Source organism: Brachionichthys hirsutus, unplaced genomic scaffold, assembly GCF_040956055.1.
Source record: "Brachionichthys hirsutus isolate HB-005 unplaced genomic scaffold, CSIRO-AGI_Bhir_v1 contig_894, whole genome shotgun sequence".
Taxonomy (NCBI): domain Eukaryota; kingdom Metazoa; phylum Chordata; class Actinopteri; order Lophiiformes; family Brachionichthyidae; genus Brachionichthys; species Brachionichthys hirsutus.
In genome coordinates this window covers 1-61,997 of record NW_027180626.1, presented here as the reverse complement: position 1 = coordinate 61,997, position 61,997 = coordinate 1, and the positions used below count along the sequence as shown (strand labels likewise).

Below are 61,997 nucleotides of genomic sequence, written 5' to 3'. Positions count from 1 at the left end.
ACCAAACAGATGGGGGGATATTAAGACATTGTAATTCAGTTTCAGAATAAATTGAAGCATCTTTTTTTCTACACATCTGATTTTCCAGCTTTACTGTTTTCAGAGACATATTTCTGTTTAGGGAGGTTTTGTCTCGTCCTGTTGCAACGTGCAGCTTTGTACATTCCCTCCATCCTCCTTACTGAATCTCAGATATCGATCTCGCTGATCCATACTTCCAGGGATTTTTGATTCTTGAAAATGCAGCGAAGACACAGATCGAGGAGGCCGGAGGCTTGCGAGAGAGGCCGTGCGTGGAAATGCATGCGTGCCCTTTGCAGGCAAGGTCTTATTCACCATTCTTGGTTTCTGACACACGTTGGTATTTTAAAAAGCATCTATCCATCCATCTATTTTCATTGTAGACGCGATGACCTCAATCATCTCACCTACAGCCGCCTTTCCGCCTTGCGGGTCACAGGAGAGGCGGGGCACACCCCGGATGCGTCACCAGCCTGGCCCGCGGGGGCCACACAGAGGCCGACAAACACTCACACCTACGGAGAAACAGAGGCTGAACTGACAAACGATCCTTACCCCACTCCTACCCACCGTCGTCGCTGCCACCCACTCGAGAACATACACAATGTTTCATGTGCGCAGAACAAATAATGCACCATGTATTTAATTGATCCCTGTGGGGTTAAAATTCACAGATGGGAGAGCCTCAGCTATACAATGGTATGAACCTCGATCTTGAGATTTCTAAGCAACTCAATTTCTATGCAAACACATTTTAACGCGTGGCTCCAGGCGACATTAGTTGGTTTTGCATTAGTGAAATGCTTGTGCATTGCGGCGACCTTCAAAAGAGGATGGATGTTAGCTATTAAATGAGTTAAAAGTGTATGCCAGTCATAAACAGTATGCCTGTCGTGGTGGAGGTATTTGTGTGGCCATACATTAAAGTGAGGCTTAAATATTAATATATTAGCGAGCCCTAAACGGTTAAACAGCACTGCGTTATTAAACACAAGCACGGGGGGAACGTACAAAGTAGAAAGGAATTGAACCCGGAACCTTCCCGCTGTGAGGCAACAGTGCTATCCACTGCGCCACCGTGCCACCGCGCCGCCCCTTCTGAAATAATATAGTTCATAATTCGGTCAACTTAAAACGCATTATACTGCAATCAGAACGCATTTTTAAAAAATAGTTTGTACCAGGAAATCATTTTACGAAAAAAGCTCATTCCTTCGTTTTAATGCGGTTAAAAATTAAAATGCAAATTTAATACACCACATCCCTAAAATGTGTCTCACATGTTGACCAGCTGCTTGCGTCTTTCTGTATTTGTGGATCTATGCTCTGCATTGGACTCGACTGCGCAGCTTATCCGTGGATGCTTTTTATATCTTTAACGTTCTTTAACGCAGCAGCAGAATACCGATGCAAAAACTGCAACACAAGGAAAGCCGCTTTCTTGCTTCCCTTCATGGGCTTTCTCTGCGTGGAACCATGAAATTCAAGCCATTTAAATCTGACTTCCTTTCCAACCGGTGTGCGTGTGTGTGTGTGTGTGTGTGTGTGTGTGCGGGCCCGAGTGGGAACACAAGAAAACCTCTTCGCATCAGTTTGCTTGTTAGGAGCAGTGTCACCACAGTTCCTCGCTGAATTTGACCACAATCACAATTCACGTAAAGCTCCACAGTTAGCTGCAAGAGGCAGTCGTGTGGCGAGAGGCGGCGTCGGGAAAACGAGTGATAATTAAACACAAATCGACTGTCACATAAACATGCAATAAGTCATTTTAATGTCCACAGGCAGCAATTTTCCTGTTACCCCCGAGCTCTCCGTTTGTTTTAATTAATCTTCTGCCCTCAGCCTGAGAAATCCATCCAGAATGAGGCGACTACCATCTGTGGATATTTGGCTAATAGAAGCAACGCCATCAAACTCATACGTTCTGCCTTATTATGCTTGCGATGGGAGACTGTAATTATTGCAGACAAGCCTCTGGTGGACTTCCTGCTTCTGTTCAGCTTCATTACTATTATATTTTTGGCCGCTCCATCTCTTCGTTCAGCGTTTAATTTCTAGAGGAGAGTTGGGATTTGTAAGTTCAATTACTGAGCCTCTTATAGTTTTTTTTAAGCTAAACTTCTCTGCTGTGACTTGAAACATGTTCAGCCATAATGTAGAATGCTGAAGTAAATAATGGACTTCTGTGAGTTCATTTAAGGGGCTATACTGCAAGGATTACATGCAGGAGATGCACGATACATGCCCACAGTGTCATCATTAAAAGGCCAGGTCCAAATTCTAGGCAATGTGTCTCTATGGCGTCCAGCAGTACTGTCCAGATCACCGCAGTGTGGATGGAAGATGGATGAGAGTGCAGTGGCGCCGACTGTCATTCCCGCTGACCAAGAGGAGTGAGGCGCCCCGTGCAGGTCTGGGGTGCCCACAGCTTTTGTATGTCTGTCTCATTTCACAATTCATCAGCCAAGCATGACTGTCAGGCGAGCCTTCAGCGCCACCGATCCATCAGAACCTGCCAGCCAGTCATCACAACTGAGAGATGGGGCCCCGGCATTCCAATTCCATTAGCCCCACTAGCCCCAGATATACCACCGAGGACCCCGGCCAGCCAGCCAGCACCTTGTTTAGGACTCAAAGTGCTAATAAAACTATATCAGCAAATCAGGAACACCTCCTGCCCCCCCCCCCCCCACCCCGCCCCAAGCACTGCCACTTCCTTCATCTTCCCATCAGATGCTGCTGTATTTAAGCTATTTTGACTTTTTCTATTTTTTAACCCCCAAATGAAATATATCCGCTTCTTCCAACTTATTGAACGAAGGAAAGAAAAAGAAAAACATGTTAATTTAGGTTTGCTGTCAACACCGTAATAAACTGGAAAACACCAGCAATGAACAAAATACGCTTTGAAAAATCTGTAAAAAAAATATATATATACAGCAGATTTCTGTAATAACAGGCAGATTTGACTCTCACAACATCCTGTTATTGGGTCCAACAATGATGACATTTGAGCATGATCGTCATGGTAGTTAGCCCTTTTTATGACCATTTTATTTGACCCTGTAGAGCCACCATAGTTTTTCCTCACATTTAGCCTTTTACTATTTAACCCCTTTGAAAAAGTATTTTATAGACTCTCATACATCAACTAAAGAAGTAAAACATATATATTATATAACAATGGCACAGTATCGGAGCTGAACAATGTGTAATCTTAAAACATGTAATTTCATTGTTTCCGCCACTGGATAATCCGTAACGACCCTTTGCCTTTGCCACTGACATGGATTATAATCTTACTGAGGCGACTTGGGGTATAATGATGATTCCGAATTTATAAAAACACGCTCAGATCAGCCGGACGCAAGTTCTGGCTGCAGGTGGACTATAAACAGTGGGTGGTGCCAATAAGATTTAATGGAAGCAACAGTGGAGGCCACTAGATAGACGTAGACTAGTAGAATAATTAACCCTTTACCTCCGGATGGTGAGGGCGCACCTGGGGCCTCATTACGGCCGTAGCACCAGCGCCGCCAGCTAGTCAAAGTCGGTCTCTTTGACAGGATTGTGACAGGATTACGTCCCGTCACACTGCCTTCTCTTTCTTGAGGCAAACTCCAGGGCCCGAGGATTTTCTGTTTTTACAAGGTAGAGAAGATGAGCAATTCTGTCTCCTCTCTAGCATTGGAATCATTGCCCCTCTCCTTAATCCTTCAGGCAGTCAATTTGCAGCCAGTGAAGTGTGAGGCTCTTTAATGACGGGTTATTGACCCATCTGGTGTTTGGCAATGAGGACAAAAGCAAACTGAAAGGATAGTTCCTGTTTTCCATGTGATATTCAGATGGCAGGATGCAGCTGAGGGTAAATGACGGCGCCGAGGGCGTGTCTGATTCTGATCAAGGCCATACAAATATCAGTAAATGTAGGAAATGCTTGCAAGTTCTGTACGGCAAAAGTTCTGAGTAAAGTGATAACGTGACTCCTTTGCTGACTTCACCGTGAGGCACATTGGTTTACGAGCCTGAGATTTATCTCCATTATAGTTTTCTCATTCACTTAAAAGATTGAAGTGTGTGTCTCTGTGAAAAATAAAATGGCTCTTGACACACAGGCAAGGACAACGGCGACGGCGCGCTAAAAAATGTTGCCTGTAAACTCGGTGGGGGGGGGGGTGCCATCTAATTTAGGAGAGCTCACATGATCCTGCCTTTCTAGAATGCGTGGTTTTGCCTCTCTCTGTTTCTCTTCCTTCCTCTGGGTTTGCTTCCCATGAGGTTCTCCTGGTTATCTACCCTGACATGAGGGGGGGGAGGGGGGGGTGCTTGACAGGGAGTTCTCTCCATGATTCCTGGCAGCTCCTTCCATTCTCCGCTGTCACTGTAGGGGAATATAACGCCGTCATAAAAGAATGCTGTCATGTCACTGTCACAAACACTGTATGCAACCGAGACCGATGCCAGATGCAAAAGAAAGTGTGTGTGTGTGTGTGTGCATGCGTGTGTTTCCTGTCAAGGTTTGTATTCCACGGCAGATACTTGACTGAACTCCTTGCATAACTATACCTATATGAAAATCGGGAAAATTCTTAGAAATAAAAGTGTTCTTTCTAAAACAATGTTTCCTCTTGTTTAAAATCTAAGGAGAAAATATTTGACATAAGTGTTTGTATGTGATTATCAAATGTCAAATACCAAAAAAACTTGTATTTGAATATCAAAACCTGAAGTCACTGTCAGTAAATCTTAGTTTTCTACAATCAAATACATTGTTTTACTGCTAATCGGTATCTTCTCGCTATAAATAAATCACAAAGAATACAGGAAATGAAAGCAAGCTCAGTGCACCCTAAGTGGCCCACAGTGAGCTGGTGGACCTTGAGGATTCATGAATAAAATATAGCATGCGCGGCGATCACAGGCGGGGTAGAGTCCGCCGCTCCCTTTCGCCATATGGCCTCTCCTTTTATAATCGAGTATTTGTTTGAAATCAAAATTCTAAGCACAAGAAGGTACGGCGTATTGATGAATTCCTCGGTGGCTGTTGCCTGTGCAGACATGAGGCATTTCAGGTTTACCGAGTGAGATTGTAATGAGGAGCTGTTATGTAAATGTTGAACAAAGGCACCCCGCCTCTGGGCTCTCTGTTTTACAGAATGGTTAAACAGTGATTGTGGATTATTGGAACAAAACCACCCGCTGCTGGCAAAACCGGCAAAGAGCATATGTCATGGAATATTAGATTCATTTAGCGGTTTTGGAATGCAGAATGGAGTGAGACCTCATGTTCGACATTCGACACGTGCAGAGCTCACACTGGAACCTCCGGAAGTTATACCTCCACTTCAAGAACTTTATCTTCAGTTTGTTTTTACACATAATTCAGGAAACATAATTAATTAATTTCAAATGTAAGCGTCTTCTTTTTTTTTCTGCTTTTAATGATAAGCTAATAAATCTGCTGTCACTCATGCACCTTTAGATGCATTGAACCTCATAGAGATCTTCGAACTGCTGCTTTGCATTTCGAACCAACCGACTCCTGCAGATTGTGCCATAATGTTGAACAGGGGGAACAGAGAACAGAGGCGTAACCAAGGCACTAGCTGTGTGCTTGTGAGATGTATTTTACAGCTGTCAACTTCTATAACATGCTAAAGATGTATTTTAGACACAAACACACACACTGGATAGAATTCAAAGAAATGTCACCCATGATTTGTAGGATCAAAGGTCTCAATTTCATAATTGGTTGCTTTTTATTATTTATTTTTAACCACATTAGAAATTCATACTTTCACATCAAATATGATCATGGTTTTAGTTTTTTTTTAGTTTGAGTACCTTAAAAATGTACTTGCTTCATTCATGTAAAATAGAAGCAGACTTGAATTTGCACTGGAATCACAGACACATTGGAGAAAAAAAAACATGTTTGTGTTTACAACATTATCTGTAGGTACTAGCTGTCTAAATATGGGTGCATCAACCCAATGTACTCTTCTACATCACTGTCCTACAGACATCCAGATGTGGGAGATCTGAAGATTCTCACCTTTGATAATCTTTTAGCATAATTTCTTGGAAATTTTAAAATTTTTAAACTAGAACTAACCACAAAGATGAAATTATTCCTATTTGGTTAAAAGTTTGCATCTACTCACATCATTTTTAGCTTTTCACTGACTTTATATGTCTGTTGACATCCACAGCTGCATTATCAGTGTATATGGATCCGCCCCCCGGCAGAGGCGGCATCTATGTCCTTGGACACACATTTTATAGGTATTTGATCTCTTTGAAAGAAGTCTGCAACATGATTCACTTCGCCGCTGAACTAAAATCATTATTGGAAATGTCAAGCAAAAGGAATGCAGCCCTGTAAAAGATGAACGCCTCAAAGGGATATAAAGGGAAACTGATGGCACCCTCCGAGGTCGGGGTCACGCCATCATGACCCCTGAGAGTTTAAAAACTGCACAGAAAATGGTCGATATATTTTCCACACAATACCACCTCCATGGTCCGCTAATAATTTATTCATTTCAAAATAGCGTCTTAATGAACTGAGCTCCGAACACGATGGGTGAGGATTACGAGGTTGTGGATCATGCCAGCAGTGAGGAACTCCAGATAGCTAATGAAGAGCAGCGAACTACGAGGTTGTGCCTCACCTTGTTCAGGATTCTGTCAGGGATCGTGGCAGCTCGCTGATATATAAAAAGTTGTCATCAAAAATCACAACTTTGGAGCGTCGGACGTCACCTTGGGCCGACTTTGTTTCTTGGATCGATTGCCGAGAGAGCGATCGCACTACTTCCTATTTTTAATTGAACGCAACTATAACCTCAGTCGAAATGCAAGAAATGCCAGGAGCCAGGAATTCAAGGAGAACAGGATTAATTGGGTCAAGGTCATGAAAAGAAAAAAAGTGCATATATTTGGTCTATTGAACCAGACTGAGTAAAACCAAGGATAATGAAATGTGGATCTAAGCATTGGAATGCCTTTCTGTCTGAAAATGAAATGCCCAGTGTCGGCGCTCAGCTGCAGCGCCCTGACATCGACGTGGCTGATGCGTTACTGCTGCTGGGAACGGTGAAGAGAGCTTGTTATCTCGGTAACGTGCGTGACCTCTCCCAGGAAATCCACGCTGTAATGACTGCTGACGATGAGTGTGTTTGCGGGATTGAAATCCATCCACGATTGTACGCCAAATTACGGAGAGACTAAATCCCTTTCCCCTCTTTCCTCTGCCTCATTGAAGGCATGATGGCTTGAGCTTATTGGTTTCGGAAGAAATGCAAGTCCTTGGTAATGAGTAATTTGCTGAGTTGGTAGCCTTAAATTCCATTTTGGGATCGGATATCTGGGGGGGGGGGGGGGGGGGGGGGGTGATAGCTGTAGGTCCCTAACATATGTCTTTTACCTCAGTGTATTTTAATAGCATGCTGTGCCTGTTCACGTGGCAGAGATACGGTGTCATTGTTCCTCGTCAAGCAGATAATCTCAGCAGCCATGTTGATATCGTCATGGTTACAGCCAATATACAATATAATGGCTCATTTCACTCTCATCATTCGCCATCACTGAGATTACGTGGCTAGTCCACTCACAGGCATTTATATTCGTTTGGCCAGTGATAATAAATCCTGTAATATTCTGTTGTATACTGGAGTACAATTTGAAGAATTGAATATACTTTTGATTTGTCTTATTCATGGTAGTTTGTTCTAATAACCGACATGATTTAGCGTTCATGCATTCCGACGTGCTCCTTTTTGCGTTTCTGTTTTGATAGAAGCAGCTCTTTCATGCTCAGAGATATATCTGCTCCATCTGCTGTGAGGACATTCTGTCAGAGAATGGCAGTGCACCTGCCTCTGCCTCCATATCAAGGACAGGAAGCTAGAAGACACTCATTTCCTCGCTGTCTGGCCACATCTATCTTTGTTGAGTGGAAGGGTGAGGATGATGAGGATGCTTCAGAAATACTCCATTTTAAGATTATAACCCAGACAAATGTACTCATGTGGTGATAAAGTTCAAAAGGTATGTTACAGTTAAAGAAAAAAAAACAAGTTAGATATGTTACATTAATATGGGTAAGAATAGTGTTTCATTTATGTTTTTAAAATGCTTCTTGTCCCAGTTGCCTTTTAGAAAAGATGACCAAGCCGGTAGCGCAGCGTCGAGAACGCAGGTGCCATGCAATGGGAAACCAAGCGGAAGCCTTGGGGACAGCCGAGACTTCCTCTTATCTGACGCACTCAGACCTAATTAATCTCCTGCTTAACGAGCCACTTGATCATCCTGACAACATTTGCTGCCAGATCCATTGCAGTGGTACCAACTGAACGGAAAGCTAACAGTCCTCATTTCTGGAGCAATTTGAAGGCACACATCAACAAGGAGGCACCAGAACAAGACGGGCGCCGCTTACTCTGTTGACCCGTTCGCCTTTGGACTGCAGCATGAACATTAGAGCTTGTTTCTGCTGGCAGCGAAGATGGAGGCTGTTCTGTAGCTGCGCACGACGTCGCAGGCCATTTCATTTACGAACATCAGGAATCTGCATTTGTCTCGTTTCACAATCAGGCCTAATCAAGTCTGCATTTTCTGCTGTTTTTTCCAGCCAAAATATATTTTGTAATTCATTATTAATAAATTATCATTATTGTTTCGTGTTTAATTTAGCCATTTACCTTTTTGATTTGGTACTTTAAAAGTATTTTACTATTCATAACAAAGAAATAAAAGCATTACCGTTTCTATTTCTCTTTAAACCTGGCCGAATTCATTCCATTGATTGTAACCGTAATTTTCCCATCCACATATATATTTGATAGAAATCCCAAGGGAACATTTCACTGTCAAACCTTCACACCAAGGTCTTTTATAGGAGACTGCACTTGGATTTGATTAACCAAGACCAATGCCCCTCTGCTGCTCTTTTAGCTCTTTCTCTTTGACACTTGAAAGGAGACATTTCTTTGCCGAAATTGCCACAATTTGCACTTAATCATTAAGTATACGAATGGGTACGAAGTCTCTTTCTCAAGCGTTTGATCCTTTTTGAATTAGTGTTATAAAGTTTACAGCTTTGTCTCTGCTGTTCCACATTCATAAACGGAGCATAGCATTTGCTTGTGTGTTTTCTAGCAGTCACTCTTGTAGCTGGGATGATATCCCTTATTTCTTTCTGTTCTCTATACTCTGTACTTACAGAGCTGATCAAAAGAATAGCATTAATCCATTTTTGATCAGGGCAGTGACTAACTCTCACGGCATGAAATGTATCTCTGACAATGACAAGAAAGAATAAGGTCAAATCGTTTTTTGTTAGCTATCAGCTACCTAGATTGTAAATCATTGATGTCTGACACCTTGCTCACTTCCTCCTGTCAGTGCTAAACCTAGTGATAAAATCTGCTTGGTCTATTCAAAGCTCTTTTATGCTTTAACAAAACTGCTCAGCAATATGTGTCAAAGTAACTTTCTGGTGCTTCATATACAAAATGAAAATGTTTATGATTTTGGTGGAATAATTTCATAGTTGGTGAACAGAGATGACACAGAAGTGAGCACTAATATCTCTCGACGGATGGATGGATAGGAACTCAACCAGCCTGATGTGTCATCAAAGTAAAGATCAAGGTGATGGGCTGAGTGCAACATAAGTCGCGAGATAAATATTTAATATTGTGTCTCTGTAGTTTGTTGTAGTTTGTTCCACTCCCAAAGTGGAGCGAAGACTCTTTTACTGAGAATTAACTTTGACCTCCACATGTTATTGCTCCAGGGGCTGAGAGGCTCTTTCAGATTGCATCTGTTTGGCCAACAGAGAAATCGATGGTGTTACAGAGCATTCTGACGCAGTTATAAATACAGTGTGGAATTATTCTCTTGTAAGCAGCTGATAGATCAAAGGCCAAGGACAGCCATGTGCAGCAATTTTTACAAACTGATGATAAGATGAGATCCCTGAATCAGCGGAAGCAAAACGCCGCTGCCCATGCATGCTTCTGTGAGGCTGCATGAATAGCATGGCGGGGTGGGGGTAAATCAAAAGGAGGCTGGTCTGTGGATTTCTTAAACCAAACAAGTTGTTCCAAGCTGTGTGTAATTCACCCCACAGATGATGGCTTTTACAGCCTTCGTGCCGGTGCTCTCCAGTGGGGATCTGTAAATCTGTCAAGGACAGAGTCAATTCCATTTCCCCTGCCATAATCTCATTTGCCTCTGATGCCAGTGGTGCATCCAATGTTGTCTCTGGCTGCTGCGGTTGGGCGTAAGCGCCCGTCTGTCGCACTGGCGAGTCAAGTCTGAGAGTAAATTCCACCTGTCCCACACGAGGTGCTTCATCAACCGGGAGAAATAATGATCCAGAAATGTCTTAAGGGGCTAATGGAATGCTTGACTTTATTTGTCGGTTAAATAATCTAATTCCATGCAGCAGTATAGGTTCCTCTGGTTTATCAGCCGAGCATGCACATCTGTCAGGTTTCATACTATTTGTGAGATTGTTCCTTGGCTGATGTCTGGTTCACAGTACAGCCTGATGGGCGTAGGATGTCGTCATTACTATTCCGTGATTGGGGCAATATTGCCTATTTCAATAAGATGGATTCTAATGTAGTCGGTAAGAAATAATCAACATTTTCTACACATCTTCAAGTAGAAAAGCACCTGGGGAGTGGTTTTCCATTTTTAAAATGTAATATTTTTTCCTGACCTCATTCTGGATCATATCCAGAAGACATTTTGCATAATGGTGCATATTGGACCGCTTTATTTGATCATCAATACGCCGTATTTTGCTATTATGAATATCTGCTGACACAATATATTCTGCATTACTAATTCATAGTGTTACAATAAATAAATAAATGTGTAAATGTAATCGATGTAACTGTTTGCATCTGAGTGTGGGAAAGTGTGTTTTGGTGTAAGGGGTTGAATTTCAAGTGCAATTGTTAAAGAGTAAATAGCTAAAGAGAGGATGCAAATGAGCCATGGTACTTTCCATTGACCTACTTTGTTTCGGGGAACGATTATGCTGAGATCTGTTTGATTTCTAAATTGTCTCAGAGAAAATCTTTGACAAGTGTTTCTAAGCAAAAGCTGCAACTGTTCCAGATGGAGCTTGTTAAAGCCGAACGTGGTTGTTCTCTGTGATTAGGGAGAGAGCGAAGGAGGAGGTGTCGCTGTGGCCTCTTGCTGCACAACATTTCCTGGCACATAATTTAAGGCTGCCAAGTCGCCTTCAAATACAGGGAAAGTTACTCTGAGGTAATAATTACTTCTGCTAGGGAGGTAATGGTTTTGCTGGAGTAGTGCCCCCCCCCCCCCCCGTCCTATCTATCTAACAGTATTATTCAAATGACACCATCAGCTTTTTTTAAATTCTATTTTTGGAGCAGTAGTTTGCGACCCAAGGAAAAATCCATCTGGTTTTGGTAGTGATGAGCATTTTGTCTCTGATCTCATCTGTACTGCGCCCCCCCATACAAATGATTTCCTCTGATAAATCCAACGACTACTTTTAATACTATTGCTGTGTGAGCGTGGACTGATGAGTGACTTGTAACACAAAAAATGGCCAGAGAATATTAACTATTAACTGTCCCTTATCTGTCAAAGGCAGCACATATCCTTTGTGCAGCTAACACAGATATCGTAAAAATGAAATTGTCCTGGGAAATTTGGACCATATGGCTGACAGGCACTGTTTCCTCTTTATATTAGAAAAAATAAATAGTGGCAACATTTCCATCAGTCATATTAGTGCATATGAATATGGATACTTCTAAGAGGCATAGTTAAGGAAGGAATTTAAAGAAGCATCAAATAAACTTGCTTAAGTTTGATTGAAGACATTTCATTTCTCATCCAAGAGGCTTCATCCGTTCTAAACGACTGGTAGAGAGTGCAGAACTAACATTTATATATGCAATATGCTGCAGACTAAAAATAATGTTGTCTGCCCACTCTTGGTTGAGGAAGTTTCTATTCTATATAGGGTTGGGAAGGACAAAGATGCACACACACACACACACACACACACACACACGCACAGTAGAGCAAAGCAATGCACTATACATGTGCATCCGGACTTGACTGTCTCTAGGAGGTGCCCTTCACTGCCTGCCTGAAGAAGAGGATTATTTGGGTGGACTTTAGGAGGACTTATGTGGTGACCGCTGGCTGACACAGCAACAGTTCGATGGATTGACAGCAAAGTATCATCCAGGGACCATGGCCCTCTCAGAGTAAATAGGAATGCGCCCTTCTCCATATTTCATTATATAATTAGTCTCGCATATTTCTGTTTTAATAAACACTTTTGCTATTTCTCCTGTTCTCCTTTCATGTAATTCTCTCCACTTAAACCATCCATTCATTTCGATGTCGTGCACTCGATTTGCTCGAGTGTACGACCGTTTCTGCTGTCTCACCCACGATGTCTACCAAGAGGGAATCGTCTCTTTCTACTTCTCACTTACAGTATCATGACGCAGCACAATTTACTTACGGTAATTTAGCATGGGCCGATTTACGACCAAGCCGGTTTACGACAAAACCCTCCAAACTAATAGTGGTCGTGAGTCGACGGCCCCCCTGTATACGTGTTCACACTCACGCCTAAAGGCAATTTGGTGCGACCAATTCACCTAAGATGCATGTTTTTGGAGAGGGGAGGAAGCTGGAGAACCCGGAGAGAACCCACACAGACAAGGAGAGAACATACAAAAAAAAAAAGAAACTCTTACTATATTGTAAGAAGAATGAATCAGCAATGAATTTGCTTGCATTTGCCAATTTTAGATTTTTGCATATTGTTTTACATTACTTTAACAGTAAATAAAAAATAAACAATAAACAGATGACGATGGTTTGGTAATGGCGACGAGCATCAGGGGCATCTGAGGAGGCCAAGGCCAATCCGTCAGCTGAAGCTATCGGCACTGGAATCAAAAGAAAATAGACACAGGCGAGAGTGGACGGAACACTGTTATATAATGGGTGTTTGCTGATTTGAAAATGAATAAACATCCTCACTCCATTGACTTTAATAATTACTGATCTCTTCCCCAGCTCTCCATATTAGCATGCTGTCTAAAGATAAAATGCTTTATTCCTATTGCACATTGGGCCAATATTACCTTAAAAATTCGGGCTTGCTTTTTAAAAAAGCTGCTCAGGGTGACCCGATGCAGTTGTTTACATCGCTGTCTTCCTGTCTGATACGTATGTGGCCTCAAATCTGATTCCAGGTCTCATGTGGAGGCAGGGAGGGGGGGGATAAGGATGAGTGGGTACAACGGAGGACGCCTCACTGCAAAAGTGCACTTAGCATGCCCAGCGGTCGGAATACATTGTTTAGTTGATGAGGATGACTTTGCCAGCATCAATCTCTTTATTAGAAAGTAATGGTGACTTCCACTTGGGGGATGTCTGACACCCAAGGGTCACTTTGGTATTGATTGCTTGAGCCCACTGATCTTGGCAAATGGTATTGCATTAAGGAAGAGGGTTGAGTGGAGCTCGAGCCGCGAGGCACGATTGCCCTCTGATTCTATGCCAACTGGAAACCTCTCCCAGACCGCAACCAGCTTCACAGCTATGCTACCACGGAGCCGCTCCCACAGCTGTTAGCGCCGCTGTTTGTTCAGTCTTAATTGCTGTTTTCCTCCAAGATCCCAAACCCCAAATTCAAGTGCTTCCTGTCCACATATCTGCCAGTATACTTCTAGCACTTGCTGCAATTGGATGCAAACACTTTTGTACATTACGGAGCCGTGAGATTCATCCCACACCTGCCCAGGTTTTGTTTGATTAAAGCTGCAGTCAGTACGAGGGAGAAAAGAGAGAATTTCAGCCCATTTACAGCTCACAATAGAACTTTCACCGTTTCACCTGTTTCGTTTAACAGTGTTTTGGGGCCAGATATTTGAAAACAGACTGAGCGCAAATTTCACAGTGAGAACTCAATCATATAATCACTGTCAAACACTTAAAGCACAACTCCTGTGAATATGATGACCCTGCCCTTTTCTTGAGCAATAGGTGAAATTATAGGAGCCTGATTTTTACACACACTATCAATCTTTCATCAACATGAGAACATAGTTTTAGAAACTACAGTATGATTTAAAAAAAAGTTCATACGACTTCCTTCCTTTTAACATGCGTTTGAAGTGCCACACATTTAATTCACTGGGAATATTTTTACAGCTATTTCTCAAATGTTTAAGAATGCTCGATGACATTTCATTGAGCGAGCATCCCTTTTGGACAAAAGGAGACTTAAAGATGGAGAAGGACCATCTGGAATTCATCAAGAGGGATTGTACAGCAGAGTAGCGGAGAGAGCCATTTAACTCGCTGTAAAGACTGCCGCCGTGATCCATTTCATGCACATCCGGCCTGTGGCTCCCCACCCGAGTGACACTGTGGAGTGAACTGCAGGCTACATTTGATCAGCGGCCGATTTTTGTTGTGCGAGTTTGTGAGAGCTCTGCATGTGGTTTTCTCTCAAGACTGTTCATTGATTGTTTGTCAAGAAAAGCAATGCCAGTTTAATTTGCTTTAACAATTTGTTTTATGCCTTGACATTATTGTAGAGTTCATGTGTACTTTGAATTTAATCTTTGGACTTTAATGTCAATCCGCTGCGTTCCTCGCGATGGTCATGTATTTGATAAAAAAACATATCTAGGATGACGGCTCATTCCAACTCGCATGTAGTGCATTCCAAAATTGAGCTAGCATTGCCAATGTGGTGACATCTTTGCAGAGAACGAGAAGTCTTCAAGCTTTGTTTTTCTGGCACTGACTGCCACTGGGAATACCTCAGGATCCCCCTGGAAAAGCTGGAGGAGGCGTCTGGGGAGGGAAGTCTGGAAATCCCTGATGAGGCTGCTGACCTTCGCGATCCAGCCCCGGATAAGCGGTGGAAGATGGATGGATGGATGGACTGCCCTAGCTTATCAGAGCACAGAATAACAAGTTTTCATGAAAAACAAATTAATACAGCTAATGGTAAATAATCATTATCTATCAATCCATCCGGGCAGAATTCAAAATGTCACCAAAAATCACAGAGTAACTGGAAATCACAGCTTGATCCAGTTTAGGTGAATTTTACCTCGACAACTCAGTAATATGCATGTCGCCCGTGTGCCAGATTTGCCAACCCAGCATGCATTGATCCATGCAGTGATAGCGAGTGACTGACTAAACATGTTTTTCCGATGGAGGACAGGAGATGACAGGAGACTTTACCTCTCTCACTCATTTAGGTGAGATGGACTGGGTTGGAAAGCAGTGGCATTTAAAGTCTGTGTGGGGGGAGGAAGCTCAATTTTGAGCAGCAGCGCTCCATATAAGCCAAGCGATGTGGCTGTATAGGTTCCTGGAGACGTGCTGCCTGGAGGCTCGTTGTTCTGGGTGGTGACACCTCACTCTCTCCTTTTCAAGATATGGACTATAAAAGTGCTTCGGTGCTGTCAGGCCTGAAACATACCTACTTCCATGCCACTTTCAGCTTGCTTGGAGGAAGGTGAGACGGTATCGTATCCATAATACGCATCTGACTGCTGCAAATTAAAAATGACATGTTTTCACAATCCTAGTCTGAATATGATTGCAGATGTTTGTAGCAAAAGATCATTTTGCTGATGGAGAAACGTGTGTTTTGAAGTCAGAGAGGCTTTCGGTTCCATCCAGTAACGAATGCAGTCATTAAAAAAAAAAAAAAAGAATTGTGACATTTATTGGTTAGGCAGAACTTCTAACTTCCACTTTGAAAGTCAAACTAATTAAAATGCACCATTTCCCCCTCCGTGTGCGTAGCTCAGCCTGAAGATCACCCTCGGTATAAAGGAGATTATTTCAGATTTTACTGACATCCACATTTCAATATAAGTGCACAAATAATAACAATGATTTGGCCAAAACAAGTCGCATTGTATTATTCCCCTTGATTGCATATATCCATTGATTCCTGCTCTCATGAGTTACATTTTCGGTCATTATCACTGCTGCAGTGTGATGAAATGAGGTGAAGGGGACGGCAGGATATCCCTGCACGCATCTCTTGCTGGGATTGCATACATTCACGGGACAGAATCGTGATGTGCTGATTTATTTATTTGAAGGAGCTGAAAGAAACTCAACCAATCAATCAAATATATTGATATGAAAAATGCAACGTTCCTTCATAGCAGTCAGGAGAGTGAGCCAAGTTTATTATAGTCCCATGTCACGAAGCATATTTCAAAGTGCTGTACAACAGAGCGCAATTACACACATCAAATAGCAAACGCATGTGTGTGTGTGTGTGTGCATGCATAAGCGTATAAAATGTAAGGTAATGGAGAAGAAGAGAAAAAAAATAAACATAACACCTTAAGGCAGTAAATAGAGGAGTAGCTCAGAGCGCAATGCAAGCATCCTGATTAAATTCTGTTATCTGGCAGTTTGTTGGGGGGCTGGTATCTATGTAAATGTACAATTTGCTGCAGATCCAAATGGATCCAATAGATTTAAGTAGTGTGTGTGTGTGTGTGTTGATGTGGTTTTCTATACTATAGAGGGCTGTCTTGTGAACTGCTTCGAAACAACAAATGCAGAGCTTGGTGTCCCTCTCCTCCCTCTGGGCTATGAATGTTTAGGCTGCAAAACAAAAGCTTTCCAAAGGATTTTGTTGTCGTTGTTGAGAACTTCTGGAAGAAACTTGGTGAAGACGTGCGCTATAGGAGCAGCAGGCAGGACCGGCAGCGAGAGAGGATTATTCCTGGATGTTTTACAGTGCAGTCAGATAAAGTCCAGTGTCTCTCCTCACTTGAATAACGCAGCTACACCTGCTGAGAATATCAGGATTAACACTGGTAAAACTGGGGTAGATAATCTCCACGTCAACCGGATCAGCACTGACTCCCTGTCTCGTGGTCAAAGTGTTCTTCCTTTTTCCTTTTAGTTTGTTTTTTATCAGGCTGAAGACTATGTGTCTCCGGGGATACTTAGTCGCCTTTTCAAAATGCACTCTTCTTCTCTCTCTGAGGATCTTGCTTCTTGTGCCTGCAGGGTTGCCTGTCCGCAGTCAAGGGGATTCTCAATCCGACAACAGAGTGATGGACAATATCACTGCCCGACAAGGAGACACCGTCTTCCTGAGGTGAGTCAACACTCTTCCTCCTCTTCTCCTCCTCCCGCTGCCCCCGGCTCCACTGTTCCCAAAGTTGAGAGGATTTTCCTCATTGAACTTGTCATTGAGGGAAGCAACAGAAACACGACTGAAGTGTTGCCTGTTTTACCAGGTCCCTGGAAAAAAACCGCAGGATGTCAGAGGATTAGTCCGGAAAGCACTGAGTCCAGAATCCCATCCGATTTCAAACGGCTGTTAACGAGAGACTTAACGGTTTTAATTGTCGTGTGGCAGTGCGGAACTAAAGGTGGAGAGAAAGGGTGTGTGTGTGTGTGTGTGTGTGTGTGTGCAGTAAATACTACAGTTGTAAGATATTGATTGAATTGTAATTCCTCAAAATGGGAGATTGTCTAAAGTGACCTTTCCCCTCCTCCAGAGGCTTACTGGACATCGAGGGATTTATGTTGCTTTCAAGTGCTGCCAGGAATGTTGAGACGTCCTAAATAACATGAGCACAAGTACAGTGATCAGAGGAGAGGAGAGGGTTTGCTTTGGCACCAGGCTGGTAAGGTGTGATGTTCCAGAGGTGGAAGAGAATGGGAGCAGTGTTAAAAGTTGCTGGTTAGTGTTGCCGTATTCCACTCTTACTGCGTTAGAACATTTTTTTTAAATGAATGCAGAAGAAATCTTCTACCAGTATCTATTATTTTCTGTCCCATTGACGAAATTTCCAATCACAGCAGACAAACGCGGAATCACAAAATGAAAAGGGAAAAAAAATAATTCTAAAGGTTGACTGTTTGATTTAGTTCAACAGCATTGATTATTTCTGATGCATTATGAACTAGTCAATTTCTGACCGTCACCTACAATCCATGGTAAACTGGAAAACATCCCAGACGTGTTGCCAACACATCACAGATGCCGCACTAAAGACAAACAATCACTCGCCCACCCACTCACACCTAGGAACAATTTTGAGTGATCTATTTACCTAAGCTGCGTGCTCCAGAATTTCGCTCCGCGAAGAAATCACAATGTGAAAGCAGACCTTTCAAATAATTAAAAATGCAACAATTTGCTCCCAATCGAACAGAGTCCTCTTGGTGCAGTGTGAAAACGACCTAATTTGTCACATGTAGTCATTGCTTGGAATGACCTGTTGCTGAATAGTTATTAATAAACCAAATGATTTATGTTTCAGTTTTAAAATGAAGTGACATGAGACTGAAAAAAAGAAATCTTTCAACATAAATGCACAGTATTTAATTCCAGGTGTTAACTTTCTCAATCACAATGAAAAAGCAGGATCAAGGGGCATGCAAATTACAACTGATGATAATCTGTTTGTTAAAACCTTCTTGCACGAGGTTATGATTGAGAGAGAGAGAGAGAGATGAAAAAGGTATTTAAAAGGCTACGTGCTCATTAGGAGATACTATTTGTTATCCCTTTCATGAGGTTGAGCAATTTGAATTATTTTGAAAAGGGCATTAACTTGAGTGAGAATTACCCAATCATGCTTGTGCTTTATGGCATTAAGCATCCATTAATAAACTGAAATACAGTTAAACCTCACGTTGCATCATGGTAGATGCTGCAGTCACTCATTTTAAGACAAGACTGGCTGTAAAAGGCTAAGAGCGATTTGTCACGGTTTGCGTTGCCTGTCATGACCTTCTGCAGGTGCTCTGGAAAATGATTATTGTTCTCTGATTAGATCAATATTGCATCTTCTGAGTACAGACTAAGGAATGAACAGTGGTGGGTCATCATCATTAGTAATTTCTGGAAGATGTCTTTTGATTTTCTGTCAACCCACTCACACTTGACATTGAGGTGATTGAACACTGTCCAGGAAATTACAATGCCGTTATAATTGTATTGCAAACCACTTGTGAACTGAAGCTTCTTGGATGAGAGGTGAAACATCTCCAAACCCCAAACAGAAGTCCAGTTGCTTCGGATTCAGTCTTCAAAGATTACCTTGACCTGACTGAATGAGAATCTTCACCAACATATTCCAAGTAAAGTAATGACTATTGTTGTGTCACTTGACGGTAACGTCAGTACAGCTGACTGATGAAGCCGTCTATCTGAACCCAGCCCAATCTTGACTGGTCAATCCTCCCTACGTCACTATCCCCTCTGCCAAGCTTTTGTGGGCTGGCAAGAACATCTGTGGCAGATGCAGCATTTTACAAAAACAAATGTCTGCACACAGCTCTCGCGGGCCACAAAAATGACTTGGAGGGCCACATTTGGCCCCCGGGCCTTGAGTTTGACACATGTGCGTTAGAGGCTGCCGATAAGCTAACGTTAGAGGCTGCCAATATGCTAATATTAGCTGCAGAGACTGCAAGGAACTCTGCTATCAAATACTTCATATTTCTCATCTTGTACCAAGTGAACTATACACTAACCCTGTTGTACTATACAACCAATTACATTTGCCTATCATGTTCAGGAATGGTTATCAATATTAAGTGGAGCGGTTGTATAGTCACATTACGCTGAATCATTAAAATGTAGTATTGATTAGAATTGATGATTTCATTTCAATTCCATAATGAAATAGAAGTGGTCTGGGTACAAATGCCATTTTGATTAAAAAACTAACTGCAAAGTACTTTTATTTTTTTTTTCCATTCAACAGCTTTGCTGTATGTCTCCAGAAGTTATGAGAGCTCCAGTCCAGTCTTGAGTACTCAAGCATGAGATGGAAGAGTTGAGCAGGGTGGAGGATTATGTGCTTAAAAGATTGTCTGCTCCTCCTCCCCTGTAGCACAAAGATATCAATACTGCAGGGCTGTGCGCTCATGAGCGCACACAAAGACACCGGCAGCAGCTGTTTACTCGCACAAGGATTAGTAATGGATATACCTCACTATTACTTTGCAGGACCAGCCATGGGGCTCAGTAATATACAGAGTTCAACTCTGTAAAGGTTAAAACATGAATGTCCTTTAAGGATTAAATAAAATACAAAATACATCAAATTACAAAGAATAAAAAAAGATGGATCCAGAAAACATGGCATTGGATAATAAAGTGCTGCATCAGTAGCAAACAGACTGACTGCTGGATCTGGAATCTCCATCAAGCTCAGAACAAACCAACTTAGCCAGCTGGTATTTGGATGCAAAACAAACAGCTTTATTTACTTTTAGCTTTAGCTGCTCTCAAAAAGCATCCGCTCTGGGAAGAAGAAGCAGTTTTTACTGCCTTTAAACTTCAAAGTTGAGAGTGTAGGTAGACCTGGCAGGACTGTAGGCTGAATTTCAAACACTAGTCGAGGCTAAGCAAGAATGGCTGCCAGTCTGTTCTGTAAATGTGTGTAAATCTATGTGTGTATGTTTTGCTATTTATCTCTGCGCTTATTGTACGTGGGGAAACTATACCCATTATACCCATGGGGGTGGGGGGGGGGGGGGCTCAGAGGTAGAGCAATCATCCACTTATCAGAGGGTCAAATGTTTCATTTCCCAGTTCCCATAGTCTACATATCAAAGCTTGGGGAAGATGGTGAACCATTAGTTACCGGTACATAGATAAATGTAATCATTATTTAATAATGACAAAATTGTATTGTAATGGAACTCATTGACCTTTTCCCTACATTTTATTGTATAATAATATAGAATTTTTAGAATCATTTAATGTTGTTTTTAAATTAAGGGAGCTTTTTCCAGTGAATGCTTGTTGTTTAATTTTACTACAGAGGTCAAAGGAGATGTTGAACATGATGAACCGTCGGAATGCTGCTCAGGGTTCGGGGTGATGGGAAGTGTGTAAGTCTAAGTCTGCAAGGTCAACAACTGTTGTTTACCGTCATATAACCAGAAGATTTATTTGACAGGCAATTTAACTATAGGTTTCCTCGACATGTAATACACTCAGTGCTAAATCACACTTAAGGAAGTTTAGAAGTCCTTGTTGTGGAGTCCTTCTGGCTTTGCAATGCTTTGAGTCTGAAGTGCCCCCCCCTTTCTTTTTTCACCTTTGCCCTAAACTCTTGAATCATCTGCATCAGTAACAAAATAAAAGAATGCATTGCGTACAGCAGAAACAGCTGATTGTCCGCCATTCCGAAGACCCTGTCGCTAAATGTTTTTGGTAGGTGGGGGTGTAAAGCGGACATGAAAATGAATCGATGAATGAATGTGCATATTTACATACATTTATACTGTACATATGCACGTGCTCCCTCATAACTCAGCTGCCAGTGCTTTCTGAATCAGATGTTCTTCGATTGATTCTGTAGAGTAGATGATCAATACGTTGATCACTACTGATCAGATTGGAACAAATTATACAAATTATCACTGGTTTTACATACCCATTACAACATTTATAAGCTATAAGAAATGTCCTTTCACAAGTAGTAACCTATTTTTAGTTAGCTACAATTCTCTGAGGTAACGGTTGGTCGTTACGGGTGCAGAATGTGTTGCTTAATGAGAAAACTGTGTTAAATGTCAGACTATTGGGAATGTGAGATGCGGGTTTCTGCTCTGCATAGGCAGGCCAGACATTTCTTTTTTATTTCCACTTTCCCTGCATGCTTAATTATTGACAAGCTCTCTGAACAGGAAACCTGTTTTGGGCCATGTACACTGTTTATTTATTTATTTTATTCTAGCTATTTACTTTATTTTTTTTAAACCAAACATCCTTACCTGTTCGCTTACAAAAAAAAAAAGAATCCACACATCCTTGTTTAAAAAAATATATATACAAATTCACACCTAACTGCACAAGTGCATTGTTAGGCACATTCACAAGCATGCGAAACCATTGGGTGGCACTAGTTACCCAAATCCTATCCAATCAGAACGCTCCATCTCTCATTGTCGTTATTTCTCAGCAAGACTTGAAACTCTGCATCTTTTTTTTCTTTTCTTTAACAGAACATTTCTGTTAAAGCATTTTCCTTTATTTTTTATTTTTTATTTTTTTCCAAAAGTCAACATGCAACACAGGTAATGTTGACAGTACCATTGTTTGGATTAAAGCAGCCTTCCTCCTGATGAAGCTTGAAGCAGTGGCAGAGGTGCAGCAAGATGTGGGTGTCAGTTTCCAAATAGAAGAAAAAGATTTGTTCTTTTGGGTGGTGGGTGGATGCAAAGCTAAATACAGACTTGGATGTCAGGCTGATCTGTGCATCACTAGCAGTGCGTTGGTGAAGCATACTCTTTCATGACATTTTGCCATCTCATTCGTCCTATAAGTAACAGAAAAAAACTACAAACTGTTGAACATGGCAAATCAAAATGTCAGCAATGTGTCAACATGTTGCTGCTGATTGTCATTCATCCACGTCATGGCAATCCTTACAACTTGAATTTGTTGTCAGGTGTGAATCAGTAGCTTTATTTCAGTAAATAAATGAGGAATTAACTCACATTACCATTATGTGTTTTGCTTCTCTTATAAAATATGCAATGCCTCTGTGTATTGATTCTTGGATTGGTTAGCCATCTCATTGTCGCTCGTATTTCTGTAAATTACACTATAATTTTCTGTTTTACTTTCCTTTTGATTTATTCTTCCAAGGGAAGAGGTTTGCAGTCTGAACAGAATAAATTCAGAAATGTATTCTCAGACAAGACAAGACAATAGTAGCTCCAAATATTACAATCCACATACAGTAATTTACCAAAGTAAAGATTAGAAAACACATGAAAATTAACCACAGAATAAAAAATGTAGGCGTAAAAGAGAATAATAATAGCTTGCTACTGCCAAGTAGTTCGGACTGCTTGGTTAGAAGACAATTTACAAAATAGACACGACTGTTGCTCCCACAACGATCTGCAATTCATTCTGAAAATGCAAGACAATGCATCTGTGTTTTGAAATATTGCAGTATTAATGAACAAATTCACGTGTCTGGTTAATACAGATGGGATTTGGTCCAAGCAGATAAGGACTAGCAAGGAGATCGGACAATGCCAAAGCCTACTTTGTGGTTTCATGATTCCAATAAGTAGCAACAAGGTATGACAACTCCACAATCTTCTTCCTGCAGCAGAACTGATGCAGCAACACATTGGCTTTTACCTTCAGTTTTAAAGGACTTTCAAAAACAGGGGCACTTTGCACAGGAGCATTGCGAAGTAGGGCTTTGGCAGAATCAAATGACTCAGTACTTGTACATTTATGGAATCAGGCTAGCTTAAATCAACCAATAAACAGTCACCATCACATTGGAGAGGGAGAGAGTACAGCATAACAATAATGTTAAATTTGCAGTAATGATCACAAAAACAGAGTTGGGCTTGCAGGGTACAGGAAAAGCCTTTCTCTGATGGATGCATGTGCTGAACTTCGGGCTGTGATTGCCAACATCTGCATCATGCTGCAATACGGTAGCTCAGGTATTCAGAGGAGATGGGCTCACATTGGGATCCTTTGGTACCAGGCAGTCTATCAGTAATGCACTTCCTGTTTGAAGTCATTTACATGGCCCTTTTTTCTTCACCAGGAGTCTGAGCGCTTTTGAAGTGTACCGTCTATAAAGACTGACATTTATTTTGAAGTTCAGTGTTCTGAAGCGCATTTTGACAATAGCATCTGTTCTATTTCCTTCAATGACAAGGAATGAGCCAATTTTAGAACCGCAATCCCCAGGTGACATTTCAGACACCGGCAGAGACAGAAAAAGCAGTGGAAGCATACGTCTCAGCCAAACAACAATTAAAATCAATTTCTATTGATTTTGTTTTTCAGTTTTACCGTCTGGCTAAGTCTGAAGGAGTCTTGAATCTATGTTTTTAAAGCAACGGCATTAATTACACATTAAGATTCTACCGCCAATTTGAAGTCCAGCATTTTCAGTGTCTGTGTGGAAAACCCAGCGGTGCATATCATTGATGAGGCAGCCGCAGAGATAATCAAATAATTATAAATGAGAAATGCTATGCTTCGTTATGCTTCCCTTTTAAAAATTACACTGCCTCATTTTCTCCAAGACGAATGGAGATGACATTCTATCTCAGGCTACATGTTGTTTCATTTATATTTAGCTTTCATTTTGCAAGGAACAGTACATGAGTTCATAATTTAATTTCCTTCACAGACATGAGACGCTCTTTTGATTTATCTTCACACTCCAATTTTGTTGAGACAAAAGAGCGTTTCTTAACCATGTGCCGACATTTACCACTGATACAGTAGAGATCTGTGGGCACAGATCTCAGAAGTGTATTCACCAAGGGACGATATGAACTTGTATTTATTAATTAGATTCAGTGGCTTTCTTTTTGCAAATTGCATAAAAGTGCACGTCGACAGAAAACACATGTTGAAGGCAGTCAAAAGAAATTAAACTATAAATATGTTTTCAACCTGATAAACGCCTATTACTACATACTGTATACTACATATACTGCAATGTGCTGAAAACTAGAGCAGTCTTCCATAGTAATGCACAATATAAATTTTCAGCATGGATATTTAAATGTGCAATAGGACCAATAGTGACAAGATAATATATGGTCTATCATGTATGCATGCAGGAGCCTCTGCTCCCAGTGTTTATCACCCGTCATAAGGAAATCTATCCTGCATCCCGGAGTTCTGTTGATGCTCAGACATCAAAGATCGGCCAGAAACACAATGAGAAATTTAATTTTCCTATTGGTCCTCCAGCAGTCGAAATGCAAAATGTGCCTTCGCTGGCTGTGCTGTATGTTTAGAAACATGCTGACAGTGAAATAAAGAATAGAAATCAGTTTTAATATCGGCTGAGATCGGTCTAACCTTATTGCTTTCCTTTCAACAAATTACCTTTTCAGCTCAAAGCCTTCATTCACAAGGACACATCTTTGGCATTGCGAGATGTCGGCCTGATAAGTCTGATTTTTTTCTGCCTGACGACGCCTTGATTTGAAGAGAGGGATGCAGATAACTTGAATATGAAGGATGACATAAAAGCAGTATTAACATTTTAATTTCTTGTGAATATTAGCTGGAAATCCGTAGAGCGGCCTGCGGTGGGTCGCATATTTCACAGGCAGCGACGGCACACTTCTGAAAGGCCAATAACAGTGCAGGGCTGTAGCTGCTCGCTAGAGCACAAATGTTGTAACCTTATCCGCAGCACATGTGATTAAAAAATCAGTGGTAAGAAGGTCATGTAGGACTCAGCTGGATGTCTGGGTCTTCCTTATCGTATTTATTAGAATTAATACCTTCTGCTCTTTCAATTTATATAAGAACCAGATTAAAACCGTACTCTCCCGTACTCGTAGAGAAGAAGCTTTAGCGCTGTGAAACAAAATTAATAAAATACATTTCTGGATAGTCATAATAATATATATTTTGTTCTTACATTTTGAAAAAATATATACATTGTCAGAATAGATGGGGATTTCTTGTAGGTTAGTGTGATTGGCTAGTCGACTTTCTTTGCTCCGGATTCCACTTTTTTTTTGGGGCAATTTGCCCAAAACAAGTATGGTTTTATATGTGTAGACACAGCAGAGGCCGTGAAATATGAATGTAATGCAATAATTATTTGGAGCTGGGATGGAATCAGCATGTCGTTAACCTGTCGTTCAGGCCTCACACCCACGCCTCGTGCCTTTCTACCCTCTGCTTTGATACGCCTGTTGTTTGATGTAACCCGCTGACTCCTTGTTCTTTGCATTGTTTGGTCTCATTTCTTTTGTAAAATGAACCAGCATGTGCTGCCATTTTAATTTCAAGCTTATAAAAGAAGAGTGATGAAACTGAGGCGGAAGTATTAAAGGGTAGAATTAGCATGTGGAGACAATCTTCTGTGAAATTACTGCAGATGAGAGCAGCTGAGGGAACCTTCAAACAAGTACTGTGATTCAGTATAAGTACCTGCTCCAGTAACTAACGCATTCCTCGGCTTGCAACGAAATCCTCTGAACCAATTTTGGTCGTAAGTCGACGACCCCCTAGAGGTGCTCCATCCCACCTGCAGAGCGCCTGCATATTTGCCTCCGCTGAGTGGCTGTTTCGGTGTTCTTTATAACGGCACCCACTCCCCCACCCACAACCACTTCTCATGTTATGGCAGCCACTCGGCGTTGAGCAGCGAGCATCTGGAGCCCGTAGAATGCGAATGGCATTCAGGAAATCCCTCATTCATTGCTCGAGATGAAAAATCCCAACTGGAGCAATGAAGGAATATGCACATAGGAATTCCTAAATGCCACAGTCTTGTGAAATTTGGAAAGGACCTTTTACACTCCAACATTGACTGTGCCTCCATCTCTGCAGACCAAAACCAGCTTTGTCTAACACAAATTCCTTAAACAGCATGCATGGCAGAGTTGCAGAAGCACTTTATTATTTCCTGAAACATTTGAATCGCACCATAATCAATTAATTAAAGTGTTTAGATGCAGACACAGTGCACCCAGTGGTGGTATGCAAAATTTCTTCTTCTAAAAAGCCTCGCAAAACATTTCAAACAGTGCCTATATTGCCACATTTTGTTTAACATAGCCCTCATTGTTACGACAACGAGGGCTCGAGATTTCAATGATAACATCGCCCAGGCGTAGATCTCTTGTTCACTCAGTATTATCTTGTTTGAGTATGGGAACATTGGTTTGAAATATCATTTGTAATACTTTAAGCTCAACCAATAATGTTTCTTCATGGAAAAGGTGTGAGGCAAAGCAATAACGGGAATAAAGCCTTGAAGCACACAATTTTAATCAGAGCACAGAACTTGGGAACAGGAAACGTGTGAACATTGATTTATATGGTAATGATCCAGAATTAGCATTATTTATTTTTTTAATGCACAGTTTGGGAATGAATGTTAGAGGTTACAAGATGTTTTCAGTTTCCAGCAGGAAATAAACATATATCCCTTGAGGTAGACAAGAACATAGAATATGGGTTTGGGTTAGGGTGAATTATATGTTTCTTTATTGAGTTACATGTGAGAAATGATGACTTAATTGAACATGATATTGCTCTTTTAAGATGCTTTGGAGAATCCCCATGAGGGGCTGTAAGTAAAACCTTCTGCTCTCGGTGAAACTCGTCAAATGAAAGCCGACAGCCTGCACTCATCACCTCACTGTGAATTTACTTTAATACTGATAATGTTATGGAAACAGAATATCAAACTCTAAATCGGTTATGGCCCTTATATTTAGGATGTAAAGTGTGTTTGAAGGTGGGAATGAAACATAAAGCATGAGGGGGAATTACAGAAAACTTCAATCACAACCGGGAAAAGAAGAAGTTCTGCCACTTGATACAAAAAAAAGGTTCGAAATGATCCCTGCACATATGTGTGAGGACAAAATGACAGACAGTACTGCAATGCATATCGCAGCGGTAGTCGGTGGTGTACTCTTTCAGAATCAGTCCCACAGAAAAAGATCACAGATGTGGCGCAGTAAATCTGATGTGAAGTAGTGTAAATAACAGTTTCTCATCACATAGGCAGACTTCTACTTTTTGCCTGCCGTTTGAAGTAATATCCGATTGCTTGCTTATTTGAGTATGCAGTGTGAGTAGTTTAAAATTCTTCTTCAATTCGAGTTTCTGACACACACACACACACACACACACACACACACACCTGTATGTGGATTTATTACCGTCGTTCTCTCTTCACTGCAGCTTCTTATTCTATAAGGATGGGGAGCACAAATGCACTCGGGTGAGAGACGTGAATAATTTTATACATCGGACCAGCTCTAGTGGCTGACACTGCTATGCATCATGACTCCAGTTTTCCTAAATCAATAACATACTAGGGATAAGTACTAATTTTGGGAAGAGGCTGTGTGGAGGGTTGACATTCCCAAGGTCGAATGCCACTGAACTCTTCGTCAGTCCCTCCACCCTTACCAGGATGACTCACAGGCCCGTACTACAAGTCTACATAGTGAACATGCTAACTGTAACCTTTGACATCCTTCCATCAAAGAAAAAGTAAAACATTTTCAGTGCTACATTCCAGCATGTCTGTGTGGGAATGAGAGGTTTCTGGCATTTTAGTACACTGGCAATCATAATTTAATAAAAACTTAATGCGATCCCACAATCAGGCAATGGCACGGAACATGTAACAAAACTGTTTTTGAGATGGTTTTGCCCCCACAGGCCGATAAAGCATGCACCGATTCAATTATGACCATGGTGGGGGAGCCTCTGAATGCTGACAGCCACTCAGGAGCTCATAAATGTAACAATTTATGCGCATCAGTTCCATCTTCTTAACCATTACAGCGAAACAGAAAAAAGCGTCACAGCTTATACATCCATCTTGGCTAACTGTGTTGCCCCACATTTAAATTTGCCCTATATATTATACGAGCAATGGGGACCAATATATACGTATTAGTACAGCATGGCATACAGGTGACTTTCAGTACTCGGTTGAAGGAGAGTAGGCGCTGACACACACTGTCTCTACAGAGTGAGGAATGTTTCTCAAAGGTTTCACCTGTCAAAATAAAGGTCAACAACAACAGGAGCAACAACACTCCTTAGTGACAATGTTGGAGGCCTAGTATCAGCAAGAGCAGCAGTACTTCAGTATATTACTTAACAAGTGTCAAATATTGTTCTCTGACAGCCTCAACTCCCTATATGACTCTCATTCTCTTATTTTGACTGCCATTCTGTAGTTACAGCAAATATGTGGCTACTGAAGCTGCGCACAGTAAATGTAAGATGTGCCAAATTCCAGGCATGTTCAATGAACGTAAATATTTGAAGATCATAACATTAATTCAGCATTTGCATTTAGTCATTGGAGCATATCCCAGCTTTTTCTAAGGGCGAGATGCGGGGTACACCCTGGAAACGTCACCAGCGCATCGTATGTTCGTTCGTGTGTGTAAACGGGTTCAAGGACGAAATCGCCTAGCGACGGGGTCTTCGGAACGTGACTCGGTCGTTAAGTTGAGGACCATCTGTATAGAAAACTAAAGTTGACATCCATTCAACTTCAACAGCATTAATATGTTTCTACCATGTAGCATTGGTTTTACTCTATTGATGACAACGTTGTTTCTTTCCTCTCGTCACGCTGGTGCACACCATCAGTTCTCAGCACACTTTGGCCCTCAAGACCTTCCCAGTCTCCAATCACAATGGCCAGACAGCTTTCTCTTAATGGGCGGATCAGACGGGCCTGAGGCTTCGAATTTTCCGTGCCACCATCTCATAATCAATCTTTCACGTTGATGGCAGTGCCCTAGGTCTTGGAGGATATGGAGTTCAGATAAATGTTGGCTTTTACTTAGGGGGGGAACACAAACAGAAACACACACACATACACACACACACGCACAAGCAAATTGCTATTGAAAACGGATCAAGAAATCAGTCGTGTTCACAATGTAAATGACACTGCCTTTCTACTTTCCGAAGTGCTTCTTCAAGGGACAGCTGCTGCTCTGTTGTACTGGTTAAACCAATAACACCAGTAGCAATCTAAGCATTGCCGTGGAACATGCATCAAGTAGTTGAGCTGGATAAACTGCAATACTTGATATTCCATTATTTTGCAATGTTAATTTGGTCAAGGTCCTGCTGGAGAAATGGCTGCAGACATTCTAACGGATATTCCTGTTGAGAAAAGCATTTTCAAACTGGGACTATCAATCCAAGGGTTTATAGTTCCACTAAATACTCAGACATAGTGTTAGATGAAACTCAACAACGAAACAGGAAAACAAAACTTAGCATTAATGGCTAAACGGCCTTCAGTGTTGTGAATCTGATAGAAGACAGGACGTCTAGACATGGAGGGGGACGAACTGTGCCGAAGGTGACGATAGCGACAGATTTAGAGCTGGGACTGCTTATTGATTAGTTTGGCTGATTTTCTATTTATTTGCTTCTACAAAGTAAATTCAGTCAGATCAGTAACGTTTCACTCGTCGATGTCACCTTTGGTGTTGCCTTTTTGCAACATCCACACCTTCAACCTTTTGATCTGCACATACATTACAATCACACACACTTTTCTTGAATACCTAAACATGTCTGAAATGAATGAGATTGTGTGAGATTGAAATTGACTGATTTGAACTGCTTTAGTCCTATTGATTTGTTAGGTTTATAGTGTAGGCCCCTCATTTGTTTAACGCGAGTACGAGTAAATGACAATCACTTTGTTTGTATCAACGTTTGCCAGATGGGATAACGAATAGGTGGAATCAATAAACCACCAAACAAAGCCACCCATGAAAGCTGCTCGCTGCCTGTCTCATAATCTCATAATGGAACAAGTTTTTGCGAGATGGATAAAAGCACCGACTCTTCCCATTCCTACCGTGTTTATTCCCCGGAAGTATTCTTTACCCACCACAGACATTATTGCTCTTTCCCTCGCCTTTTAGGTCCACTAAAGTTTAAATCAATGTTCATCAGCAGGAGCCAAGGGTGGCTGTAAAGCCTTGACAGCTGTCCACTATTGATTAGCATCCAGCCGGACTAATTTAAACTACATATGGCATTATCAATACCGGCTACTGACCCAGAATCTGTATTCCTATTCAGCTAGCATTGGCCAGGGTAATGGCAGGTGGAGCAGGGGGCGCAGCGCAGCTGAATGCTGGGTAATCACGACAGAGACTTGTGGGATCCCTGACGTTGCCATTTGCCAGCAAGCCTTTTGTTTGCCGTCTTGCTTGTTTGTTTGAACTCTTCCTCTATTATGGACTGCTGAGCAAGAAGGTCATGATTGCAGAACAGTCATATTCGGGGCCACTCATGATCAGTGGATAGTTGACTTTTACATTTTGTTAATTAAATATGGAAGGATGTTCGTGTGACTTCAAACAGCCAATGAGATAAATGCCTCCCACTGTTGCTTATTTATTTATTATCAGACCATCTTAATGATACAGTTATCTGTGTGAATTAGGCAAAGGATTTACTCTCCTTATAATCCTCTATAAACATCACATTAACAATTACTCAATAGCCTATTGTTGTCATTGCCTTTCTTATCTTCTGACTGTAAAGTTTTTAGTTTCTCTGGCTTATTTTAAGTTGGAAAAGGAGCAAAGAAATTATTGCGAGGTCACAGTAATAATAACTGCGTGATAATGCATCCATAGGAGATGCCACCTCTAACGACCCTATCAAATCCTTCTATTATACTTTACTTACTTTTTTAATATCTCGTAACTGCCTTGGATTATTCTTTGGCCGTATGAGATTGTAGTAATCTATAACAGCGTTTGCTGTAATGCTGTCACGTTCTAACAACGTTTGACTCCCGGGTTCAAAGATGATCTCTTAGATAGAGCAGCACAACTCGAGACTACATTTGGTGAATTTTCATTCTGTCATTACAAATGGAAGTGGACGCAGTATCTGAACGTGGACACTTGCTAACTGTCAGGGCGTTCGAGGTTTGTTTCCTCTTTGAAAGCAAAACGTTGCAAAATTTCTTTAGATGCGTCTTTACATTTTTCACACAAATGAATAAAAAAAAGGAGGTTTCATATTACAAAAGAACTGAGAAGTGAAGACATTTAGTATCTTAATGGACCTTTGTAAGATTACAGCCCTCATGTTAAGTTTAATAGAAAGGCTGTTTGGTGTATCGGGATTAGATGAACAGGAGCACTGTGAAAGCACCATCCTCGTGCTGCATGGTTGACCTTCGAGCATTTCAGACTGCCTCCCTGGCCTTGACTCTGCTTGTCTCCGACTACCCGTCCTGTTCCCATTCCTGTTTCTGGAGGCGGAAGGAAGCCGGAGACCCGAGAGAACATACAAACTCAGCACAGAAAGGAACCTAACCCGGAGCCTGCTTGCTCTGAGGCAACAGCGCAACCTGCTGCACCTCCGTCCTTTCCAGAACTCCACACACAACTTTGTGCATTTGTGTGGAATTTAGCTGTACAATCACCTCAGTAATCTGACTCATCACCCAAGCACTCGCCTGTTACAGCAGCAGCAGGCTACCTTATTATCACTGCCAGAGGGAAACCTGGAGGGGATCATATATATAAAGCTAATTCTCTTTTACAACACAACAAACAAAATCTGTGCCTCCAAATGCTCTGATTACCCTGCAGTTCTGATAGAAAACACCATTAACAAAAGGATGCATTTAGCTTGGCACATGCAAAACACTAAACACCTACTATGCTTCAGAAACAAAGAGAGCATGTCTCACCCTTATTGCTATAATTTTTGATTATTATAATTTTGATCATTGTCATGTTGCACTTGATTTTTTAATATTTTTTGAATGTGATAAAGTAGCTCCAAATAGATGGCCAGCCAACCAGATGGCTGCTCATCACAGCAATGAGCAGTGGCTCTGCTCCAACCTGCGGATTGTGGATGCAGATACAGATGTAACTGCTTTCATGCGCGCGTGTTGCTGCCTCGGCAGTACTGCAAAGGAAGGGTGGCTGTACGGGGACGGTATTTGTTGCGCCATCTAAGATTGTTTTGAATGAGGAAATCTAAGTTGAAGGAAAGTCAAAGATCATTATTATTGCTCCAAATTAATTTTTCAGAACTTTTCACATTTAATTTTCCCTGAAATACATTTGGTTACTGTGTTCTGATCTTCCTAGTGTCAGAGAGTTAGTTCTTTTGCCCTCTTCCACACCAGCCGGAGGTGATGGGCCTCTCATAGCAACCAATTAGGCTGTTTCATTTCAGGAGGTTTACTGGCCTTGGGTTTGATAGATCATGCCTGAGGAGCATGTGGAGGAAAAGGCATCCAACCATAACCTTAGGTCAGCTTCATCCGACACACAGCGGCCCGCAGCATCAGACAAGGTTGTGTGATCAATGGGGAGGAAACTGTGTAGCTATTATTTTTAGGATCACCAGGCCATTAGACCCAACTATCCACTTAGCCTTTGCCACCGACTGTTTCTGTGTGCCAGACAACGGAGAATTGGAGATTGAGGAAGCTGGCCGGTTCATACCATAGGAATCATTCTTTTTCATTTATCAACATATACACAATTTACTTTGGCCTCCGCAAAGATGGAGCAAATCCATCTGAATTTAGACGCAGCCATTAGCGCGCCGCTCACTGTAAAAGGACCAACACCTTGTGTGGAGCGGAAATGTTAGACTTATAGTGACCATGCTTTGAAATTTGGGTTTTTGGTTACCACCAACAGTGAATCGAACTGTGAAATAACATTGGAAATGTCTTGTGTCGAGGCAATTTTAATTATCAGACAAGACCAAAATGGCTGTTATTTATACTTTTCAGTCCAGTTTGTCCTATACGGTCTTTCACAATTTTAATTGATGAGTGCCAAATGACATTATAAATAAGTGTTTTGCTGGAAACAGCCCACTTTGTCCGATGAGGGAGAGATAGCAACTCCAGCAGCCAGCATTCTGCTGCTGGAGAGAATAGTTTCAGTTTGGAATCCATATATTATCTCACACCAATGAAATATAACCTGCAGCACAAGATGTCTTCAATTAAAATTGCATGAGGTCCAGTCAGTCCCTCCTCCTTCCCCTGTGGATGTGGTGTACTGCTACTTCTTTGAGATTCTCTGTATCAGGAGAATCCTTTCTGTAATAGCATATATATCAGGCGCTTACACATTGCATTTGTATGCAGGCAAGTATTCAAGTTACAAGCAGTTTTATTCAGTTCACTGATTTGTAAAGTTCTCAAAACTTGTTTTTCTGTAGTCAGGGAAAGTGTGGATATGTAAAGATGACATTTATTTATGTGTTTTTTTACCAAAGCTTTTTAATCGATGAAAGATGTCCTCTCTTTCTGTTATACTATCAAAGGAAAAGAGTTAATACATCGGGTCTTCAGGCTCAGAGTGAAGTCAAACAAAGCATGAAGGGGCTTTTGAAAGTTACAAAAGCATAGTGACCATTGTCTCCTGGAGATTCAAGAAACAGCTTGCAGTGGAAGGATGCTTTTCTTGATTTTTGTGCGCACTTAAAGATAGTGGCGAGTCGTGACCGGCCAGGGTCAGTTTAAGGAGTCTTATTAATGCATCTCCCACTGCACACCACATGTTTTTCACACCGTGCCATAATACAATTCACTTTAGCTCCCCACCCACCTTATGGGCAGACAATATGTTATAGAACTGTCAGGCTTCCCAATACCCCCAAGCCAATAACACCGGACTCCTTAAGGGACACATGCCAATAAATCATATACTGTGTATATATTCATAAATGAACTCCGAAACATGTTCAAAGGTGTCAGCCAGTGGTTTACTGGATTCATGTCTTGGAGTCAGGATTGGATCCAGAGGTGTAGTAATGTGTGTATCTGGGTATACGGTGTACCGCTGGGCGGATTTATACCAAAAACAGATCCACGGTATGTTTCAGTGCACTTCCAGCAATCCAAGGCCGCAGGCGATAGTAGTTCAGTATTTCTCAGAGACGATTATTCCCTGACTTTAGCCTTAAATGCACTTCACCTTTTAAATGGCACCGAGCTTTAGGAGAATTGATGCCCTGAGGTCAAATTTGGGGAACAAACTCCTCAGCAAAAAAGTAGAAACATTAGAGCCTTATTGTGGAACATATCATTGTAGCACTTTGGCATTAATTATAGTTCAATATAGTTATTGTTCGTGTTCCACTACAGGCTTGTGAGCCCAAAGATCACGGCCATCCAAAATTTCTTTCACGTTGTATTCGAGATCTTCTCAGATTTTTTAAATCATTTCACGGTATTGTAAATTGTTGATGGTGGAAACATTGAGAGGCATTGTTCTTAAATTGTTGCCCTATTTCTTAGAGTATGACCTGATCCTCTCTGGGATGCATTTCTTACACCCAATCATGTTGCTAACCTGCTGCCAGTTAGAACATAGCGTCCCACACATTCTTATTCTTAGGTAAATATTCTTTGCTTCCTTCAAATGTACATTGATGATGGCTTTTAAATGTGCAATACAAATCTATGTTTCATTGACCGTGACAGAACATACTTGGGTTAATATTTACTTTTCAAGTTAATTCGTCAGTAAAGAAAACATACATCATTCCGTCACATGTCCCACGGGACATGTCTCGCACCATACCGCTTTTTAGACTCAATGTCCCAAAGCCCACTTTCCTGCTTTGACGGGTCAATGAAATAAAAACTGTATAAGGAATCTGAAACCTTTATGACGCCAAGCTGCAACATGTTTGCCTGGATTCCAAGCAGTGTGGACAGATATTAGCTCTGTTGCCCTCCAAGATGCTACTAAGAGGTTGTGAACTTCAATGATGTGGAAGTCTGACTGTCAACACAGAATAATATGGTTAGAAACTGCACCAATGTCAGCTTAACTGGATTGAACTGAGCATATTGAAAGCGCTAGGTACTAATTGACAAAAGAAAAAAAAAAACATACAAATATTTAATGATTATTTCTTCCCACTGTAAAGCAATCAGCGTTTGCTTAAACACTACCCATGTAATTATCATTTAGTGTGCCACTGCTGTGATGCATTTTATCTCTGATGATGAGCCAGACTTCTCCGTAGCTCATAATGAGGCTGCGTTGTTTAAACACTGTAATAACAAGTAAACAAGTAGCGAGCGTCTCCTCTTCACATACTAAACCCCTACACAATCTACTTCCTGCTTTCAGTAATTTACTGGATGCATTGAACTCTGGATTTCACACGCAGAGATTGACGGAAGGCTGGGACACGTGTTCTTTAGCTGCATTGCTAGTCAACATATTTTCATTACAATATCAAATGCAAATAAATAAACTCTAAAGTAGCTGAGATATTTTTATTTCTCTCCCCCCCCCTCTGGGAGAGAGGCATAGAGGAGAATCACGGTGTAGTTATTTAAATTCATTAAGATAATCACTTTGTGATGCATTAGTTATACAGTGCTCTTAATTAGCAAACAAGACATGCATTTAATTTCCCTCTCTGTGTTTTGAACCTTGTAAATATAGTCCTATTCAATTTTTGTTCTGTGTTAACGTGATTGCAACAGCAGCAGCAGATGTTCACAGCCTTACTCCAGCAGCAGCAAGAAAACTTTAAAGGCTTTGTCAAAATGATAATGGACTCCACTAACACTAGGCTGGACTCATTAACAAAAGATGTACAGGGAATAAAAACAAGCTTGCAATTTACTCAGAAAGAGGTGGATGACATCAAAACGAACAACGCTAAACAAGCTAATCACTGCAATGCTATACAGACAGATTTGTCCAAACTTTGTGACAGTTTGCCCGCTGTCACTGATAAGATGGAATATCTGGAGGGACAGTCCAGACGGAACAACTTGGTCTTTGATGGGATAATCGAGTCACCTGGAGAGACTTGGTCTGAGACAGAGGAAAAGGTGAAAAGCGTTTTGGTAGAGAAATTACAGATACGAAAGGACATGGAGCTGGAGAGAGCACACCGTATAAGAAAACCTGCCGGAGATAGGCACAGGCCTATTTTGGTGAAGTTTTTAAGGTATACGGACAGATCAATCATACTTCAACATACCAAGAACCTGAAGGGAACCAAGATCTACATAAATGAAGACTACACAGATGTCGTGAGGAGGAAGAGGAAGGAGCTGATGCCAGACCTGAGAGCCGCCAGAGAAAGAGGAGACATCGCTTATCTACGGCATGACAAACTGATCATTCGCCCTCGCAACAGTGCTTCAAAGTAGATGCGACAACAGCAAGCAGCCAGCCAGCCAGCCAGCCAGCCAGTATGGGTAACTACGCGCACAAGTTCAATGACAGAACACACAACATTCATGCATCCTGGAATTATGAATGTTCAACAATGGATTAACGAACATGAGGATCTGGAAATAAACCCTTTTCATTACACTGATCATCATCCACAGGACATTGAAAATGACATTGATCCAGAAAATAACCTTCTCATTAACATGAATAACAAATGCCACTATTATACAGAAGGTCAATTTAACGATACTATCATTTCTAGAGACAAAATATCAATAATTCACTTTAACAGCAGAATTATGTATGCTAACTTTGATCATATAAAATATTTCCTAAGCCAGTTCACACAGTCTTTTAGCATCATTGCCATCTCAGAAACTTGGATGAATAGTGAAAGGGGTATTGACTTTGAGCTGGATGGTTATGAACTGGTGTATGTGAATAGAGAAAATAAGAAGGGTGGTGGCGTTGCATTGTTTGTGGACAGGAAGATGCTTTTCAAAGTTGATGAAAAACGGTCTGTGGTAGTGGATAATGTTCTTGAATGTATTACGATAGAAATATTATTAGAGAGAAAGAAAAATGTCATTGTGAGCTGCATGTACAGAACACCAGGTTCAAATATAGTCCTGTTCAGGGACTGGATGGAAGATAATTTTTCCATAAATCAAAAAGTCATATTTATTTGTGGTGATTTTAATATTGATTTACTGAACCAAAATGAACATAAAATAACAAATGAATTCATCAATACATTATACAGTTTAAGTCTTTATCCTAAAATCACCAGACCTAGCCGTATTACCTCTCATAGTGCCTCGCTCATTGATAATATTTTTACAAATCATATTGACAATAATACAGTGAGTGGATTACTAGTCTGTGATATCAGTGACCACCTGCCAGTCTTCACAATTTACAACAATAGCTATAGAAATATCCAGAATGACAACAAACCACATTATAGAAGGGTTAAGACAGATGAGACTTTGGATAAACTGAGGAATGATCTACTAGCGCAGGATTGGGAAGTTGTATATAAAGAAAATAAGAGTGATAAAGCATATGATTTATTTTTAAATATTTTTACTGCCTTATACAATAGACATTGTCCAATTAAACACAACAGAATAAAACAAAATTCCAATAATAACCAATGGATTACAAAGGGTCTTCAAAATGCTTGTAAAAAGAAGAATACATTATATAGAGAATTCCTAAAGTACAGAACGTTAGAAGCTGAAAATAAATATAAGAAATATAAAAATAAGTTGACGGGTATTATGAGGATATGTAAAAAGGATTATTATAATAAAATATTAGAAAGGAATAAAGGCAATATGAAAGGTACTTGGGATATTTTAAACAGGATAATAAGAAATGGCTCGAGACTGCATAAATTTCCACATTTCTTTATGGATAAGGATTTAAAGATTGATAATATGAAGGAGGTCGTTAACAAATTTAATCAATTCTTTGTAAGTGTTGGCCCACAATTGGCAGAAAACATACCCAAGACAAATATGAATGGACCCTTCGAGGAAGTTAAGGAAAGAAATTCCTCTTCAATGTTTCTAAATGCAATACAGGAAAATGAAATAATAAATACGGTTAATGAATGTAAAAACAAAACATCAACTGATGATTATGATATGGACATGAAGATGCTAAAAAAGGTCATCATAGGGATCTCTAAACCACTTACTCACATCTTCAATCTTTCATTTCAAACTGGGCAATTTCCACAACATATGAAAATAGCAAAAGTTATACCGATATATAAAACTGGGGATTGTCACCATTTCACTAATTATAGGCCAGTCTCTCTTCTACCTCAATTCTCAAAAATCCTAGAAAAACTATTTTCTTACAGATTAGACAAATTCATAGGAAAATATAACTTACTCGCTGATAGTCAATATGGATTTAGATCAGAACATTCAACATCACTTGCTTTAACTGAACTTGTAGAAATGATAACAGATTCAATAGATAAAAAGCAATATGCAGCAGAAATATTCAGAATATTCATTGATTTAAAGAAGGCTTTTGATACAATTAACCATGATATATTGATTAAGAAATTGGAGTTATATGGGATCAGAGGTGTGGCATTGAATTGGGTTAAAAGTTATTTAGAAAATAGAGAGCAATATGTTAAGGTCGGTGACTGTTCTTCAGAAAGACTGAAAATTACGTGTGGGGTCCCCCAGGGGTCAGTATTGGGACCAAAACTATTTCTCCTTTACATTAATGACATATGCAACGTATCTAGACTGGTTAAATGTATTTTGTTTGCTGATGACACAAATATTTTTTGTACGGGTGAGAATTTGCAGCAACTTTTGAATGTTATCACTTCGGAATTAAGTAAAATACAAATATGGTGCGATAAAAATAAATTATCAATAAATTGGAGCAAAACAAAAATTATGTTTTTTGGAGATTATAATATACAGAATCAGGTACAAATTGATGGTGTGAACATTGAAACAGTAAAGGAAACACAATTGTTGGGAGTGATAATCGACAACAACATTTGCTGGAAACCTCACATTAAGTATGTTAAATCAAAAGTCTCTCGCAGTATTTTAGTCCTTGTCAAAGCTCGGCATGTCTTAGATCATAAAGCTTTATTTATTCTATACAACTCTCTAATCATGCCATATCTACATTATTGTTCGGAGATATGGGGAAACACATATAAATGCGCTGCACAGAGTGCAGCGCATTGTACGTGCTGCGGAGAAGGTGATCGGCTGCAAGCTGCCATCGCTCCAGGACCTGTATGTCTCCAGGACTCGGAGGCGTGCAGGTCGGATCACAGCCGACCCTTCCCACCCTGGACATGGACTCTTTGGCCCTCTCCCCTCAGGCAGGAGGCTACGGTCCATCCGGACCAGAACCTCCCGCCACAAGAACAGCTTTTTTCCCTCAGCCGTAAGACTAATGAACACTTAATAATTCTGTCCCGGACTCCTGAATACAACTTGCACTTTTCCATTTGCACTGCGTGATGACGCTAGTTTACTGCTGCTAGTACACATCTGTGTAACCACTCCGGCTGCTGTTGATGTCTGTACTTGTATGGTCTTTGTATTTTGTCCTTAATGTTAGATGTAGCACGACTTCACCGAGCAACGTTCCTAGTCTGTGAACCCTCACTGACAATGGCAATAAACCACTTCTGATTCTGATTCTGATAAGACTGCACTCCAACCAATTTTTATTTTGCAGAAAAGAGCTATACGTATCGTTCATAATGTGGATTATAAAGCACACACTAATGATTTATTCTGGCAATCTCGAAGTCTGAAATTTTTTGATTTAGTACAGCACAAAACAGTTCAAGTTTTATATAAGGCAAAACACTATTTATTACCACACAATATACAAAAAATGTTTCATGAGAGACACCAGGGATACAATTTCAGAAATATGTCAAATCTAAAGGTCCGTAGAATACGCACAACAAAGAAGGGTTTTTGTATTACTGTCTGTGGAGTAAGACTGTGGAATAGACTGAGTAATGAAATGAAAAATATGTTGAGTTTGACTTTATTTAAAAGAAGGCACAAAGAAATGATTTTGCAAACATACAGGGACAATACCTGACAATATCACTCGTGAGTCCGAACATGGTGTGAATTGCTATCTTTAATAGCAAATAATGTATATTATAAAAAGGAAAATAATTTTATGTACATTAGCTAGTAAATTGATAAGGAAAGATGATGTTTAAGTTTAGAAGGGGTAGGGTTAAATAAGTATTTACTTCTTCCTACTCCCTTTCGCTCACGTAAATTGCATAGTTAGTGCATTATGGTTATTATTTATTGTTTTGAGTTATTGTTAATTAATATTACATGTGCTGTGTGTGTGTGTGAATATGTCGTTGCATATGTGTGTACAGTATATATGTGTATTTATGTTTATGTATATGTGTGCGCATGTATTTGGCATTGTTTTATCATTTTATTCTTGGTTGTTTACGTGGTCGAAATAAATAAATAAATAAACAAATTAGGAGATGTTGCAGGTCTGCCCCGTTGCTTTTAACTTGGAACTGATTTTAGTGGCCTTACAAGCATGAGACCATATTCCTTACCAACCCCACTAATAAACAGAGATGCATCTATGAAAGCCCCACAAAACAATTAGAAAAGACACAAACACAGCAAATATAATTACTGTATGATTACATTTTAAAGTGGCAATTAGTCTTGTTTGGGATGCACTTGTACATCTCACACAATGCTGGAACAGAAAATTGGGGCATCTTGCTCAAGGACACTTCCACATGTAGACTGCAAGGTGGAGTAAACATCCGACCAAATTATTTAGAGAGTCAAGCCATAACATATCAAATATGTATCTATAAATATATATATAAAATAGGAAACTTCATTCCAAAAGCTCGCGTGGGGGGATGTCATTGGTTTGAGTGTCGATGAATGAGAGGAAGCGAACGTCTTGAGGGACTGCACATTAAAAGAGATCAAGATTGTATTCCAGGAAGCGAAGCTAATGATGACAAGATGACATCACAACATTGCCTTATTGATCCATAATGCAATATAAAATGCGTCGTGTATCTTTAATGAACCACAGGCTACTGTCAGAAAGCACGGCGGGAGCTAGTGGAGACGCTGTCTGCTTATGGGCACCGTTTCAACTCCTAATCTCACATCTCCCCTCCCTTAACCCCTTTCATGCTTTTGAGAGGATTGACAATTTCTTTTGGATTACATTTTCCTTGCCATCTGTGCAAAAGTGATAAGGGAATCCGTATGGTATGTAAAATATTTATCCCTTTATTTTTCTTCTTGCGGCTCTCTGCAGTGACTTGGCTGGTGGAGGTTTCATAATAAATAAATACAAACTATGCAGTCAAGTCAGATTTTCCTTTCAACATGTTCTAGAACTACATGTCTGAGCGAATCATCCCAATTAGTCATAAAAATAAATTAACGTTTTTAAGTATAGTATCACCGATTTGGTGCCAGGGATGTAAGACCAGGAAATTAAAATACAATCCTCAGTACAAAAATACATATCATGTTTTCTAAAACACTGACATGCATCAAATCAAATTAGTTAACTTTATTTAGTGTTGCACAAAGTTATTTTGGTGAAATTCGATCCTTACTCTTTCATCACAATTAAAGAGGGAGATATTGCATTGCTCACTTTGTCTCATGAAATAGAGATTAAAGGCAGTATGGACACCTTAACCGGATTGATATGGACTCTCAACGTGCTTTACAGCACACGCCAGGAGTCCCAGTCACAAACATGTACACATTCATACATTGGTGGGCACCGGCATGGTTCATTAGAGTGCTGCGTTAGCAAGCGCCACTGAAGTTTATGCGTTTGATGCTCTGAACAAAAGCTATGCTAGTTTAACTGGCGCCGAGAGCCTTTCAGTTATACAACATCATTACAGTTCTAAATTGTAGCTTCAGAAAAAAAAAAAAACCTGAGATGAAAAGTTAAGTAATCCCAGGCGACAAACTGAAATTTGCTAACCGCAAACACAATGTGAAGAACGCCTGCGTCTCGCTCAGTGGCACATTTCTCATAAGTGACAATTCTGTTTTCCTGTCAGTAATGTCTCAGTGGAATCCAGCACATCTACGACTCTGTGGAAACGGGCAAGCATTACAGAACAGGCAGGATTTTGTGACTACTAAAATCAGCATATTTTGTTTGAAATGCAGGAGGGAGGTTAATTTGTGATTTGTTGTCCTGATCCCCTTTGAATGTCACCAGCAAAGTGTGCGGGGTAGATTAGATCAGCAGTTCTGGATCATATACCTTTTGTCCAACCGTGTTCTAAATTGTGTTTCAGTTTTTTGTAAAATGACTGTTGGTTCATTTCTGTGAGAGCCTTACTTTCCACATTGAACATGTGCTCACAGGTGCGACCAGGGGGACGTCGTCACGCACACCGCGTGGCTAAACCGCTCAAGTATCCTGTACGCTGGAGAAGACAAATGGTCTGTGGATCCCAGAGTGAGTCTGGTGTACCTAAATCAAGAGGAATTTACCATCCAGATTGAAAATGTGGACATGACAGACGAGGGCCAGTATGTGTGTGCCGTCCAGACAAGCAGCCGGCCTCGAACCACCTCGGTGCACCTCCTTGTCCAAGGTAATAACCATACTATTACTACTACTACTGATTACTGAGTACTGCTACTGCATTTGCCATTGTTGTTCGTTTTTATCTACATACAAGCAGCAAATGAAAACACAACCCCTATCAGTTTCGGCAATGTCTTACAATATATATATTTTGTTGCAGAAGAAAGAAGCGCTGGATGTTAATTGGGGAAGGATTTCATTGACTATCCTGCTATCGCTGACGTTTTCAGATACTGATGCTCTTAAACAAAAAGCTGAAGGTGTAGTCGTCAGGAAGTTCTGCTACATTTTTAGCAGGTCTAAATTGTTGCAACAGAGAAGAAAAAAAAGAAATCCCAGATGACAAACTGGTATTTATTAACGACATTCACAACCGGTATGATGTCCGTCTCTCTGTTTCAGTGGTAAATCGCTCCGTTTGAATTTAGTTCATCCTTTGCAGCAGGATCCAGCATGTGTTCTACTTTGAAATGGTTAGAGTCAGCATATATCAAAGCAGGTGAATACTCCTGAGTGGGTTATACAGCACATGCTTCTGGTCGGTATTAATCACTGAAAAAGATAAAACGTCATGTTTCTTCTTCGTTATTTGCTAAAGACGAGACGCTGCAATATCGCATTGCTGCCCTCTACTGTTTGTTTTCATAGGCTCCTCTTCTATATTTTATTCTGTCAAATACTGTGCTGATTTTAGTGAGGTTGGATCACTTCCCTTTTGTTGTTTTCATTTACTTATTATACTATATGTGTCATCTTCCTCACCATTGGAATATTAGCGTAAAGAGCACAGAACAAAGAGTTAAATCTGACACGTGTCCTCTTTCATTAATTTCATTTCCTCTCTCAATGCTCCATTTCAGCAATTACGAAATAAACGCCTTGCTCCAAAGAAGGGCGAGAAGTGCGTTCCTCATTCATTGTGCTAGAGGAGGTTAATTGGAAAACACCAGATGTGAAACTGCTCTGGCTAAAACGATGAGGGGAGTAAAATCGTGTGTCCCCCAAAGTGATCCAGGGCACAGTTGGGTGCACTGTACTGTATACATATAGGATAATTGGATGGTTTAATTCCACCAGTTTGATACTTAGATTATCCGTGTGTGAAATGCTGCTTATGAGACCTCTTGAATGTGTTCAGTGGAAAGAAAAGAGATCCAAATGCAGGTTAACTTATATTCTAGCATCTCTAAACAATGCTTAAAAAAAGAAAAATATATATTTAGTATGTCAGTTTGAATACAAAGAAGTTAATTACATTAATGTATTTATATATATATAAATTCACGTATGTGTATTTGTGGGAAACAAACCGAGAACATCTCGGCTCAGATTTGAAGTCTGCTTTCTTCTTATTGCCACTTATAATATGGATCACTGTGAAGTCTTCGCACACTTTAGGAAGCTAAATCTGAACTCTGTGCAATCACAGTTTACACAAATTCATATTGTTGGTTGCTGTATCAATTATGTCTAAGAATATAAATACAGTACACATGATTATTAATCCTATCACTGGAACCATTGTGCTGTTGGTATGTAAAACACAAAAACTATTTTGATGTGACGCTAAAATGAACCAGCAGCTCTGATGACACGATCCCTCCAACCACCTTTATACGTACAGGTGTGTCGGGTCTGCTGAAGCAGATTTGAGCTGGGTTTCGGTTTTCAAGAGAGCTCATTATTTAGATCTGGCTCTCATCCCTCTCTGTAGAGTATCTGATCAAGCGCCCTGATGGCTCTCCTGTGAGCGGAGCCAGTTCCTGCAAGCCTAATCACAGCGACTCCTCTACTGTTGAACAGCGGCGTCTGAATCAGATGGCTTCATAGATTATTTACAATGCATCGGCTCTCAGTCGAGAATTCCCACAGTAGTCTGTAGCACCTTGAAGATGAATATCTGCAATGGAACTGCATCAATCCGTAGCTACGCTGAACAACACACATGCAGCACTTCGTTGCACAGAAGTCCAAGGAAAGTTATTTTACTTAATTGCAGTCCTATATAATTATCTTATACAGCCATATATATATATATAACCCGCGAGCCGTAATTCAGATAAGCGGCTGAATACAAAATGAGACAATCATTTTGATATAATTGCTTTAATATATATAAACGTCATAACACAAAGCCCATTTAGTGATCAATTTCATTTAGAGTTTAATCACAAATAATAATCATCATTATTATGTTTGTTCTCAATGACACATTGCTATGTATAAACCCAATGATGGTCCTGGCCCACAAACACAAGCCAAAGACACTGATAAACATTTGTACATCAGGTCCCAACATGTTTAACAATAAAATGTAGACAGTGTTAACACAATTTAGAATACTCCATAAAATAGAAGAAATAAAATGTACTAAAAGTTTTAGCTGCTTATTAAAGGTCTCCATATTGAATATCCAATAAACTGTAGTCGGAGGATCTTAGAGAGCTGCTGGTGATAAAGGGCGACATTACTTCTTATCATGCAGAGTTCTAAAAACGATCACAAGAATTTTAAATTGGATTCTGGGTTTAATGGGGAGCCAATGTAATGTGTGGCGAGAGACATTTTCAAAGCCCTGCTCTAATGTGTTGCAGAAGCATTCTGAAGCACCCGAAAATGACCCAGTGATGTTTTGCTACAGCGAGCAAACAGGAAATTACAATAGTATAGATGGATAAAATGAAAGAAAGGATGATCATCTAATTACGGGTGTAGTTGTCATATCTAATGTGAACAATTTTTTTCTGATCTTGTTAATCAAAAAAGAAAAGCAAAACTCTCCATTATCATGCGTGACCTATAGTAAACTGTGCTTTCACCGGGGCATCTTTAGAGGATTTTTGCTATCCTCTTTGGGATCATTGAGGTTTGTCTTCCTGTGCAAAGTAGTATAATCTTATTGTTATTTTTATTTTTTTGCTCATCAATACCATATTCCTTACAGAAACTGTGTTTTAGGCAGTTTTGTGATATTTTGGTGGGGGGGGGGTTTAAAAAACTGTTTTTCAGCAGATTCCTAATTCCTTGTTTCCTATTGCAAATATGACAGATATAAAATGAATGTGTTCCCTGCCTTGAATTATTATTAAATTTCCTTTGATTTATGGTTAAATGTGGTCTTCCAGCACCAATGTGTAGGCTACTTGGTAACTAGATAAATGATAGGCCTGTCACGGACTAACGTGAGCGGACCCCAGAAAGTAGAGAATGAAGACGGTAGCAACAGTTGACTTACATTTTACTGATAAATTCAACATTCAAAAAACAACCTGGAGCTGCACACAGGATGAGGGCCAGCTGGAGCCCAAATGTAATCTATATAACAAAAATACACGGCCGAGAGAAAAAACAAAAAGCAAGCTCTACTAACAAGGGGCGACTGGCTGGTGCCGCAAAGAAAACGGGAACATAAGATCCAGCCGCACGTGAACAACCTGATCACAACAAACAAACAAAACAGAGACCGAGACGGACACCATAACCAGACGAAAACCACACAATAGTTCAACAGGGAAAAGCGGGCGGAACGGAGGTTATGGGGGTTGGTGGTGATTGTGAAAATCCGTCTCAGGTGTGTCTGGGGTGACTGCAGCCAATCCGTACGCAGTAGGTCCTGGGTTGACAAACAGAACAGGTGTGAGTGAAAAGGCAATTAACCAAGTACAACAACATGACCATCACAGTGTCTTCAACAGTAGATCAGCTTTGCAATTTATAGCGTTGTCTGCATTATTATTTATCTTTTTACAGATACTAGTATGTAGCATAGACTGCTATTCCATTGAGCTGAACAATATCAGGAAAAGACAAGTGGTGGATGAGGAGAAGAAGAAGCAACTTTATTGGTCACATGCAATTATAGACATGATGTAACAGCAAAATACAATTTCTGCATTTTTCTTGACACATCTCTGAGGAGCGGTGCTGCCTAAACAGCAAATTGGGGTTTTGTGTCTTCCTCAAGGACACTTAGACAATGAAAGGAGATTGAATCACTGACCTGGAACATTTGCATAGGCTGTACTTTGCCAGGGCCCAGAGGGCATCAAATTTCATTTCTATAATTATCTCCGCCAAGGAGGTTTTGTTTTTGGCAGCATTTGTCTGATTGTTATCAGAAATACTGAAAAACTGCTGGGTGGATCTTGACATAAAAAAATCTGAAGATGGGACTAACTTAGATCCTAACACATTTTGAGAGCAATCCAGGTACCCGCCTGGATACAAACAAAAAAATCTGGATTTTCCCATTTACTTACAATGGAGGCGTTTTTAAAAATCATATCTGGTAAAATATGCGTTCAATTCGCTCAGCAAAAATCAGTCATAAAGGGATTCGATGAACTATCATGAAAAATGTCTTCTGGATCTGATCCAGAATGAGGTCAGGAACAAATATTAAATTTCAACATTAAAACCCACTTATGGATTCAAAGATCATTTAAAAATCAACTCTGATCCACTTTTGCTTTTCATGGTTGGTGTATAGTGATACCAAGAATGATCTAGAGCCTTTCGATGATGATCCAGATCACCATGTGGACTGTTTAAATCCAGCATGGTATCACGTGCTTGCTTAGCCTTTTGTACATTTTTCATTGCTTGGATATCAAAATGGTGCGACGAAAGCTATTTACACCTTAGAGTCTAAGGTGTCGAACTTGTGCCGTGGAGGGCCGAGACGCTGCAGGTTTTCCTTCCAGCCGGTTACTAAAGCAGGTGATTTTAATTATCAACACCTCCTTCAATTTGAGAGAAGGAGCTCATTAGTGAGATCAGCTGCTGGAGAGATGGTTGGAAAGAAAACCTGGAGTGTCTCGGTCCTCCACAGCACAGGATCGACACCCTGAACAGTTTCTGAAGTTTCCATTTCTGTAGTGACACATAATCAATATACTGTATATTACGTTTTAAAATACCATAACTTACAAATACTCATTAGTGATAATTATAAAATAATGTGTGTTCTGTGTTCATGCACCCATAACGATAATACAGCGCAGCACTGATACATTAAACCAGCCTAATTTAATATTCTGTTTCTTTGAATATGATAAACCTGTTGCATTACAACAAATGTGTTTCTGCTATAAAGTAAATCATTTACACATTTGTTACATAATACTAGTAGTAGTAATATGTAACTATTGTTAAACTGGATGTATTTCAGAGCTCAAAATGATCATTAACAGGTCTCCACTTTGATTGCAGTCGAATTAACAATGTCACCTCTGAAGCTATCTGGGATTTCACAACCTGACAGGCTTCACTGAATAAATTGAAACTCATCCTCCATCCTTTTATTCCATAAACAGTCTTGGCCTCTCGCACCGCAGCTGCAGCATTAACACACTCCCGATATGCGCTTGTCATTCATGAAGGGTAAATGGGGACTGAGATGACATCTGATAAATTATTCATAGAGATTTTATCTTACAAACAAGTCTCGCTAAAACAAGTCGCAACACTGGTGACACTCTTTTCATCTGCTTTTAGCTGATGATCATCAAATGTCAAAACAGAGTTGTCTCGTTGTCGCTTTGAAATGGAAATGACAAAAACTTTCTTGCACGCATCTGTCAGGAATAAAAGACGGGGTGGGAAAAGCATCTTTATTCAGGAAAATGGTGAGAGCGTAAGGCGTCAGGAACAAATCATTGGTCACATGCAGCTATCAAATATGTCTTCAGATCCCCTGAGACATGTACGAGAAATCCAGAAGCGGCGATGTCTTTTTTTTTGTAAGATGAGTAGATTTCCGAACAAAGATTTGTGATGTAAATAAAGGATGCGCTCCTATAAAATAAAAGTAAAACCATTGTAGATAAATGCCATACTTCATGTTAAAGCAATTTTTTTGCATTGAAGTAGTTATTCATTCTAAATATAGTATCAGAGGCGTCTCTCCACACTGACAACGAGGTGACCCGTTTGCATCTCTGCGTTGTAGCTGTGTGTTCAGGCAGAAAGTAAAGGGCCCATTAGAGCGAGCGGGAATTTCCAAAGTCAATTGAAAAACACTTAGACAGGACTTCACCCATGGCCGCTTGATTTCACACAGTACACGCGTCTGACAGCATTCCAGACCTGAATGGAAATTGTGCTGGGAGTTGAGAGTAAAGGGTCCCATTGAGAAAAACGATTCAGAATCCGGAATGCAAAATGTTATAGTAAAGTCAGAATTTTGAGCTATAATAATCAAACTTTATCAGAATAATGTAAGAATTTTACTGTAATGTAATCAGGATTTATCAGAATGAAGTAGAACTATTTATAATAAAGTACAATAACCTGCATAATTCTGTCTAATAACTGCATTTCGCTACCTTGTACTTGTACAGGTGGTGACAATAAAGCTGAACCTGACCGAACTTGTTTGGGAATGAATTGATCGTGTGATGCAATCAGTGACGGCCCTGCACTGCACCAGACCAGCTGTTTCCCTTTTTCCTTTTCCTTTAACAATTCCTGACAGACTTTGGGGCAATTCAAGTGACTTGCTGCGTAACTGCATCGCTACACGACGAGCCAAAGGCACAACTGGAAAATCCCGAGGCATCTGCACATTTTCTTTGTAGAAACCTCAAATTAAAATTACTAGGAAAAAACAACTGTCCATCCAAAATTGGACATTCAAAAATTTGATCTACGTCCCCTTTCTAAGCAAAGAAACACATTCAGGCTGAAAGAGATTTTTCTTTCCTCCTTTGGATTACGTGGTATAAATCCAAAGGTTAGTATGTATTTTGAGCCCTTTAGTATTTGAGAGAACCTCTTTTCATTTAGAATCCCTTTATGGGGATAAACATCACCACATTGTCAGGAGGATAGACAGATCTACCAGTCGACAGAGGATCTCTTCAAATGGGAATCAACCAGAACATAAATAAACCATTGAGAGTGAATTTTAGACCCTAACTAACTTTCTCTTTTTGCATGTTTGTGTAATTTACATTCAACAACAGTTTCTCTGGTGAAGTCCTTAAATTATTCATCATAAGACACAAAGCTGCCTTTGCCAGGAGAGAAAAGGGAGTCGTCTCACACGAGAAATGGACTGACACTCTTTGTATGTTTTCCGAATGTAACCGACTCAGTCTGCCTCGACGCATCACATCATCTCATGAATGATTCTTCACATTCCGCGGCAGCAGAATGGCAAAACAGGACTGCAAATATTTCCTCAGAGGGACTAGCTGCATCGCTTACTCTGCTCTGCCTTTGAGCAGTACAGCGTTCACCTGAAAGGTTCCCAGGAGGCGACAGGTTTTACATTGAGGATGGAATAATTTGAAATGGAAATGAAGTTTTGCAAATCACTCCTGACAAAATGCACGCACTCCCAAACGCGATTCACATTCAATATATTCATTTAGCCAATTGTTGTAGATGTGGAGAAATTGAGCCTACAGTGTCTGCAAAAAGTGTGGAGAGAGAGAAAACAGCTAATGGAGCATTCAATGCAGAATGAGTTAAAAAAAAAAAAAAAAAAAAACCCTGCTGTACACAGATATAAATGAGTGAAAGATCTATAATTGTTAAGATTGCATAAATTCTGACAGATTACTGGGATCAGATTTCAGGATTACACACAAGGATACCATGTTTTCCCAATGTCATTGTATGATGGACATATAATGACAATAAAGGCTATTTCTATTTACAACATGAATGTTGAGAACAAGATGTTGCTTTTTTTTTTTAGCTTGGAAATGATTATATGCTCTATTTTCCTTCATCCGTTGTCAATGCCTTTGACTCTCAATCTGCCACAACATTATTCCTTAACAGCCTCTTCTTAACTCTTCGGACAGACTTTAATAACACGAGACCATAAATGCTTTTACACAGAAGCATGACCATCTTCTATATTTCTCTTTCTCCTTCATCAAATGTTTTTTGTTCTTTTTTTACAGTACCACCAAAAATCATCAGCATGTCAAAGGATAGCGTAATAAATGAAGGCTCCAACTTAACGCTGATGTGCCAGGCCAGCGGTAAGCCCGAGCCAACGGTCACGTGGAAACTCATCTCCTCTTCAGGTAACTTGTTTGCATCAGCTACAGCAGCAGCTTTGTGTTAGAGCCACGCTCTCCAATTAAGCATTTCATTTCCTGTGCCTCATCATTTAGTTCCCCCTTCTAGTTGCCTCTCTCTCCTCTCTCTCTTCCCCTCGTCCCTCTCTGTTTATCACCCCATCATTGACTTTGACTGGTGGATTCCTTGCTGCACGTATTTCCCATCATTACCTGTTTCCCCAATCATGATTGCAATGTAATTGTCCACAGGAATATACACTGACCCTGTTGTTATTGGACTACTTAAGTCGGTTAATAGAATTGCTGTAAATGTTTTGGAGGGACTTTGAATGGCAGATTAATGTGTGGAACATTAACATTACGTGGCTTTACTGTGCATATGCAAGTATCTCATGGCAAATGTCCAAAATCAGGTTTGTTGTTTTGTCTACATCATTATTCCTCACTGAAGACATATCTGTGTACCGCGTTATCTTTATATCGGTGCTTTCATCTGTGTTTATGCAGGAACCTAGGAAGAGTTCATTTTACACAAAGTCATCAAGAGTATTTCTAATTATATCGGGACTATTAAAGAATACGCAAATTCAGAATCAGTATTTTCTTTAGCATCACATACCTCACACAACATTTATTGGTAGGTGAAAATAGAGAGTTTCTCCGTGACCTTTTAAATATGTCTCCGGCCACCAGTACGATGTCCTCCAATGATGTGTCGCATGGGAGACTTCCTCATCATCATCTTCTGTCTCGGGCTGCCTGAGTTGCTGTTCTTAGCAGATCCACACTGGTGGGCGGGGCATCTTCTTGATTTATTCATGAGTGCTTCATCGTTGCATCCGGGATCACGCCTCTGATGCATTCTCCCTCTCCCCTTTCTTGTTGCTTGTATCTCATGATGCCGGACTTCTCATCATGTCTTTGGTTTATTCCTCCGTCTGCAGCATTTGATGACAGATATTTATATAATTTATTTTGTATGGCTGCTGCTTTGGGCAGGTCTCCTCTGTGAAATTCATTTCTGATGTAAAGGGGTCTTCCCAGGTACAACATCTTTCATTTGTCCTCAGTGTTCTAATCCCTATTGTGTGTATGGGGACAGAGATCTGGGATGGACAAGTTAGCAGTGAATTTATACTTTTATCCCTGTTAGTTAATCATCTGGCTAAACCACTATAAAATCCAGGTCTCTGTGCAACGTTATATTAGCATTATTCATGAATTAACTTTATGCAATGTCTGCTGCTTTATGTTTATTTATCAGCTCTGTTTTTTTTTTAGGGGGGGGACAGACCAAAGAAAAATGCAGTGGTGTCTGTCATCGTTAAATTGGATATAGGGTGAAAATGTAAATATATGCGCTTTAACTCGAGACGCTCTAATGTTGATTTTCCTCACATGAGACAAAGACATCAGTGATCCAATAGTTTTTCTGTCTGTTGTTGTTGTTTTTCTCCCTCTCACACACTTCAATGTGTTGAACTGCAGAATTTATTTCTTTTTGATTACTTTTTCAGTTTCATCCCCAGCATTCGACTCAGGGCCTGATAATTAAGCCTGGTAAGAATACAAAAGACAAAAGTTACACTCCACAGTTGTCACTCGGAGTATTGCACAAACTCATCGAGCTGCAGGAGAACGCTCGTCCAGCCTGGGGCCACTCGGTGCGAGCCCAGCTATTGCAAGGACTCCGGGGCGTTAAAAAGAACGAACCGGATAAATAGAGATCCCGTGCATGTGTGCGTGTGCGTGTGTGCGCGTGTGTGTGCGTGTGTCTGCATAAAGATGGATGATTTCAGGCTGGGGCCGGGGCTCTCGCGCAGCTGCGACCCAGCTCCTCTTACCTTTGATAAATCGATGGCTTTAGGGGCTTGTGGCGGATCAAAAGTGATCCTCTGTATCTCCCACAAGACAGCACAACCTGACTGCAAAGTTTGTCAGCGCTGGCGACCAGGCGATGCCTCGGTACATTAAGGTGGTCAGAATGAACATGGACGTGATTGAATTTGGCCTGGCAGCAATGAAAGTTTCCCTGATTTCCACAGTCGGGTTCCTTGGAAAGATTCATTTGAAGTTGGAGTTGGTGGAGTTTGGTAGTTGCAGATTGGTTCCTTTTTTACCCTTTTGATGGTGAAATAAATAGCTGCCAGGCTGTAATACTTTATCGATGCAATTTAAATGTTCAGGTTGATGTTTTTTATTGTGTTCATTTTGGCAGCAGCCTGGTTTTACTCCTAATGCTCTGATCATGTTTTGCTGCTGGCTCAAAGAACTGGTCATGCTGATGGTTCGTGTTGGCCGTCATTGGGTTGCTGTTGGATGTCCCAGAGCCCGGCCTCCAAACTAGAGGGGTCGGAGCTTTCGCGCTGCCTGCTCCCAAATTACGGAACAACTTATCTGTAAATATTAGATCTGCTCATACTCCTGAGATGTTTCATTCCTTACTGAAAACGCATGTCTTCTCGCTGACGTATAAATAAGTTATAAACACCGCTAAATGTCTTCGTGGTGAAGGATGAATAGCATTATTTTCACATCAGGTTAGCAACCATTATGCATTTCCTTGAGGTGTGTCTTTTTTTCATTTTACCAATAATTTGCTCATGAAAATAAAATTCAAGAGTCAAGGCGTTCCTTTTAAAATCTTATAATGGGCCTAAGCATGAAGTACATGAAAGATAAAATTAATTCTTCCAAAAACCTCTGAAAAAGCACAACGGAAAACAAATCTGAAATAGAGAATTGATAAATAGATAAATAACTTGTATCAGTAGAACCCGTGCAGTAAAAAAATATGAGCTTTATGTACCTGTGGCAGTTTTGAAGCACTATTCAAACAATGTAACAGACGCGTAGTCGTCTTTTTAGTTTTATAAAATGAAGTGATACAAATTGACCATTTTTATCTTTATGCTCAAAAACCAAACCATCAAAATGTGCCGTCGCAAGTGATTCTCTTTCCTGGCAAACGTTCAGAAGTAAAGGCGTCTTAAATTGTTGCGATGATCGATGGAACCTTTTGCGACTGTATTTATATCATTCTTTCTCTGCTCAGCCTTTTTGCTTGTGTATTTTAAAGAGGACGCGGCATTAAAAGAGGCCTTTGAACTTCAAGAGTGATTCCACATGCCAACGACCGATTTAAGAATTGGCTTCATTTTGATCTATATTTATCGCAGCAAGTTGGTTTCAACCAGTAAGATCTCTCCGGTTTCCTGAATAACAGAAGGTTTGTCACATTTCCATCAAGATATTTCATGTTTAATACCTTTTCGTTGAGACAGCATCGGTAACCCCCCCCCCCCATCTACAGTGCCTCTTCAGTTGTTTGCTGTTCTGTCTGTAATCAGCTCCTGTCGCCCGTTCTTTCTCCTTCCCTCATCTCACTTGGATGCATCAACTTTGCTTCCACTCCTTAAATATCCCTCAAGCATCTACTGTTTTGTTTTTGTAAATGTTCTCTCCATCCAAACTTACTCCCCTTGCCCTCCAGACAAATAACTTTCACTGGTTCCGTTTTCTGCCCCATTTTCTTGTTGCCCTCGAGTTTGAGGATGGCATTTCAGGGACACCTAAAGGGTATTTAATCATTCTGCCGGACTCTCCTGAGAGTTCCTGGCTCTCTCTCTCTCCTGATCACCTCCTCCTGCCTCACTGATGCTCTGTCATGTCACTTTGATGGAAGTGCAGTATTTCACTAACGACTTGGTCACGAGCCCAAAGGTTCTCTTTAACAAAGGCTCATCAGTTAGAAAGACAACCTTTCTGTGGTGTGGAAGAACACACCTTGCCCTCGGTGCTAAAGATCAGGAGTGGTGCATTTGTAAATTCTGTTCTTTGCAAACAATGCAAGGCACCGTAACAAGAGAGCATGTATTTCCAGTACATTTAAAAGAGGAACATCAGACCCTGACTCATGTTCTCTATGGCTGCACTGTAGTTTATTTTTTGAATGGTGGTCAATCTGACAGTAGAAGCAAATTAAAAGACTCAGTAGTCCAATCACGACAGCAGAGAGCATCGTGGATCTGATCCAGAATGGGGTCAGGAAAAAATATTACATTCAAAAATCAGTTCAAAATACACGGTGTATAAGTTTCATGCACGGTGTATAAGATACCAAGAACAATCTAGAACCTTTATTCTGAAGGACAGCTGCTTTCTTGGTTGTTTCTTTTATTCTGAAGGACAGCTGCTTTGGCTGCGAATGTGAAGCCAGTCATGAAACCAACGTGAGGACTTTGACAATGTGTGTCAGCCAGCAGCCATGTCTTGATTATCTCTCCTCAGAGGAAAACAGCAGGACTTAAATCGACACAGCGGTCTCTTCCGAGAGAAAGCAAAGTCAAAGAGGAACAGAGTGGAACTTGCATATCAGTATGAATCCTCCTGATACTCTCCATCAGTGCATGCTCAGATTCCTCTCCCTAACAGCCTTCCCAGGTGTCCAAACGCAGCAAAGCGTGTCTACCTGCGTTATATTACTGTCATGCTGCACCAATATCTCGGGATGAGACTCGGAAGTCGTTTGTTTTGTTGTGGTCTGTTATGTGTGTCTGGTCGAATTGATGTTCATGTGCTAATGTTTGAGTCCTATACTAGACTCGAGAGGTAAACATGAAAAACGTGAATATCAAAGTTGTAATAGTACTCGTACAACTAAAACAAAGCACTTATCATCGAGGGTCAGAATGCCCTCAGAAATGTCAGCAAACATAAAGTTTTTCTAAGTCTTGAAAGAAACATGGAGGAAACACAAGAGGCAGAATTGGGCATGTCACAATATTTTTACTTTTCTTCATTTTGACATGCATGTAGCTGCGGGAATTTTGTCATTCCAGAACAGTTTGCTGCAAAAATGAATAAGATCCAACCGCTGATTAAAAAATTAAAATTAAAAAAAAATTCAATACAGCTCACTGCATCTCATTTCAAAAGCAAATTCAAATTAAATGTTTTAGTTGAGTTATTACTTTAACAGTTCTGAATATGAAAACCTTCCTGCGTCGGTGCAGCAGCTGTCGGTTTGTGACTTTAGCTGAACGTCTTCACTTTCTCCCACTTTCATAGCGGATCTGGTCTCAGAAGACGAATACCTAGAAATTCCGTCGATCTCCAGACAGAGAGCCGGAACGTACGAATGCACAGCGGTCAACGACATCGACGCAGATGTTCAGACTGTAGACGTCACCGTCAACTGTGAGTATGCTGCTCGCCTCAAAAACCAACACCAAAAAAGCCCAAATTAAAGGAGAAATAACCTTTCTGAATGCATTTTAAAAATATAAATACAAAGCTTTAGAAAATATTTTTTTAAATGGATTTCTCTGACTCCATTTATTTATTGACCTTGGATTTAATTGTTTTCTGAACATCATCGAGATGCTTCCAAAGAACTAATTATTTTTCTATTACCCATATTTACATTTGCTTATCTACTGGAATCAAATGCAATTTCTGTAGTGGAATGTTTTTTGTTTTTTTCCCCCAAGTAATTATTTGTGAGTGTAATTTGTGTAATAAATAAATACGTGAAGAAAAAAATTGCCCTGTTGATTGACAGGGTGAATCAACATGACAAGAACTTTTCTTTGTGTCCTCTTTGACAAATGTGAAACAAACTGAAAAGCTCTAGCTTTTTTGACAAGGGTTCAATTCCTCATAAGAACTTTGAATGTGAACCCTCTGAAGAGGAGCTTTTCCCTCCTGATATCTTAAACTGAAGCTGCCTTTTGCTCCTGATGTGCCGCTTCGTGCCTGTAGATGCGCCGACTGTGTCGGAGGGCAGAGATGTCGGAGTCACTCCTGGCCAGAGGGGAGCGCTGGAGTGTGAAGCCGATGCAGTGCCGGAGGCAGATTTTCAGTGGTATAAAGATGACAGAAGGTGAAAGCTTTTACAATTCCTCTTTAGCTAAATGGGGAAATAAATTGCATGTTTGCACGTGCTGACTTTTTTTTATGGATCTGGTACAAGTCTTCCAGGCTCATGTAAAATGTCTTAATTCATGAATGAATTCCTTTTTGCCTTATATTTCGTATCTGTCTCTTCCATCCAGGATCTTCAATGACTTTGATGGCATAGAGATTGTGAATACTGGGTCGCTTTCCAAGATGACATTTTTTAATGTGTCTGATGGAGATTATGGCAACTACACTTGCGTTTCCACCAACAAACTCGGAAGCTCAAACACAAGTTTCCTTCTATATGGTGAGTTAATGCATTTATTGCATTTTAGTATAATAAAAGTAAGATTAACAACCCTGCGTTTAGTCAGAGAACTGTTCTGATGAGATGACCTGAGTCCTCATCGTAACCGATCTGATGCATTTTCTAGCAGTAGAAATTATATTATTTGAAATAACATAGTAAAGGTTACCTGAAAATGATCTCATGCTAGGTTTGCCGTGGAGCACATACCAGGTAACCTTTATAACCTAGATTTCAAACTTGTAATCTGAAATGAAGATAGATGCATTTAAAAACGAAAAAAAAACTGCACTTGAATCGGAAGAGTTGTTTGGTCTCATTTTTGTAGTTCAAAGGTCGCATGGCTGTGGGGCATCTCCTTAATCTATGCTTCAATGAAAGTAATTATCATCTGAATGTTAAGAGAAATCACGTCTGCTTCTATGCAGTTTCTATATCTGAGGCTTCTGCTTGTTTGTTCACGCAATTATTGAATAAATACGAGTGGATGTCGGGTTCCACAATGGTGCCCTATTAAATCTGAAAGTTGTCAGACTCCTGTGGTTTTGGGTCTGTGGAGCATAAGAATTGCATTTCTTCTCTGGCTTTTCCATCTTACTCCCTGCTGGCTCGCCACATGTGCGGCAGAAAGAAAGATATTTAGCAATACTGCTTTGGATACTTTGCCATTTATCTTAGAATGAACACAAATGAAACTGCGATGCTCAGAAAAAAATAATATTTATATTGAATATTTTTTTTGATGTATGAGGAAAAAGAATATCTCTTGATATAAATATATGATATGTGAGAGTACATAATGATAGGGATTTCCTGATCAGGTCTTTTTGCCTCCAAGTCATTTGATTTTTGAACCGATACCGAGTCCAGATCCGATACTTCTATAATATATTTTAAAAAAATAAGAAGAGTGGAGAAATGGATCCAGGATGTCCCTTATTTTTTATTTTATTCATCTCAACATTTAACTCAAACTGATGACTTCTGTGGCGTAGCTTCAACAGTCAAGTAATAAATAAAATACTTTTTCTCCTTTGAACTTGCACTAGTCCAACAGGAAATATTAAATCCGAATATTTAAAATAAAATGACGGGACGTCCCGACATTATGACATTATTTACCTTTAAACTCTTGTTTTAGCCTGAAGTCTCTCAGCTCTGAAATTGTCTTTGACACTTATCTGTACTTTGATAAATGGGATTATCATCACTTTGAACGTTCAAGTATGCAACTGTGCGACCACAATGTTCAAGTCCATTTAGCAGCCTACTCTTTATGTGCTTCACAAGCATTGTCAGTCATGTGTTACTCTTCCGTTTCCGATGTGTCCCTCTGTTCATCCCCCCCCCCCCCCCCTCTGCTGTAGTGGTAATTGAATCCACTAGCTCAACACTATTGCAAGGTTAGTATTGTGCACCAGCATGCACTGCAACCGTCACGGATCGAAAGTATTAACTGCATGCTGGCGCGTGAAGATATTGCCATTTTCACAAACTGGAAGTTCATCTCTCGTAACTTGAAAAGACAAATATATAATTTCTGGCTCTTGTGACTGTGTCAAAATATTACTGCAATATTGCAATGACACTGTTGTCTTCATGAGTCTCTTCTTGACAAGTTAAATTTGTTAAATTCTAAACAAATGGCACGTAGAACTTTGTGAAAATGGCCATCACAGCCTGGTTCATTGACCATATTTCATCTTTCTCATTTGCAACATTAACCGCCTCTGTTTGCCATTCCATTGTAAGTATCCTTAAGTTTACAGTATAAGTATTGTACCTGTAGACATTCCTGCTCACATTCCCGTAGTCCTGTGAACTCGGAGAGCTAAGAGCTCCGCCAAGCACCTCGGTCCCTCTACATTGTGATTTACAGCTGAAATGATTGTCCGACATTTATTGAGATTCCATATCCATGAAAGCAAACCTTTAGCAATTGGATTCACATTGATATCATTATTAGTTTAGAAGTTATTCACTAAAAGCATCACTTACAGTAATGGAGGTTTCTTCTGGATTTATAGATCTAGAGCTTTTGAACAACAAATTCCGTTTGTTAGAAATATCTGTCTCTAATATTAAATGCACAGTAGGCTGAACCCCAAATTCCATAAACATCAGTCAGTAATCAGCCGAGATATTGAGAAACACATTTTGAAGCTCCATTTACTGCAATCACCGAAACGTAATTGTGTATACATTTCCAAAATTTACTGAAAATTTCACAAAGATCCATCAGTAACCTTTTGGATTATCTTGCTAACAGACAGAGAAACAGCAGCAAAAACAACCTCCTTGGTGGTTGTGATGATCTTGCAGAGACAAACATCTCATTTTCGAATATGTCCTTGTGAGTAAACCCGTTCCATTAACACAATTGTATTCATAGCTTTGATTGTGTCTGGAGTGAACACCATTATTCTAATTAGCCATATGCAGGATTAGGGATAATTCTCTGTGGCAGAGTAATTGGATAGTTGCCCCAAAAGGAAACTGTGGTGAAGCCATGGAAATCCAGGGGAAATGAGTTAGTCATTGTGTTGCAAGCTTCCAAGTTCAAATGCAGCCTCAATCTTCACACAATGCGATTCATTTAGTCAGAACTTACCTCATCCCTGAAAAGAGCGAGATGAAAATAGACACTCTAGCTGTTGTTTTTCGCATCATAAAATTGTTTATTAGAATTAGACTCGAGTGGAGATTTATACTATGACGTTGTGACACATGCTAATAAGGCACTGCTGGTGCATTAAATAATAAAGGTCACGGAAACTTTTAACTTTTCATGGTTGGTGTATAAAGATGCCAAGAACAATCTAGAACCTTTTGATGATGATCCAGATCGCCTTGGTGACGGTGTAAATCCAAATAGTAGGGGAACGAGCTGCTTGGAGGAGGTCTGCTCTCTCTGAGTGCTTTTCTAGTTAGTATTTAGTATTATTATTTGTTCACAGTTCTACAGTGCAGTCATTGCAAGAGTGTGCCTAGATTACATGATACACCATAGATATATTGATACATAAAATATTGTACTGGGGTTGATTCATTCATCCATATTCATGCTTTTGGAATTCAACTCTTTTAAAGATACATGCACAAATCACTAAATTTAATAAGTGCCCTAAGTTCAATGAAAGCTTGATTGAAAACAAGGTAGGACCCAGGCTAGAGCCATGAGGTACTCCATACCCAGGAGAACCTTATGGCTCTGGCTTCCACAGAGCCATAAGGCTGTATTTCTACCACACTGTAAAGTTTTGCAATCTTTCTCCCTCTCAGGACCGAGAGCAGTTCAGGACGGCAGTGGCGGCACGATGGGAGCACATTCGCACAACTGTCTGCTCTTCATAGTGTTTCTGCCCTTCCTGCTCAGATTTTGAATAATGAATTTGAGTAATTTGTGTATGTGTGTGTACAGTGTGTGTGAGACGTCTTCTTGTTTTTCCATTGGAAGCATTAACTAATGCACCATGGCTGAATGAAACATTTGCTATGTGATGATGCAACAAAAGTTTATTTTGTTTCCATTTCAAGGATGTAACAAATGTTTCAGATCTCAGTTGAATGATATTTTCTCTCTAATTTATATTATTCAGGATTTTCTTTGAAAGTATATGTATCTGAAAATAAAAAAGGAAATGTAGCGTCTGTAACTTGATTTTAATTTGTCTTGATTTTTAACCACATCATGACTCCTGGAAGAGGAAAACTTGCAGCAAGTGTTGGAGGTGAATGTTAAATACCTCGGAGTCAAACGTTGTGTGGAAGCAGAAGGAATGTTGGTTGCTCTGACGCTGGAAACCTGCTATAATCCTGTTGTAATGCTTATTAATTACCATTCAGTGTTGTTGAAAGGATTGTTTTTGACCATGTATTTTTGTTCATTGTTTAGTAAAATATGCATATTGTGTTTAGCTAATAAATTATTTCTCAGTTTTTTATTTTTATTTTAAATAAGAAGTTGGAATCATCTGGTTTCATGACATTGTTGTTGTTTTTTTTACGTGCCATTGTACAGAGAAATGGTGGCAGAAATAATTATATTTTAGTTCAGTTGTTACAAATATGGGTACATACATGTCTGACGGTAATATGTCACTACTTTTGTTAATTGTTTGAGAATCATGGCAGTTATTTGAGGAAATGTTAATATTCATTATGTAAATCAGCCATGGAGGGATTAGATACCAGTAATATAAATAAAAAATAAAAATGTCACATACCCAAAGATGCAATGTCATATATGTACAAATAATTTGTGTTTGCTAGTCTCAACACTAAATCAAACACACTGATGCTGTTTTACATTGTTGTCTGGCTCCTCCTTTAATATGATTGTTATTGATTGATTAATTGGCTATCTTCCCATGCACAGGTTGGACCTCAGTTTGAATTTATTCAAATATTCTTGATGGTAACATGTTTTATTTCATGTACCTTGGGAGAAACAAACTGATTCATTCTTGTGGACTACAATTCTATCATATGTAATCCCAATTTCTCTTCTGTTTGGCTAAAAACAAAAAAAATCCTAAATGTAAGAAACTTTAAATTACTGTCATGTTAAAGTGGATTTGATAAATTGTGTATTGGTGCTATTCTAACGTCACCGCATTTATCGCCGTGCTATAGCTGGCCGTCTGAGTGGCAGATGACAAACCTCCGTTAGCCGCTGTCGTGCGGGGAATTTTGGACTATGCTTCTCTCGCAAAATGCATTGGCACGCGTTGAGGCACCCGGCGTGGCGCTAAAGGATATGTAGGATGCAATTAACACACCATCAA

The 61,997-nt window shown here is 40.2% G+C and overlaps 1 protein-coding gene across 1 annotated transcript; it reads left to right on the top strand.

Moving 5' to 3' along the window:
• Positions 1-17,030: 17,030 nt before the first annotated feature.
• Positions 17,031-60,593, top strand: ntm (neurotrimin). Its single transcript, XM_068759295.1, has 8 exons — positions 17,031-17,203; positions 42,738-42,970; positions 50,880-51,005; positions 56,073-56,201; positions 56,766-56,886; positions 57,059-57,210; positions 58,578-58,613; positions 60,493-60,593. Exons 1-8 carry the CDS (start codon positions 17,031-17,033, stop codon positions 60,591-60,593), a joined length of 1,071 nt encoding a protein of 356 aa, XP_068615396.1.
• Positions 60,594-61,997: the final 1,404 nt, after the last annotated feature.

Coding starts and splice junctions, on each gene's coding strand:
- ntm (XM_068759295.1), top strand. CDS start 17,031: ATGTGTCTCCGGGGATACTTAGTCGCCTTTTCAAAATGCACTCTTCTT. Junction 17,204..42,737: donor GGAGACACCGTCTTCCTGAG/GTGAGTCAACAC, acceptor ATGTGCTCACAG/GTGCGACCAGGGGGACGTCG. Junction 58,614..60,492: donor TAGCTCAACACTATTGCAAG/GTTAGTATTGTG, acceptor TCTCCCTCTCAG/GACCGAGAGCAGTTCAGGAC.